The 72,089-nt window shown below is 38.5% G+C and overlaps 1 protein-coding gene and 1 long non-coding RNA gene across 7 annotated transcripts; both read left to right on the forward strand.

The window, feature by feature from the left end:
* The first annotated feature begins 11,460 nt into the window (after positions 1–11,460).
* Positions 11,461–16,284, forward strand: LOC113271462. 6 transcript variants are annotated; one of them, XR_003322167.1, is made up of 7 exons: positions 11,473–12,122; positions 12,345–12,539; positions 13,239–13,421; positions 13,499–13,929; positions 14,886–14,991; positions 15,075–15,465; positions 16,002–16,284. It is a non-coding gene; the product is annotated as an uncharacterized LOC113271462 (long non-coding RNA). The 6 variants fall into 6 exon arrangements; XR_003322169.1 differs by having other exon boundaries at positions 11,461–12,122; positions 12,345–12,507; positions 13,499–14,991; XR_003322168.1 differs by having other exon boundaries at positions 11,462–12,122; positions 13,499–14,991; positions 15,338–15,465.
* A 7,873-nt stretch (positions 16,285–24,157) lies between these two features.
* Positions 24,158–25,802, forward strand: LOC113271463 (probable BOI-related E3 ubiquitin-protein ligase 3). The gene is made up of 2 exons (XM_026521326.1): positions 24,158–24,877; positions 24,971–25,802. Exons 1-2 carry the CDS (start codon positions 24,230–24,232, stop codon positions 25,607–25,609), a joined length of 1,287 nt encoding a protein of 428 aa, XP_026377111.1. The 5' UTR covers positions 24,158–24,229; the 3' UTR covers positions 25,610–25,802.
* The last annotated feature ends 46,287 nt before the right edge of the window (positions 25,803–72,089 follow it).

A 72,089-nucleotide genomic window follows, 5' to 3' on the forward strand; every position in this document is an offset into this window, starting at 1 on the left:
TTTGGGACGATCCTTATCTGTTTAAGTATTGTCCGGACCAGATTATTTGGAGATGTGTATCTGAGAGTGACCAGTCTAGTATTATCTCCTTTTGTCATGAACATGCATGTGGGGGTAATTTTAGTGCTAAGAAGACTGTTGTTATGATTTTGCAGTGTGGATTTTACTGGCCTTCGTAGTTTAAAGATTCCCATAGTCATTGTGTTTCTTGTGAGCGTTGCCAGAAGTTAAGAACCATTTACCGTAGAAATATGATGCCTTTGAACCCTATTTTAGTGATTGAGGTCTTTGATGCGCGGGGCATTGATTTTATGGGTCCATTTCCTATTTCGTTTGGTTATGTTTACATACTTGTTGCTGTAGACTATGTGTCTAAGTGGGTTGAGGCGGTTCCGTGTAAAACGAATGACCACAGGGTCGTAGTCCAGTTTTTGAAAGAGAATATACTTACACGTTTTGGTACGCCGCGAGCTATAACTAGTGATGGAGGTTCACACTTTTGTAATAGACCGTTTGCTCTTTTAATGAAACAATACGGTATTACCCATAAAGTAGCAACCCCATATCACCCTCAGACTAGTGGTCATGTAGAGGTTTCCAATAGGGAAATTAAACGTATTCTAGAGAAAACAATTAATCCAAACAGGAAAGACTGGTCGTCGAGGCTTACTGATGCCTTATGGGCTTACCGTACTACGTTTAAGACACCCATTGGAATGTCACCTTATCTTTTAGTGTTTGGAAAGGCATGTCACCTGCCTGTTGAGTTAGAGCATCGAGCCTACTGGGATATTAAGAACTTAAACTTTTCACTTGACAAGGAAGGAGCTGAAAGAAAGCTACAGCTCAATGAGTTGGACATACGATAGTGCTAAGGAGTATAAGAACAAAATGAAACTTGTGCATGATAGGAATATTTTACGAAAGTCATTTTCTCCAGGTCAAAAAGTTCTTCTGTATGACACTCATTTGCATCTATTCCACGGGAAGTTGCGCTCTCGGTGGACCGGTCCTTTTGTGGTCCGTACTGTTTTTCCTCATGGCGCTGTTGAGATTGATACACCAGATGGTAGTATTTCTTCGAAGGTTAACGGTCAGCGATTGAAGCCCTTTTTAGAGCCTTTTCCTACAGGTGATGTTGAGGAGGTACCTCTGGAGGACCCTGTTTACCTTGATTGACCATTGAGGCGATTTTGTATGTTGTATAATATTTTTGTAGGTTTTTGGTTACACTTCACCCAGGTACTATCTTTCCGACTTCTCTCTTTATTATTTCCTCATGTTACTTATATTTTTGGTACTGTTCTTTAATTAGAAACATTGAGTACAATGTTAGATTTAAGTTTGGGGGTGGGGTAGAACTGTTTGTTACCTTTTCGTTGCAATAAATAAACTCCAGAGCCTAGAAATTTATCCCTATTAAGGATGGCACTAACCAATCTAAGTGGATGGAAGCATTTTGGTTGTAGTAGTTGAGGAACCAATCTGACTAGATGGCAACATCTAAAGAGTCTATTCATAAAATCACAGAGCTCAGGTTAGAAATAACATGATAGTTTCACCATATCTCGTCGAGTCCTTTTCACTTCTGTTTTTATTTTGTTTTGTTTTTAAACTATGTTTCTCTAAGTGATTAGGTGGGGCTCACGATTCAAGTTGTTACCAATGCTAGGGTGAATTAGAGTGATTGAGATACCAAAAAAAAAAAAAAAAATTGAGACCAGACCAACGGGAATAAATTCAATAAAGTCGACAACTGGAACCCTTGTATATGCCAGTTGTGTTAACCTAGAGTTAGGATTATCGACCACTGGTACCCTTGTATATGCCAGTGTGTTGATATTAGTCAGACTAGTATCTCAGTCCATTAGGATAGGTTCATTTTGGCGGAGGCCTTCAGACAGATATGAGAAACACCGTTCACCTAGTAAACATCAAAACCATCTATGTTTTTCTCTATATCCATCTTCTTGATCTATCCATGTGAATAGTTTTGACTCCGGTTATTGATGTCCATAGTGCGACTATCCGAGTAGAGCTCTGTCACTTATATATGAATTTTAGTATGCTAGAGTGCAAACTCGTGTACAACAATTGGAATTTGGCATCAGGGTACTTCCTCCTGTAGTCAATAAGTATGCCAACCAAGGAGATTCTTTAGTGCTTTCCAAGGTTCTGTGTAGAGAGCTAGGGTCTGGAGTATAAAGGTTTTGTGGGTATACCTCTGGTAAGCCCTCCAGAGACAACACTCCGCCACTAGGGACACCTAGAGGTTTAAAGGCTTATTGCATACCTAAATGCAATCGACGATGCCTGCGACAGTCAGTTAGGATTTTATTTTTTAGATTTGATTTGCTCAAGGACTAGCAAATAATAAGTTTGGGGGTATTTGATAGACGCATTTATGTGTCTATTTTGTTCTCAATTATGTGTATTGTTAGTGCTCGATTTTGTACTTATTTGATTATTTTATGTTTTTGTAGGTGTTTTTGGAGAAATAAGCTTTTGCGGCAAAATTGGCTCAAAAAGTGGTATTTGCGCTCGTGGGAGAAAATCACTAAAGACACCCCTCATTTGGATAAGGGGCACCTCAATTACTAAGGGGCACCCACTTGATATTTATACCCTAGAACACCCTAAGTGTTAAAGGTACCCAGCAGCAGGATAAGGGGCGTCATCTTCTACATTTGAATTTTTGCTTTTTGGTGGGAAACTGTTGCAGCGAAGTTCAGTTTTAGGGTTTGATTTTTGGAGAGGTTATAGAGAGATTCAATCGCAAAAACTTCTTGTATGGGCCTGTTTTGGCTTAACAGGAAAGGTATAGTTAATGGATTCGGTGAAGCTGGGATAGATAATCGGTTTGAAGCAAGACAGTGTCGGAAATATACTCGGAGCTTCGCTGGAAGATTTGGGAAGAGGTTTGGACGAGAATTTAGTGGACTTTCTATTTGGCTACGGACTGGGAATGATCAAGTACATCAAAACAGGAAAGGTAGTTGTTTGGAAGCGTAAAGAATGGAAGGTTTGATGTCTTGCACGATTAAACAGGGAGGTGAAAGTTTCCCGGGATATGGTGGCTTATATTTGGCAGTTACGTCGGAAGCTGGGGAAGAAATATTACCCTATGTTTCGACTCTTATCTACTTTAGGAAGTTTCAACAAAACATAAGACGCAAAGAGAGTTTAGAAGGAAAGAAAATATCCGTAACTTGGCCGTGAAGAAGAAGAAAATAATCGAAGATTTCTTGGGAGATTTATCGACCTGTTGTGTATATATAGGCTTATTTGCCTTGAACTATTATTGAATATGATTTTTATTTGAGTGATTGTGATCTATTTTGATGGAGTATGCTTAGTTTTAAGACTTTTGATGCTTCATACTTGATATATACAATTACTACTTTTGAAAATCTACTTGTTGCAATATTTTAGAATCAAATTAAACGAGAAAATTACATAAATATAAGGATTGGTTTAATCACTTTGAACTTGGAAAATAGTGGAATCTTAGCCTCAGTGTTTCTTTTAATATTGATATCATCTTTGATTGAGTTTGCTATAATTTTTAGTGAGTTTTCTATTTTAATATTAGAATTTAAGTCTAATTAATATCTTTCACAAGTCTGAGAATCGAACCACTTTTACCACTATCTACAAATCACATCAGGTAACCATGAAACAACATGGACAAACCTCTTTTTGTTTTCCATTTCTACTCGAGCTGTTAGAATACATGATTGAGCTTTATATTTGATAATGATTTGAGTTTGTTGTTGGTAAGAAAAAATGTTTTCCATTAGTCTATTCTTATATAAAAAAAATATATAGTCGTTGGGCACAAATTCTAAGAAATATAGCCGTTGGGCACGAGCTATAAAAAATATAGTCGTTGGGCACGATTTATAAGAAATATAGCCGTTGGGCGCGAGTTCTAAGAATATAGACGCTGGGCACGAGTTCTAATAAATATAGCGTTGCACGAGAATTCTAAGAAAAATAGCCGTTCAGTGCAACTTAGAGGTTGGATTTTTTCCTATATAAGGAAGACAACCCAAGGTTGTGTACAACAGAAACCTGTGAGGTGAAAATTAAAGTTAAACAACTATTCAATGGCAAGTCCATCATCAACCACCAATTCAATCGAAAAGATTCTTAAAAGATGCAAGCGAACAACCAAATCAATTGCTGCAATAGAAGAAGAGATATACAAAAGAAGCGGACAAGAAACTACAAACGCAACTACGTATTCATCACCTACCAAATATATTAATGTGATGGATGAAGTGTTAAGTAAACAAAAAACCACAGCAGAAACCCTAGCTTCGTCATCATCCGTGACACAATATAAAGAGAAACTCACGGCAAAGAAACGAGGTCAATAACAGTTCCAACTTAGGGAAAGGTTAAAGGATGTTGAGGAAGAGACCGAATTGGTTAGAAATTATTACATTGTGAAGGATCTTCCAGAAGATCAAAAACATGAGAGTATATTTTGGACTCAAGTTGGTTGGGGTCCTTTTGTTAAATATACATGCGATGAGTCCAAGCAACCACGCTATGATTATGAGCCAGACCACGTTTGTATAAGGACGATTCATGTTAGGAAATTATGCCTCAAGTACAATGAGTTTCTCGCTAGACACATAGGGGACAAGTTCGCTGCACAAGATGCATATACAGCTTGGAGAGGAGAGCCGTTTTATCATTTCGAAGCGATATTGATCGTTGAATCTCGCACGGGGAAAAATAATAACATGTAATGTGTTCAGACCTATCGTCCGCGATGTTAAGATGATCGGGAAGCGCATTACACGCTTTAATCGAATCATCAGTTGTAATTTTTATTTTAAGTTATTAATGAACATTAGTTTAATTAAAAAAATTATTAATTATAAAACTGCTAGTATTACATTAAACCACAACACAACACAGGTGATAAAACTTTAGTAAAACAAATATCGAATCGTACTAACTACAGGGATTTCAATACCAAACATTTCATTAGCCTCGAAATGGATGAGCTGATACCCTCTTATTTGGATAAATTCATTCATCGCAGCCTCTCCGTCGTTATTGTTATTTTGTAAACACCTCCTGAATGTCTTGCAATTGTTTATAATTTTCTGTGCTCGTCCACGTAAACTCGGATACATTCGACTATTATTATTACTGTTAAAACGCAATACGAACATCCTCCATACATGTGACCAAAAACGATCCCCAGTTTCTACTAAGGTTGTTTGACGAATCCTCATAACTATGCAAAGAATACGTATCAAATCGGTATCCTCCTTTAGTGTGGCGGTGGAGACATGGTTAGGTTTTTAGAAGGAGGGAAGAATATAAGTAGGATTAGTTTTGTGCTTTGGAGATAATAAATACAAAGTCTTTATATAGACAAAAAATTTTAACGACTCTATTATTTAAAAATATTAATTTGAAAATTGAACCGTTGGTTACTTGAAATTCAAACCTTTCATTAATTCAAACAACAACTACATTAATTCAAACAACACTTTTAAAATTAAGTTAACAACTATACTAACTAGAAATTTAGGACAACATTTTTAATTTGAACCAAGACTAGAAATTATAAAATTAAACTCAATAAAAGAAAAAACAATTAGAGATGGATTACATCATCATCTTCTGAATCTTCAACGCTGATTATATTCATCCTCTTCAAAATTTCCTTTTGCATGCGTCGATAATATTTTTTTTCGTTGGGAGCTAACTGACTAAGGTCCATAAACATTATTGCATTATCTTGATCCAAATTCATTTGTTGTTGACGAATTTGATAAGTATGTTTTTGGAGCTTTTGTAAATTTAGTTGTCTTCCAAATTGTTTATGAAAAAGCGGGGGGTCTAACAACCACACCCAACAATTCGTTTGGCAATCTGAATAAACAAACTCCAAATATACTTTCAAGAGAATCAACTAGACAGTCATACTCAATCTAGAGAAAAGTATATCAAAGAGTTTTGTATCTCTCTTTCTCAATTCAATCTGCAATCAGCAAATAGGAATTTGCGAGCCCGATTGAATATAAGAGAATTAACTTGAACAGTACCAAAGACCAATGTTCAAGGATCAATCAATTTCAATCAACAACCAAAGGTTGGATTTTTTAATTGATCGATTCAACGCACAACCTGTGATATTTCAATTATATAACAAAATATAATACAAAAAAGAAATAACACAGACACCAGAAGTTTTGTTAACGAGGAAACCGCAAATGCATAAAAACCCCGGGACCTAGTCCAGATTGAACATACACTATATTAGGCCGCTACAGACACTAGCCTACTGCAAACTAACTTCGGTCTGGACTGTAGTTGAACCCCAATCAATATCATACTGATCCAAGGTACAGTTGCGCTCCTTACGTCTCTGATCCCAGCAAGATACTACGCACTTGATTCCCTTAGTTGATCTCATCCACAACCAAGAGTTGCTAGGACCCAAAGTCGAACACTTGATAAACAAATCGGTCTCACACAGAAAAGTCTATATGAATAGATAAATTTGTCTCCCATAGAAATACATACGAGTTTTATTACGTCTTTTGATAAATCAAGGTGAACATGAACCAATTGATATACCGGACTTATATTCCCGAAGAACATCCTAGAAATATTAATCACCTCACAATAATCTTAATCGTATGGTAGCGAAAAAAGATATTGTGGAATCACAAACGATGAGACGAAGACGTTTGTGATTACTTTTTATCTTGCCTATCGGAGATTAATCTCGATCCAATCTTGAAGAAGATAGTACTCAAACACGATATAAACAGCAAGATCAGATCACGCAAATACAGAGAAAATAGTTGTGTCTGGCTTCACAATCCCAATGAAGTCTTCAAGTCGTTAACCTACAGAGTTTCGTGAAAAATCTAAGGTTAAAGGAGAATCGACTCTACCTTATGCAACTAGTATCGCACAGGAGGTGTGGGGGATTAGGTTTCCCAGTTGCTAGAGTTCTCCTTTATATAGTTTTCTCAGGGTTTGCAATCTAAGTTACCTTGGTAACAAAGCATTCAATATTCACTCTTAGATGAAAACCTGATTAGATTCAGGATAATATCTTTCAACCGTTAGATCAAACTTAGCTTTTTATATACAAATGAAATGTACCCTCATTTAGGTTTATGCAGCCATACCTAAACGTGTACACCATGTTGGCTCAACCGTAGTTAACCGAGGTTAGCTATATGAATACTCTCATATGAACCTTAGAGATTTTGCAGGTAACTGCATTGGAGTTCAAAGGGAATGCTTTGATGAAGGAATGAGAGAGGGCATAGAAGTGGAGAAGTTAGAATGCAGATCCATGCTTGCAGCTGTCAAGTTTGCAAACAATAAAAATTTCAAAAATTCTATTTGAACCGCATAGAAAAACAACTCCAAAACTACTCCTCACAAATTTTTCAATGGTCCCACCATAAGTGGCCCCCTGTTGTCCTCCGGCGGGGCTCACCGTGACCCACCATACAAAACTATGAGAGCTTTTTCAAATACTGTTTTTGTGTGGTTTAATAGCTCAGTCTGTTTAGAACCACTGTAAAAACTTTAGAAATATTATTTTTGAGAGTAATAGTGAGGTTGTAATAAAATCAATGAATGATCAAATTTCTAATGTTCATCGGTTAATTCAGAATTTATTCTTAGGTATTAAGTTTCTGCTAGGAAAGCTTGAAGTTTGGAATTGTGTCTCAGTAAAAAGAGATGCAAATAGAGTTGTTGATAAACTATCTAGGAAAGCTAGAATTATGAAGTTAAATTTTGAGTTCCATACTGATTTCCCACCTGATATAAAGAAATGGGTGCATCAGGAAAACAATGTAACAATTTAAATTCTTAATATAAATCTATTTTTGTATCAAAAAAAAAAAAAAAAATCAAAGAACAACCACTGAAAATTGTGTCCAACTATAACCCCACATTTGCGTTAACACCTCAAACAACCATTTCTCAACTCCTACAACAATCAACACCAATATCTGTCATCTCATCCTTCTGTTTTCTACTCTGGACCATATGGTTAGCTAGGAATGAACTAATTTTCCTACAGAAGCAAACAACATCAGAAGAAATCTTAGGTAGGGCTCAAAAACAACATCAAGAATACTTTGCGGCACAAGAATCCTTACCCCCAGTACTACCAGGAGATTCACCGACTCATAACCCCTTAAGAAGCGCCAAAAAGATTTCGACAATCTCGGTAGGATGGTCCACCCCGAACATGAACTGGATTAAGATTAACACAGATGGGGAAGCCCGAGGTCACCCGGGTTTCGCAGGTGCAGGTTTCATTTGCAGGGACTCCTATGCACGAACTATAATGGCTTTCGCTCAACCTTTAGGAATTACGACCGCCTTAACTGCAGAAACTTGGGCTTTGCTTTTGGCATCGAGAACAACAACAGATAGGTAATGGCCAAAAGTGTTCATCGAGACGGATTCAGAGAACCTTATACGCTTCATCACATCCCCTACTCCACCCCCTTGGCACATTTTTGGGATGATCTAGGAAATAAAGAATAGAATACGGCAGATCCCGCAGGCTACTATCCGACACAACTACAGAGAAGGAAATCAAGCAGAGGATGGTTTATCCAATCATGCGGCAGATGAAAGTCAAATGGGTAATTTTTCAACAAAAATATGGGACCAGATAATCCCAATTTTTATTAGTCAAATTGTTTTACAAGACTGTAACCTGATCTCCTATTAATTAAATATATGCTTAAAAAAAACACTGAATTTTTATTTTTATTTTTTTGAAGGGGAAAGGGGCTCGAATAGCACAAATTATTAAAAATACCTCAAGAAAAAAAAATAAAAAAAAAATAAAGAAAAAGAAAAAAATAAATAAATAAATAAAGGTTTGAAAGGATACAAAGAGGTGGAGAATCAGCAGTCCACCACATATTTACATTGTCATGCATAGCATGCTGACACAATATATGTGCCAGATTGTTTGCAGATTTAGGAACACAATTAAAATTTACATCATCAAAGGAAGAAATAGCATCCCTAGTTTCTAAAATCACCGATCTTATACTCCAAGGAATGTATGTTACCTCGCCAAGAATCACTGAAGTAACGTTACAAGCATCACCTTCGACAATAATGTTGTGAAACCCAATTTTTTTTGCCAATTCCAATCCCAGCTTACAAGCAATTGATTCTGCCAATAATGATGAAGTAGCAACAAAGGTACTAGATCCACAACCCAGAAATTTACCTGTATGATCACAAGCAATTGCACCATCCGCTGCATTGTTTGGAATAAAAGCAGCGTCAACGTTAATTTTAACGTATGGAGGATGAGGAGCAGTCCAGTCCATGGTTTGCAATGTAGCAGGAATAGAATTACTTCTCTCAATATCTCCAATTAAACATAAATCCATATCCTGCAAAGTTTTTTGAATCACCAAATTCTCCGAGAAATTTGCTTGAGAGAATACTATATCATTCCTTAACTTCCAGAGATTCCAAATAAGACATATCTTTTTCACGAAAACTTTTTCTGAATCTAATTCCATCCATCTAGAAATCAACCGTTGAATTTCAGGCACCGGAGAAGAAAAAGTTCCCTGGAGATCAGCTAATTCAAATACCAGTCTTGATCGCTGACAAGATATAAGAAGATGAAAAGCAGTTTCATCCTCTTGTTGGCAGAAAGAACATTTAGTTTCAGCACTGGAAACAAATCTTTTGATGTTACATTTAACTGCAAGCCCGTTGTGCAAGAATTTCCAAAGGAAGGTATGAATCTTTGGTAACAGATTAGAGAATGACCAGAATTTCTTCCATGGGAATTCACTTAAACTCGAAGATGATGGAGAATTGTTAATCAAAAGGTGATAACATAATTTTGTTGTGAATTTACCCGATGGTGAACAAGACCACGCTAGAGTATCTTTTGATTCCACCTCTGCACTTAAGTAAATCAAAGTGATGTTCTGAACCGTCTCCGGAGGAAATAATTCACTAAGGAGAGAAATATTCCAATCTCTACCATCAGGGGATATCAAATCTGCAACCTTCCGAATGTTATTGGGTAATGATGGAGTTTTTTCTATCAAATGATCTAAACTTTGGTGGAGCCAAGGATCATCCCAAATCCGAACAATCTTACCATCAGAAATCTGCCAGAAGACTTTGTTCTCAAGGATACTACGAACTTCCAACATACTACTCCAAGTTATTGTACATTTGATAGGCTTTTCAACAGTCCAGAAAGAGTTGTCGTTAAGATATTTAACACTTAATAATTGTACCCACATTGCATCTTCATTCTCTAAGAATCTCCATACAAGTTTACAAATGAGAGCCATGTTCATTAGCTCCATATTTTTGATGCCCAGACCTCCAAATTCTTTCCTTAATTCAATTTTGCTCCAGTTAATAAAATGCAACTTCCTTTCCTCAGGCGAATGTCCCCACCAGAAGCAATGTTGATCTTTTTCCATTTCCTGTGTCACGCCTTTAGGTAACAAGCAATAACCCATGGAATATAAAGGAATTGTAGAGAGAGTAGATTTTGAGAGAACTGTTCTTCCTGCTGAGTTGACGTAATGTATTCTCCATCCAGGAAATTTTGAAGTTAACTTATCAACAAGGAAACCAAAACTAGAAATTTGGTAGTCCGATTTCAGTGGATAGATACCAAGATACTTATCCTCCACCGTCATCTCTATAACACCCATATCTTGAATTGTAGTTTGTCGCATCCATATAGGTATTCCTTTACTAAAGTGAATAGAAGACTTCTCATAATTGATCATTTGACCAGATAACTTAGCATAATCATCCAGTAGCTTCATTAGGTTTCTAACATTTGTTCTTGTATTTTCACCAAAGAAAAATAAGTCATCTGCAAACATTAGATGAGTGATATTAGGATCCCACCTATTCAGTTTGTATCCCTGATATAAACCCTGGATTTCTGCTTGAATCATAAGAAGAGATAATCCCTGAGAGCATATTATAAACAAAGTTGGGAAGAGTGGACATCCCTGTCGAATCCCTCTTTCACTTCTGAATAAACCTTGAGGAGAACCATTCAAGTTGATGGAGAAGGAAGCTGTTGAGACAAATGTCATAATAAGAGAGTGTGCAGTACCTGAAACTCCCATAATCTTCAACATATCACCTAAGAAACTCCAACTGACACGATCATAAGCTTTCGCCATGTCCACCTTTAATGCAAAGTGACCATTTGTTGCCTTTGAATTATTCATCGAGTGTAACAATTCCTTTGCAATGATGATATTATCCACAATCTGACGCCCTGGAACAAATGCATTTTGAGACCAACAAATAAACTCCTCCAAATATGGTTTCAGACTGTTAGAAAGAATTTTGGTAACAATCTTGTATAACACATTACACAGTGAAATTGGACGAAAATCTGAACGAGATTCCGGATTTTTTATTTTTGAAATCAATGTGATATTCGTATGGTTCAGCAGATCCGGAAGGCAAGCAGTTTAGAATATCTCTTCAACAGCTTTATGAATGAACATCATTGCAAACTGTGGACCAACATTTTTTATAAAACACTGATGAATACCCGGCTGGACCTGGTGAAGTATAGGAGCCCATTTTTGATATTACTACCCGTATTTCCTCCATGGTTGGAACCATAATTAAAGCCTCATTATCCACGTTGAAAACAGAATCACATTGAATCGAGCATTGAGGAGAATCAGTTATCACCGGTTATTGAAATAGAGATTTGAAGTGATTCACTGGGACACGAGAAATTTCTCCCTGATCTGATATCCAACCTTGATTATCAACCAAAAGATGGCTGATTGTATTTTTCCTTCTTCTTTGTTGAGCAGAAAGGTGAAAGTGTCTTGTATTCCTATCCCCATTTTTTGCCCACTGTTGTTTCATACGCTGATCCCAATATGTAGCTTCCATGATGAGATAATCATTAAGCTCAGCTATCAAAACCACTGAAAATTATAACAGAGAGAACCATCAGAGAATAAACATAACACATGAACTCATACCTCTCTAGAAAAGCTCTCATTTTTGGTATACCAATTCCAAAAGGAGATAAAGCTTTAAGTTTTTCTCTGCTCGCTAACAAGGTAATTGGATTTCATCCTGAATTCCAATTCATATCTAAGTTATGGTTAATGTCTATAGGAATTGACATTTTTATTTTTATTTTTATATTTATGTTTTCCAGACTCTAAATTAAGGTTTTGTTGTATCTTTTTTAATTATTTGTGTGGCGAAATTTGTAGGAGAGTCCATTTCTGAATTGGGTCTAATTTGTTTAAGCATTATATCTTTTATTTTACTTTTAGGTTTGACTGAAAGGGGTTCCATTAGCAAAAGTGATTGTGGATGGTGTAATATCTTTGAGCACTGAAAGGTTCTGTACTCATTGCAGGAATCCCTGAAAGCTTTACTTATGAGAAGAACTACAAAGAAGATTTGATTGTCACCAGAGAAATTTAGAGTAAATTGGTTGGTACCTGGATCAGAAGTTGGAAACATGGGTATTTATTCGTAGTCAGAACATGTATTTGATCAATGTTTTATCTGTTTGATTATGTTTTCATTCTCACTGTTTGCATTTAGTATATGTTTCTCGGTGTTGCTTTTCACATTCGTTTTAGTGTTTTGGTTTGGCAGCTGATTTTTGCTGCTGCGTTTTATTAATTCTTATTAGTCTTTTCATGTAATTAATCCAAAATTGATGACTTGGGTATTCATCTTGGTCGGGACATGGAGTTGTTACGTGTTTGAGAAAATGTTCCATCCAAAACAAACTTTTACCCTTGAAAACTAAGTGTCTATCAGGTTATGTATGTATGCTTTAACAAAAAACATGTATATCACTGCCTAAATGGTTCTATATGATTTGACTTGAAATGCTTCTTTGTTTATAGGGGATACCAACAAAACGGTGTAGTATGGTTTGTTTGTAGTGATCAGTCGTGGTTTCTTCGTTAGTAAAATGTGCTGCAAGAATTTATAGAACCATTGTTTTCATTTAAGTACGTCTAATTTGTTTCAAATTGTTTGTGTTTTATCTATTGAACGTATCTCAAAACCAAACCACTGAACATAGCATCCCAGGTCAACCGTTGGGCAGGTGTTAAACAACCATGTCTTCCCATTTGCTGATCAATAGTCCCATTTTCGAAAATAATTTACCTTGAAAATTCCATATACTAACAATTTTGCTTATATAGGGAGCGGAGTTACGCGACATGGCAAACAATCTAATCTGGAAATTTGATAAAGAAGATCCGAGAGGCGTACTTCAGGCCGGAAACACCAGCATCACTGCTTTGGATGCTTATCCCATGTCCATTATCCCCTATATTCACTGAGTTTGAAGAACTTGAGTCGAAGCTTCAGAAATATATGTTAAGGTAAATAGTATTACACATGTGTTTGCAATGTTCTTTATCATTACGATTACTTTACTTTTCCGACCTTTTGAATGCAGATGTGGTGGATTTTTTAAAAAACATGACCAACATCCAGCTCCTTCATAGGCCTTGCGATCCTTGCCGAATGCGTGAACTCAAAACTGATAATCTCAGGTATACATTATGAGTTTTTCCTCCACTACCATCTCTTAATGCACACAGGTAAGGTAACAAGACTCTGAATATCTGTGTAAGGGGTCCACATTGAAGATTGGCATTTGGGTGCTAATCAGGTTGGTAACAACCAATCGAGGCCGACTCCGACCCAGGCCCGGTACTGATAGTTATATGCTCCACTTTTGTGAACAAACTATCAGGGTATCGCATGTCTAGCGTACTGAGAATAACGGGTTATGCCATTATTACATGGAAATATAACTCATCCTACAAAAATGATACCAAGTGTACCCCAACATCGGAATACCAGCCGTTGTAGAAATGCGAGAAGGTTAGTATTCATATATTTGCATTATTCCCCATATCTGATTTGGTATACCAGTGTTTGAGGTTGTGGTTTGTTAACTTTACCGCCAGCTGTGTACGTTTAAAAATCCTTTTCACATTGTACTTTACATATTTATCCAATTAATGTTGAGAAATCAGTTGACTACTTATTAATAGAATGTCATATTTTTAGATTGTTTGGGTACACTATGGTAAATGTTTATACTCTGTATAACCTAACTCTTAATCATAGATGTTTAGATTGTTTAGATACACTATGGTAAATGTTTATACTCTGTAAAACCTAACTCTTAATCATAGATGCTTTTGTAATTTACATGCTAATGCTATATACCCCATGTTTGATGTGCTTACCCTGTCTAGAACGAAAATTGTCACACTAGGCTATGGCATGTATGTGTTTCTTATATATGTAAATGGCAACTCCAGCAAATAGACATATGACTCACGAAACTGAACTTATATAGACTATGCATCCTACCCGGGTTCTTCAGTTCAGGGATTACTTGCTTAGTAGTAATTTTGTTATTTCAAGTGTTGTCCATCTGGAATGATTATCTGTTTTTTGTTCAAGTGCATCCCCCCGTGTAAGCTAAATGAACTTACCCTTGAATGCGACAACACATGCAATTGTCGCCAAAACAGCAGTCTAAATGTCTTAGAACAAAAATGCCCTTGCAATTATTTTGTATTCTTGGGAATGATATCTTGCTAACTGAAACGTATTAAACCAAAACATCTCATTCATTATAGTATGAGCTGACCTTGCAATAGTCGGGCGTTGCACTTGATTAGTTAGCTTTTTATTGTAAAATTATTACTGCGAGCAATTAGTATGCTTCCTTTTATCTAAAATCTCTTCCTTTTCAGTTATTATTATTCATTAATGGCAAACGGTGGGTAATCCTGTTATAACACTAATTTACCCAAATTTTTTAGCTTTGGATGGTAGTGGAGCCTCCAGTAAAATACTCTGTAGAAGTCCTGCACTAATTGTACGAGCTCGACCACAATAAACAATACATATCTATGATGTATCCAATCGGTAAGATCTTCTTTTCCAAAAATAAATTTGGTTTTGTTGGCAGTTTACGAGTTGTTGTTCATGTTCATGCATGGTTTCTTTAGGAAGCTTGAATTTTCGGAAAGTATAGCAGAAATGTGGACTGGATTTGGTTGGGTTAGGGAGAGGGGGAGCATTTTTCCTGTTAACCATCTATCTAGGGAGTAACCATGCCACTTGCTTACAAGAGAACATGATTTGCGAAATTGTATGTAGATCGGGAAGAAGTAAATTTCAGGATCTGGATATTGGATCGAATTGTTTTTGTCCTCGGCTTTAAATTCTTTATTTTGATAAAAATCGGCTTTGAGTTCTTTATTTTTTGTAGAGATCGATGGATGTACCAACCATTCGATTGAATTCATGCACAAGATTTTCATTTTATGAAAGATTAAGCAAACACAAGGGAGATTAAGAAAATATAACTAACGTGGGTCTTGTTATATTTGTACTATGGTAAGTAGGTCGATTTCATCTGAATTTTATCTCTAAGAGCAAGTCTTATGGTGGAATCCATCCATCTTCCACGCCACCTCAGCACTTGGAACTGTGGATGGAAGCGCAAGTGTAATGGTGGAATAGTAGAAATGCTATTCTTAATGGAGCTAAAACACGCAATTAAGAATGAAGCTTTTTTTTTCAGCCGTTAAATTTCAACAACTCATTTTAAATCTACGGATAAAAAAAAACGCAATTCTTAATTGCGTTTTTTAGCTCAATTCATAATTACGTTTAACGCTATTCTTATTGGCGTTTAGATGGATTCCACGAACCCTTCCACGAAACCGTGGAACCTTGCTTAGATTTTCTGTGGAAGACCCCAACTTGGAAGCCACTGGACTTGACATTTCATGATTTTTCCACACTTGAAATAGTTTGGATTCCACCATAAGACTTGCTCTAACAAAACGTTGCGTCTGTAGCTTTTAACGTAACAAAATAGCATGTGTCGTGCCAAAACGGGAACATTAACTAATGTTCCTCTTTCGCAGGTTCATCATAGGATGATCGGCTTAATCGACTGAGTTGGTGTTGTTACTTTCGTTGCTTGGGTCCATATTTCGTATGTAAGGAGCTCAAAAACAAGAGGCAACGTAGGTTGAAACTGGGCATGGCATCCTGGCCTTAATTCATCGAACTAACTTCAAATTTTGTTGTATTGCCTGCATATAGCTGGGAATGTAAAAGCACATATATTTCACGAGTACGTAAAAGCACATATATTTCATAAGAATATTGTAATAATTAAACCACTAATGATTAAATAATGCAAGTTTATCTTCCAACAACTCTAGAATTTAAATAAATAAATCTAAAAACATGCAAGATAAAAAAACTTTAGAAATAACTATGTGTAATCACAATCTTTTCTATACCAAACCCTAGCTATCCTTCTCAAGAATAAAATTCTCAAAAGAAATTTTTTAGATATTAAGGTCTTTGAAGAATTCCTTATCGTCTCCAAACTCCTTATCAATGACTGGCAAAGGAACATACGGTTCATGAATGAAAGAGTTAGTTCCTGCAAACCTGGTAGGATGTTGATTGACAAGAGCATCTTGAAGTTTGAGAGATTTCTGTAAAATCTTCTTTAGACCCTGCACTTGGTCTAACGTCGTTGGGCGTCAGTCCAACGTTATTGTTATCGTCCGTACACCAACAATCTGAAAATTCGAGGACCCTCCCAAATAAATACTTGTAGCTCCAATTATAGATTCACACAGATGTTAGTATAGTAAAGTACTAGTGAACTATTATTGGTGTAAGTTTTCCCATACTTAGTCTTTTCTACTCCGGAAGTGTATATGTATAATGAACATAAAATATGGAAACTTCAATCGGTTCCTTTCAGTCAACATGCACAGTTCTAGGACCAAACAAACCTAATGGTGGATATTTAAAAGAAAAATAATCAGTAAGAACTTTAGAAGCACACAACTCCAACCCTAAGTGAGGTATTTTCTTAAAAGTTAGGTTAACAACTCTTCGAGAAACTACATCAACTTCAGTAGCTATATAATTATGGAAAGCATTAGACAATTTTGCCACAATCTCGGGATTGTTTACCTCATGCTTCTTGTGGTCCTCTATCAAACTTTTTGAAAACCATTATGCTTCAACTGAAATCTCAGCACCATTAAAATCATTGGAAGCTCAATTGGGTCTTCCACAATCTTAATCAGTTCGATTTCATTCTCAATCATTGATTCTTCAATAACCTCATCATAGAAATCAAAATCTTGTCGCAGAAAGTCTAGTTCATTAGTGCAAATCCAGAAATCTTCGTTCGAGTACATTACACCATTTAAAATAATAGTAATGTCATATCCAGTCCCCTACTTTTGAATATGCGAATAATCGTTATTATGATTCAAAATTGGAATAAATTGTGAAGTGTTATGTCTATTCATATAAACCCTTTCAATTAAAATTTGATTCCCTTGGGAAAAGGATGTGACTCTTGATGAAAATGTTTCTCCTAGAATCACCTTTGAACCTTTATAAACTCCACACATTCTCGATTGCATTTTAGAGTAAAAAACTAGTACTACAAAAATTGTAGTTTGCATATTGTCTTCAAGAGCTAAAGAAGAGTTTGTACTACATTTATTCGTGTTCGATGTTTGGTGATCCTCGAAGTGCTGCGAAGAATACCAAAAGTATTGTTGAATACCGGAGACGTATGTCATACACTTTAGCAGCATTAAGTACAAGGCATTAAATGTTTTAAGTAAAGAGAAAACTAGCCTCAGTACACCCAACTACGTTCGCTTAAATTTTGTTTATATTGATCATCCCTTTGAGACTGTTTGGTTCAAGTAATTGAATTCTTTGTAATCCAATTTCGGGGAAATGTGACCAATTCTTTGAACCAAACGGTACAAATCAACTCTATGTAATTGAAAATTTTGATTCCTAGGAATCCAATTCCCTCCAAAACAATAGATTTCCATTGCATTGGTCTAATAATGCAATGGAATTGGATTCCAGGATCAAAGCAAAAATAATTGGATTACCTCAACCAAACACTATTTTTTTGGATTTGAATCCAATTCCAAGAACTGGATTATCCTGTAATTGAATTCCTAGGAATCCAATTCTTCCCACCAAACGAGGTCTTTGTATATTCCTATTTTCTTGTTTTTCGGTTTTGGTAACCAAGTATTACATGAGTTGTAATACTAGATGAAGACCATTGTCACAGTATGGTAATGAAATGACGGAAATAATACTAGAGTTGTATTATTATCGAAATCGGTAACGAAGATTATCCAATAGTAAAACTTGAAAACGAATAACAATCCATACCTCTCTTTGAACGAATTCTTACTCTTATTCTAAATCCTAAGTGGAAAAGTGAAATAATTCTGACGTGTTGCAATACCGGTCTTGTGAATCTTATGTTTCTGATCATCTTGTGTATTTCTCCATCTCTAACAAATTTAAAGATTTAACTTTTTTTATCTTTTTACCTAAACCGAACCTACTCGACTTGGTTTGTAACAGACCAACCTTGACTAGTGTTGACATAAGTTTCCAAATTATACTATGGGCATGCTTGGTGCCTGCTGGAGATGCAGAACAGATCATCCTTTATCTATGTTGGAATAACAATTGGGAGCTGCAGTTGAAAACAGAATTACAGTTCGGGAAGAGGTAAGTACAGTTACAGTTTACCAAAAGAAAGAGACTAAGTATGCAATGTATATGGATAGTGGTCCTACTCCTGGCCGCTAGAGCATCATGTGTAATGAAAGCGTGGTGACGAGCCAAACTACCGAGACACTATTTGTTTCCTTTGTAATTTAATGTTACTTTTTCCGGAAAGTAGATTTGGAGCATGGTACATTTATAGACTGATTGATGGGTTGATCGATGCCATTGTGAATGCATGAAACGAAATGGGATTGATGTCAGTGAAAGTCACGGCATAACCCCACCCGCAACGGCATTTTCTTTGTTCCCTTTTTATTTATATTAAATTAATTATTAAATTTAAATACATAAAGAAAGAAATAAAGAATGGGTTGAACAGCAGTAAAATCTGGAACAGCAGCAGTTGGTGGAACATGTGTATTTAATTAATTAATTAATTAATATATACATGAAAAAAATAGATACGTACCTGATACGGAGTGTGTGCTAGTCTGTGTCTGTGTCTCTGTCTGAGGACAATACTTTTTTTCCCAGAACTAATCAATAAAAGATCTCGTTTTCTTCTTTCTTTAAAAAAGGGCTCCAACATAAAGAACCCTTCCCCACTTGCCATTCTCGTTTTGTAACTCTTCTTTTTACTTTCATGAGTTGCAAACTCAACCAATCTTCAACGTCTTCACCACGGCAGTTGGTATGAAATGAAACCGGGAAATGGTAAACTTTTTTACGAAATGCAACAGCAACACTCCTCTCTCTAATTATTTGCCCAGTGAAAGGAGGCTAGGACTCTGTAAATGGGATCTCTTTATTATATTTGGAAGCAGAAAAAAGAAGAAGAAGAGGACAGTCAGATACCCGAATCATAAGATGCATAATATGTATAACATGTCCCATCTCATTATATTTTTGTACAGATGTGTATGGGTGGTGGTACGTATATAGTGTTCATGTGTGACCACTGACCACACCCCTTTTAATAAGATCTCTCTGACTAGTCTGTTCTTTTCTGGGGGCCCTCATTAAAAATGTTCTCCGATCTACTTAATGGCTTATGGTCAAAAATCAATAAATTTATTTATTTTAGTACCACTGGAACTCTGGAACAGTGTATCATCCTTTTTTCTTTTTTTTTGATGCTAGTTCCAGTGTACCACTGGAACTAACATGCTAAAGGTTAAGGAATCTTTAGCCGGTAAGTAAAGACAATTATCAAACTAAATTACACATTCGAAAGTGTTTAATCCCATGCATGTTTCAACTTCAAGATGGGAAGTGGGGGTGGGTGGTGGAAGCAGAGTACCCATAAAAAGAGAAAAAGAGTGGTGAGTAAATCCAAATTAACGAAAGAAAAGATCCAGTGGAATTGTAGTATGACGATGATGATGGTGATTCAGTGATCACCTTACTGTTGTTGTTCAAGTTATGTGGTGAGTGAGGTGATGATGGCATTACCATGTTAGTCTTCAACTAGTAATTCATTATCTTTTTCTTTTTTCTTCTTTACTTCAATGTTGGTTGCTTTACCTTATTCCATGGTAGTGACCTATTAGTTGGCCAACCACAACCAACAAAGGAAGGAAAACCCTCGAATTAATGAGTCAATAAAGTGGTACGTCTTAATATTAACATGTAGGTGGGTACTAGTCCCAAAGTATACTTTCATAATAATATGTGCATACTTAGCCGAAAAGTAGACAAACAGAAAGATAAACTCAATTAGTGGTCTAGTTACCTTGTTTGTTTATAACTATAGGAAGGCGTAGACGGCCACTAAATATGCTTTTGTTGTCGTTAATTAAAGAGTAATAAATAGTATATTGACGTCCCATTAATCCAGATTAAGTATGTAAATAGGACAAAATCAATGATGCTTGTAGATATAGATTTATTCCAAGATTAACTCTAGATTATAGACAGAGGTGCACTGACATAGGGTAGGGTACGTTCTCAATGAGAAAAGGACGTGGGAGTTAATTCTATAAACACAAATGGCAACACAAAAAAAAAAAAAAAAAAAAAGAAAAAAGAAAGAAAGGAATCAGTAATGGTGCTGGATTACGCATTGTATGTGTACACTGGCCATAATGGATGGATATGGGGGGTGAAACCAAAGCTAAGATGACCTAGATTTGTTTGTCTTTCTATCGATGGATGTGTATCGATTTTTCAGTTTCACAAACAAATGAATGGAGGGAACAAAGCAAAGTAGAGAAAAAGCAACCATATAATTTTTGATTTTTTACGTTTAAATTCCGACGTATCTTTCTTTCTGTTTCTTATCGCTATCTACATACACAATTATCATCATGTCTTGAAAGCAAACACAATTAATAATCGCTTGTTTTTACAATGAGTTAGTGGGTATATTATATAGACAGGTAGATAGATGGATAGATAATGGGAGGAGAATCATCACATGTAGGATAGAGCTCGATTCAAGGGTTGGCTGGTTGGACAATAATATGTCGATGTTTGCTTGTTTTTCTTTTCATTTTAACCTTTTTCATCACAAAAAAAGACACCGAATCCATTGAGGGTGTGACATCCATATCCATCGATTCCTTAGTCATACCATCATCTCATCGGTCACCACCACTTTCCTGTCCTTTTTATATACGCGTTACGCAATATATACATTCCCACTTATATTATACCTAATACAAAGTTAAACAAGAAATGAAAACTAGCTAGCTACTCCATGACGCTACACTCATTAGCTGAGCACGAGCACGTGCCCCGAGCCCTGGCCTGCACCTCTCTAAATGGTATCATTTGATCTGATAGGATCGCTCTAGCTAGGTACAAGAGAGGCATGCACCTCTGACGACGGAACGGTCCATCATGCCGTCAATTCATTACTGTTTTGGATTGCTGAATTAATTTAGTCATTTGGACTTGATCCACACCTAAACCAAACGTGGAGCACCAGCCACTGCACATCACATTTAGTCTTTATCGAAGACATGATTGACAATTACTGGTTATATAATCCAAAATATATAGCTTGGAACATAAAAGAGGAAGGAATCGGAATAAGTTGATAAAGGATGGAGACTTGGTGTCTATCTGCCAAAACTGCATCAAGTATTTTTCTTTTCTCCATAATCATTCAAGCATCTATCTAGTTCACATATCGTTGTCATCGTCGCTAGTCCTGGGGCGGAGTAATTCAATTCTATTCAATCGTATGGAAGGAGCAAAATGGGAACTAGCTAACTAATATGCATGTACCATGTGGTGATGATCTAGCACTAAGAGAAATCATATGTGGCCCTATTAAGACTAATTAAATTTCTGCACCATTATAAATAAATTCCACGGGACATGAGATATCACCGCGGTCGACATATAATTTTAAAAAGAGAGACGGACAAAAAGAAGTAATGTATGTCAACAGGGGCTGCTAGTCAAATCCAATCTCGCACCCCGCCCATCTATAAAACAACCTTTAAAGAGACGAGAGATTCCTCCCACTTAATTATAATGAGCAGTAGAACAGTACAGCAACCACATCAGTAAGGAGCTAGGTAGGGAGTCACAAGTCAGAATCACGGATTCAAAAACCAACAAAATGAATTCACCAAGGGACCAACTCAACTATCTATCTAGGTATAGGGTACCGCGTAAGTCATAACCATGTTGATCGGATTAAAGGTGGTGGTGCAGGATATGTACGTTACGAGCAGAGAGGGGTATAAGCAATAACTGTCTGTCGTGCCTTGATGGCTAAGCAGTGTGTATCGAGAAGCTGAAATTGCTAGTTGGTTAAACAGGTAACAATTAATAGGGATTTGGACATTCGAGCAGGGGCCTGCCTGCTGCCTGATCAATACAATAATAATTCTAACATGCTATGCATATATACGGATAGCTGGCAATGGTGATGAAGATGACATTTTTGGTTGCACAATTATGAATCCCCACAATAATTTTTTGATAAAGTATGATGCATGAGTGAGTGCCCTTGCTTGATAAAACTAGTCAAAATTGTCAAACAAATAAAGTAGTGCATTTCTATTTGATTTGTGTTTAGTATAAATGGACAGGACAATTATTATTAAGGGGTTACTACTTAACTTGTAATAAAAAAGGGATGATCATGAGGAATCTAAATAAAGTCAGACTGTAGATACATAGGCAGGCCATTAATGCTGTGGTTTTGCAGCGTGGTGCTTTCTTGACTCTTTTCCTAAACCATTTGATAATTAGTCGTTGCTAATACGGGTACCAGTTTGTCATGGTGGGGGGAGAAGGAAAGAATATTAGAATCCTTTACTTGATTTTACTTTGTCCAAAATGATACCAAATAATTCAAAAAGAGAATAACAAGAAGGCGCACGAAGGTTCACAGATGTGTATTAACCACTTAATACATGTGCGATGATGAGCACAAATTACTCTTCGCAACAAATAATGGTGCTCTTGAAAGAAAACCATCATAATCCCTTTTATATACTTAACTATATGATGAGGGCTCCATTAGGTAGCATGATAATTTATCCCCCCAATTAATCTTGTCTATTACTTGTTTTAAAATAATTAGCAGGTTCATGCTTTTGTTTGATTCTTTAATAACGAAAGCACAAAGCATCAACAGTTACTTGTATATCATCATCATATATAATAATAATAATATCTTTGGGGCTAAGTTCAACAAGTACGGACCCCTCAAAAACTGAAAAGGAAAAAAATACTCCCAGCAATAAACAGATACGATGATAAAGTCAGAGAGAAGAAATAGTAAACAGAGAGAGAGAGGGGAAAAAGGAAAGATACGCAATGCACGGGTAAAAGCAATGAAAGCCTCGTTCACGTTGATGTTGTTTGGGATAATAATAGATGGGGAGGTTGGACAATGGACAGAGTCAGAGTCAGTCGTGGTGGAGTGGGCACAACGCACTTTCCGCCTCGGCTCGATTCTCGTGTTATCTAAGTTTGTTTTTCATTCGACCTTTCCTTTCTTTATTATTTCTTGTTTTCATTCATCTCTGTAATTATAAGGCATCATCTTTCTTTTTCCACATCCTCTGAAAACCAAACGGATACAGTAAGAAATAAAGTCGTTTTGACTGTTTATCAGTTTTTCTCCATTTTTTATATTGATTACACCGTACTGGGACTTGGCCCCACTCACCAGCATAGCATCAATAAAAAGAAAAATGCCAAAGTTAAAAAGTAACAGTAGAGAAAGAAAACGTATGAAGTGTGTGTGAGGATGTGAATGCTTCCTCCACCACCAACAACAACAATAAAATCAACAACACTCAATCCCCATTCCTGCTTGACTCTGACTATGACTCTGACTCTGACCACCTTCCTGTAAGCCCCACACCCCTCTCTGATCAATTTCTACCTTCTTGTGGGCCCCACAGTAACCCCCTGCTAAAAGCCAATATTTAATATTATTATTTATTTTTATATTGTATTTATCTGAAAAGACCGTTTCTTGTTCCCTCTCATACGCTGCATATAAAACCAACCCACTCCCCCCTTCCAACATTTTGTTGCACAAGAGAAGAAGTTTATTAACAAGAGAAGTCACATACATTTTCCTTACAGAAAAATGGCCGTTCAAGCTCAATACCCAGCTAATATCTTCAGGTCTACTACCATGAAAAATAATGTTTTAGATCTTCATCAACAACATGATTTTTATCAGTTTCATCAGAACAACAACAATCAAATTAGTACTCCTCTTCCTGGGAATGTCATCGGAAATACTTACACCAACTTCGGTAAACAACAGAGCAATCTTATTAACGGAGGAGTGCTGAGTGGTGATCATTTGGCAGCTGAGAGTGAATTAACATGCAATTTATCCGCATCAAGAAAAAGAAACAGACTAGATTGTGACGATCATCATCAAAACATGCAACCAACGCTTCAGCAATCTTATCTCCATCTCCAACAACAAAACGATCATGTCTTACTTCAGAAACAACAACATAATTTCAGGTATGCAAACAAGCTTCAACAGATAAATATTGGTGGATCTTCAAATACAGGGATTTCTATTAATTACGAAGAAACCAACAATCATAGATTACACCAGCATCATGAATCAGCCGGAACTAGTACCAGTGGCAGATCATCTGTATTAACTTCTTCTCCGGCGCCAATGGTATCACAACAAGATCTACTGATGAACACTAATCATCACCGTCTCCTCCACCACCAAAACCTCGAAATCGACGCATTGATCCTACTCCATGTAAGTAATTTAAATCATATTTTCACTAATTCTTTTTAATTTTTTCTTTTATTATGTCTGTATACTAAATATATTTCTGTGCTTATTTTCCAGAATGAAAAACTAAGATCAGTAATTGAAGAAACACAGAAGAGACAATGTAGATCGTTAGTGTCGGCCGTGGAAGAACAAGTTCTGAAAAGGCTAGCAGAGAAAGAGACAGAGCTACAGAATGCAGGACGAAAAAATGCAGAACTGGAAGAGAAATTAAAACAGTTGAACGCAGAGAATCAAGTTTGGTTCAATGTTGCTAAGAATAATGAAGCTATTGCCTCTAGTCTTAAATCTACTCTTCAACAGATTCTTCTCCAGAACAATAACACTAAATCAGGAGTTGAAGCTGGAGGTGAATTATTATTAACAGCAAATACTACCAGTAATCATGATCAAAAAGAAGGATTTGGTGATAGCGATGGCTTAGTAATCCAAGGTTTAGATGATGATGCCCAATCCAGTTGTTATGGAGGAAAACATAACCAAGAAGTTAATAAAAGAAAATTAGTAGATGCAAAGGACAATAAGGGAACCAGCACCATCAAAAAATCATGCAAGGTTTGCGAAAAGAATGAGGTTTCCGTGTTAGTGTTGCCTTGTAGGCATTTGTGTCTTTGCAAAGAATGCGAGTCCAAACTAGATTATTGTCCCATTTGCAAGGCTGCAAAGAACGCTAGCTTGCAAATCTTCATGTCCTAGCCAGCTAATTACAAGCTTTACTGTAGCAATTCTTTTGTCACTCAAATCAAAAGTAGGCCTATGATTTATTTGAAAAGTTTGGGATTCATTTTGTGGAAAATCTCAATTGTATGTATTTTTATCTTTATCTTCGTGCTTAATTACAAATGTAGATGGAGTAATTAAAATTGTTCGAAAAGTAGTCTTGCTAGCACTCTTTGCCATTTCTGTGTCTGCCTCATCAATGGCGCGTGCATAAAAATAAATCTTCCTTAAAGCATTGTTATAATTTTTCATTATCATAAGCACGCGTTAAATCCTATCTCGGGGAAATGGCTAAAATTGGGGATCGCTACCATTACTTCTATGTGACATTTAATTTGTTGGGTAGGAGCGGATCGAGGGGCCGGCAATCAAGGAATTGCCGGGTCAATCACGTAATGGTACCACTAAAATTTACAGTACGTATATGATGGGCATTTCATTTGTTTTGCACGGTAAATATCATTTTGTATTTGTTCCTTTGATTCTTGTGATGGACCATTTATGGGAAGATGTGTGAGTATTTGTTTGCATTATACAAGAAAGCCGTGTAACTCGACAGCGACCGGGCCAGAAATTTACCTAAGCGGAGGCAAAAATTGTTAAAGATAGGCAAAGGCGAAGATAAGAAAAAATGGTTTAGGACACAGACAAAATTGGGCTTGGGAGCCATCCCGGCAGGGTTGGCAACTGCCTACTCTTACCATGGGTCGGCTCCGTCACTGGCGCTAGACACTATATATTGTACTAGAAATAATCCGTGCCGTAACGGTATGGCATGAGATAGAATAATTTTTGGTTAAAATGATTTTGATAATTACCACACACTATGACTATGAGGTTTAATTCGACCAATGACAACTTGTATACATGAAATCTTAATCCAAATAGTTATAACATTGTTACACTGAAATAATAGATTAATAATAATTCCTCACAATATTCTTTAGACTTACAATAATAGTTTTGGTAAAAATTCCTCGTTGATCATTTTTTGAAAGACGAAATCTGCATTTCTCACGTTTTGAGGTGTAATTGGGACGTGCCAGCACGACCACAGCCCAACACAACACGCTAAAATCTGAGCCCAGCACAGCACGTGATTTAACCCAGCACGGCACAGCACGTTATTTACAATAGATGAGGAGTCATCAGCTACATTTGAATTTTAGGGTTTAATGATGTTTCTAGTGATGATGTCGCAAAATACGAATAACTGTGATCATCTCCTTGAGTTAAATTAGAGTTTGGATTAATAGGCAATTAGGGTAAAAGGGTATTATGATCCGAGTAAAAATAAAACTTGACTCATTGTACAAATCTGTCTAGTTAGTGAATCGACATCTGTACAAATCAGTCAAGTTAGCGTGTCGGCACCGATTTTCGCACTCCTAAAATCACTTTTCGTTCTTGTAAAAAAATTCTTTATTCAAATAAACCGTACAAATATGATCATATGAATAAAGACGTTTGATGATGTGATCAAATTAGATATATTAATATGGCAGGAATACCTTTGTAGGTAGAAATTCTAAGCTTCAAGGGTATAATTGTCAAACAAAATTAAATATAATGTTTTTCACAAATAATAAGTCGGAATTTGACAAATTTTATATATTCGATTTTTTTTAAAAGACCAACGCAGCGAGCATAAATACGAATACCAAGTTTCCATTTTCTAGAATTTTTTATTGTCCGAGTTTTTTTCTTTAATTTAGTCATTCGTTCAGAGTGTAGCTATTATCCACAATGTTTTTTTGTCATGTCTTGATGCTACTTATGTCTGGCACCATCTGTTTGGTCCAGACCATAAGGAATTCGATTTCACCATAAATTTCTTGGATTGGCTAAACTCTTGGTTTGCTCCAACCATCAACAGATCCAACTACAACAACAACATACATGCTACTACATGTTGGTACATATGAAAGGCTAGATGTGATTTCATCTCAATCACACCCAGCTAAATCCTAAGAACACATCTGATAGAATAAAACAACATTTGTGTTCTCATATGCATGACCATATTCACTTCCCTTTTTAAAAACAAGAGTGAAACTGTTACTACCGATATTGATCTCAATTATATTTCCACCTCTGACCAGAGGGAGGTTTTTTGGATAGTTATCTGTATCTATACTCTGCAGGATCCAAGGTGCCTCCTTTACTTTACAACACTAACTGTTCTGGATTTTGCAGGAAACACCAATATGACTAGAGGATATCCATGTTACTTTGGAGAGGGAGAAACAACATGAAAAGCAGATCTAGCTTTCACCTGGGCCAAGGAGATGCAAACCAATGTTGAAATCCATATTGAGTCTATGGAAACATTAGTCCATTCTACAATGCTCTACCATAATGAAATTCAACCAAGGTTCCACCTCAACTATCATCATTCTAGTAGAATAGATTTGGGAAGTAGAGTCAACATCCGCCATTAGAATATCATTATTCTGTTTGAACTTCTCTTGCACTATCTTCTTCCACAAAGTATTTTTGCTTTTCGAATACCTTCATACCCATTTAACCAATAAAGCACGATTGATTGTCATTAAGTTCCTCACTCCTAATCTCCCATTTTCTTTCGGCAAACATATCTTTGTTCAAGACACCCATACCAACTTTCATCTTCCTTCACAAGCTCCCCATAGAAAATTATGCATGATTCTAACCATTCGTTTCTCCACACTAACCGGTAAGTGAAAAAGAAACAAGTAATAAATTGGTAAACTAGGAAGACAACTTTTAATTAGAACGAGTCTAACTGCTCTATTTAGCCCTCTCTTCTTCCATGTTGCCAGCTTTTGCTCAATTCTTGTCAAAACATGTTCCCAAACTGAGGTACTACGCCAATGTGCCCCAATCGGCATACATAGACAAGTAAAATGAAGCTTCTCCGACTTGCAACCAATATCTTTAGATGGAACATCAATAACGTTATTTGCACCGATAGTAATCATAGTAGATTTCTCCAAGTTTAGCTTCAAGCCAGTAATCGTTTCGAAAACCGCTAAAATTATAGGTAGCTTCAATGCAGAAGTCTGTGGAAGAATGTGGTGAAGATGGTACCGACGGTTCATAACATGATTTAATTTACAGTTAATGACGGTAACGAAGTCAGATTCTGGAAGGATAAATGGCTTGATGAGGGATGCTTAAAAGACATTTTTCCAGAGGTATTTAAGGTAGTGAAAGATAAAGAAGTCATTGTAGCAGAGATGATTAATAATAATGGTTGACAGTATGTTTTTAGGAGAGTTTTGAATGCTAATGAACAACTAGAGTGGGATCTTCTTAGGCGTGATGTTCGTATTCCAAACCTGATGTTCGTATTCCAAACCTTGTGGAAGGTGGAGATGAGATGTCTATTTTGGAGAATTTTAGCACGGCAAAATGCTATGAGTTGCTAGCTGGACAGTTGGAGACGTGCGGTTTCTCGAAGCATCTGTGGAAGAATAACATTCCCCATAAGACCAGTTTCATTATTTGGGCTTCTTTTCATAATTCACTTCCAACTAGGGATATGTTAAGGCACAGAAGAGTGGAGATAGAAAGTGATTTGTGTGTTTTCTGTGACACCGAGAGAGAAACAACATATCATATGTTCTTGCATTTTCCTTTTTCGTTTGAAATTTGGAACTACTTCATCAAAGCTTTTCGGATTTCGTGGCTAATGCCGAGAACTTTACTTGATTTGTTTGAAGCTTGGACTACAAATATTTTGAGAGGTAGAGGTAAGTCAGTATTGGAGATTATTAACTATGCAATTGGTTGGAGACTGTGGAAAGAAAGAAACAGGAGAATTTTTTGTGCTAGAAAGAAGGAGACAACTGAGATTATTGATCTTGTTAAACAACTTGTAGTTGTTTGGTCTTGTGATTCCGATATATTTAACTTTGTCTCTCTTAGTCTCATTTGGAACAATCGGGAGACTCTTATGATTGTGTAACTCCATTTTCTTTTTATAAAGGTTTTTCTTTTTCAATATAATCTTTTTCTTGGAAAAAAAAGAGTAGAAGAGATTTTAATGAGGACTAACGAACAAACATAAATATTATCTCTTTTTTTAACTGGCCTCAAAGTTATCCGCAAACAACAAAATTTAGAATTTTTTTATTTAGTTTTGGCATGTAAAAACTCTAAGAAGCTTTTTATTTAGCTTTGGCTTGTAAGAACTCTAATCTTAGGAATGATGGTCATACCATAGCCGTTAACTCCAACTTGTACTCACGTTAGGCTTGCCTAAGTTTTTCTATTAAAAAAAAAACTAAATAGACATCTATCTACTTGTTCAATTAATTGTACATATAAATATAAGGGCTAAATATAATTATGGTTGGTGGGTTAAACTAGCTTTTACTAGTTTCCCTTTTTGGGTTGATGATCATGACATAAGAAATAGTAGTTGGGAACAGCCACAGTTGTTAGTCGAGTCGATTCAAACGCTGAGAATTGTTAAAAGTGGAGTATCTATATTACTCATGTAGCTAGCTTTCAACTATATTAATAAGAAATTGTATTTGGAAGGCCAGTCGGTATTAAATTAGTTAATGTCAATGTCGTACGTACGTGAGTCCCTCGACCACCCTAGCTTTAAGTAGTGGAATCTGTCTGGTCTATAATCACCATCAATAGTAAACCCAACTTCCAAATATAAATAAAGATGGACAATTCATGAGCTATGAGGAGGATAAAGTCTCACAAGATGATGACAATTGATGAAGCCAAATTCAATGAAAATTTTAGATCAGATGTTGACTTGAAACCCACCTAAAGGGATAAGCCAAATTGGCATCCATATGGCCCTTGTAGGTGTGGCCATTATAAACTCCAACCGATCGCAAAAAAGGAAAAGAATTTTATAACTTGACCATTTTCGTTCTTTTTCAATTTGTATTTTCTTGGTAAATCAATATTATTACACGTTTTCTTTGCTTTGAGATGATAAAAGAGGGAATTGCCGCTTTGCCAGTAATCAACTAGCTATAGCTAACCACCTACCCTTTGATTGACGAGTTAAACTAAAAGTAAGCGAAAAACAAAGATAATTACTCGGCAAACGGACGTATATACATAGTACAGATTTGCCTACCACAAACTGTAAATAGTCCACCGCATTTTAATTTACATATACTGAGACTCGGTCAGGCCAGGAGAAGAATTCATTCGCAAGACAGCGAGCGTACATATAAAGATATGCAATTCAATTATCAACACATTGAATCTTCCCGCAACTTCACGAGGTCTGCTTAAACTGCTGCTACACCTTTGGCTTTGAGCACGTTGTCAGATATCTTAAAAAAAAATATATCTTATTAATATTATTGAGGTGCGTAGTGTTACACTTTCGAAGGCAAATGAGAGATTTATACCGTAAATAATTTGAAGGGGCCAAGTGCGTGTGGGACGATGACCAGGAATAAAATCTGGCACTCTAGTCTAGATTTTCTTTTCATCATGTATATATCAATTTTCTACTGGAATCGAGAGAGATAAACAGATGGATCAAAGTAGGGTTAGCCAGGACAATTTATATATTAGGTTTGCAGAAATAATTAAAATAGTGCTGTTCAGCTTGGAAGTCTAATATAGAATGATTATATATATATATACTTTATCTTTGTTGAGTGTTGATTAATGCTAGTAGTATATAAATACAATCTCAATAATGGACGCCTCACTGTATTATACCGATAAATGTTAGCGACGATGATGGTGTCTGTGTTAAGATCTTTTGGGAACTAATTAATACTAGTATAATTAAGGTTCTTCAGACTATTCTCTGTTCAATATCACCACAATAATTTAATTCAAAGAGAGTCGTTGTTAATTAATTATCTTTTGTTTTGTTTTCTTGTCGAATAATCCTTTTTTTTTTTTTTTTGCAATTGCATGGCTAATTATTAACATCCCATAAAATAATATGATCATACATACATGTATTTAAAAAAAAGAGGATGTAACGTGAGACTCCACAAACAAGTAGTACTAAATATTTTCTAGGAATGGGTTAGTCTGTCTGTCTTTATATTGCAAAGATTATTGCTGCTTTTTTTTAATTAATACAGTAGTACTACTACTACCTAAAAATACCTGATTGATTTCTGACAGGAAGAAAACTCTAGCTAGCTAGCTAGCTGCATACGTTGAATGGACAATTCATCTGGTGTGAATTGATATAGGCAGGGAGGGGGGGTCAGGTCAAATTGGGAGATGTCTTCATCCACCACTTAGTCTTATTACCTTTGGGGGAAGCAATTAGTAGTGGGCATATATCATCATAGAATGAGGAGGATAATAAAGAGAAAAGCCATCTTTCATGCCTTCCCTTTTCCTTGAAATTTCCTTCCCACTTTATTCTTTAAGGATGAATAACAAGAAGATCGGTTCCTTCATATTAGTATGATATTTAAAAAAAAATAAAAAATTAAACAAGCAATGAAGGTCAAGAGTATGTGATCTGGTCATTAACCAAGAGCCATTCCAATTTTCAAAACTAGGAATAATTCTTTAAGACTAAAATGAATGTGAGATTAGATTAAGATTAGAATAAAGATGGTGATGTGTGAATGTGCCAATCTAGTAGAAGAGTTAGAGAGAGAAACGTGCATCTCTACCTCACCTATGCACATCAGCTTTCCCCTTTTATGTGGGCTTTGTTTTGATATGTGAATAATGATGATAGAAAAAGAGGAGAATCAAAAAATCACTTCATCTAAACCAAAAAAGTGTTTTTGTTGTCTTTCCATAATTCCATGTTGAGGAGGGGTTCATATATCACATGGGAGGTGGCATCTTTTGTACGATTCCCAGTTCTAGGATATTTGATATCGTAAAAGATAACAAAACTAAAGGCAAACTGAATATATAAGAGTATAGTATATTATTGCCTTTGATGATTTCTGTTTTTGGTTTTTCATGTGTGTGGGGGAAGGAGATACGGTGTTGAGTGCTGACTGCTCACCAGAAAGAGAAAAAAAAAAAAACAAAGTAAAAGAGTGTGATGGTGCTCCCCGCTTTAGGTATTCTTGGAGAGCAACATTATGATGATGCTGCACCTGCATCTCATAAATCTATCTTGGTTTTGGGATTTAGTGTGTTGGAAGAGTCCTAGTGGGACTTTAATACTACTAGATGGGGGTGGGGACACCAAATATATATTATTATTATTACAGTAACCGGAATTTCCTAATTGATTAATGAGCTAAAAGCCTAAAGAGGAGACTTGAACACAAACGAATGATGGCGTTACAATAGAGTATAGACTACAGAAAGAAGACAACAACAATGAAATGCCATGTTGCTTTACAGTTCTGCAACCTGTTGCAGCATCATTATCACCACTGTGGTGGCATATCATATACAGTATAATAGAAGAAGAAAATCGAATGGCATCAATTTAGTGAAAAGATAGCAGAGATTGGGAGGACGAGACTTTTGGCTTCTTCCCACGCAAAGTGTTAAAAGACGAAACCATAATGTTTTTGTAGCTACATAATACTGTGGGGGTAGATAGGGAGTGTGTCAGCATTATATATACGGTAATTATATTTTGTCTGAGGTTTCTTCATTTACTACTAGAAACAAACGAGTGCAAGCAGAGAAACAGAGATATTTGTCTTACTTCTTATTTTTGGTTGACATGTCGCTGCATTTATTTGTTGGTGTTCATCACGAACCCAGAATCCAACTTAATCACCCATGCTCCCACCATGCATGTTCATTGACAGAACTAAAGCTACAGAAACGGCCCAATAATAATAAGTACGTACCCCACTGTATGTGAACTAATTTGATCAAGTGAATAGCAAGTTGCTTGTTTTCATCTATCTGCTAAGAGGAGGAGATGTTATCATTTAACATCGTGGCTGTAGGGAATCGGGGACCAACTGGAAAAAGATGTGTCTTGTCACCCTAAAATAACATGAACATGTGATCAAATGATTTACAGATATATATCATTTTTAGGGATTGGCCTGTACAGTCTATATATACACAGATTGAGAAGTATCTAGTTGATGATGAGCAACGGGCTAACGTAATTAAGAGACTTTATGTGCACAAGCTCAAAGTTAGCTTTCCTAATGTCCATCTCATTACACAATTTTGATAATGACTAGGCCACATGTGAGCTACCCCCAGTGTCCTGTAAGGGTTGTTCTCTAAACATGATTTCGATTTATTTTTGAATATGCGGTCTTAATTATTTTTGGCTGATTGAAATGATGAGGAAGACGCTCTACCGGAGAATTCATCAACAATTCATGCACAATCCCTGGTGACCCCTCTTCTAGCAGACACTCTTCAATCTTCACTTCATAGTTATGTTGAAGATCTTTCGAATACCAAGTGAAATCATTCTCGTTACCAGGCGATTCATAACCCTGTGGAAAAGCGATTCCATAAGGCAACCGAGTAACACAATGCTCTCGCGGATACCAGATTCTCGGTTCATCATCAACCTCAACCTTCTTCTGCTTACCCTTTCGATCAATGTTTGCATTAGCTCCAGACGTGGCGATTGGATTAAAGGGTACTCTTTCAAAGAAAACAAAGGGAATCAAGTGCGTAGAATCCTTCTGGGATTTAGAGACATAAGGAGCGCAGTTGTACCTTGATCAGTGTGAGATTGATTAGGGCTCAACTACATTCCAGTCCGAAGTTCATTGGTAGTAGGCTAGTGTCTGAAGCGGCTTAATACAGTGTGGTGTTCAAAGCTGGACTAGGTCCCGGGATTTTTCTGCATTTGCGGTTTCCTCGTTAACAAAATTTCTGGTGTTTGTGTTATTTCTTTTCCGCATAATATTTTTCTATATAATAGAAATATTACAGGTTGTGCGTTAAGTTCAATCAGTTCTTGAATCCGGCGTTCGGGTTGTTGATTGAATTGATTGATATTAGTTTGTGATACCGTCCAAGTTATTTCTCTTATTCAATCGGGCTCGGAAATTCCTATTTGTTGGATGGCGGATTGAATTGAGAAATTGTGATATAGCTCTTTGATATAGTTTTCTATAGATTGAGTGACTGTCTAGTTGATTCTCTTGAAAGTATATTGGAGTTTTTCCATTCAAATTGTCATACGAAATATTGGGTGTGGTTGTTAGACCCCCGCTTTTTCAAAACTGTTATACTCCTTTATAATAACTTTCTCTTTTCTAATCTTTTATGTTGTTACCATTCCTCTTAACATGATTTATACTAAAAAAACCGAAGAAAGATAACGTAAGTTTTCCCGTGCTAATAAATCTCCTATCTAGTAATATAACATTACTGTTAGTCAATGAATTGAACTACTACTTGTGCGTCAACAACAATGTGAACTTTGTTGACATTTAAAGCTTTAGCTCAACTCAAAGCCTCCTGACAAGTTATGCATTCTTTAGTTTGTGGATCTAGATTTCCAGTTAGATAGGTGCTTTTAACTCCTACACACTCATTTGAACTACATATAACAGCTTTCCAGTACCAAGATCATTAGTAAAGTGATCAAATGATGCATGGACATAAATTATAACTGTTAGAGCACTTCTTGGTCGAACTCGCAAGCATTGCTATCTCAAGCTTGTATGTCAAGTTTAGTGATCAAAACTATAAGTATTGATTTCTAGTTTATTTATAGCTATGTCTCGGACTTGGATAAAATGTATAGTTGAGCTTTAGACTTCACGACGTTCATCAATTGAAGACGAAGAACTACTAAGGGGAGCTTGTGGAACTTCATCAACAAAAGCTATGTGGAGACTGAAACTCATCTATCACTCAGAAGTCTATTTCTACTCTATCTCCTATTTGAGACAAAAGTCGTATAGCTATATAGTATTCGATTTATACACATTTGATGTTTTGAGCTGAAGTTTAACTCGCTTATATATTTCTCGAAATATGTGTTTGTAAGCTTTCGCTTTAACCATGTTCATCTTATATTCTTGAAAAAAGTCGAAAAATGATAAGGTGAAAATCGCCTGGTAACATCTTACATGATTTGTGTGAGACAGTCATTCGATTTAGATTCAGACTATTTCGTATTGACCACTCGATCACTTGAAAATTTCTTTGAAGATAATAGTTTGTGTGAGACAGCTATTGTCTTCTTCTAAGAATGTTTCAACGATTGAAATTGGAGTTTAGAATACTTAACCATAATTGGATTATAAGGATAGTATGTGTACTTGCATATATGTTGATCTTATACTGGAGACCTAGTTTGCGTACCCGTACACGTACTGGCAAGGTCAGGTGAAGCCGGGAGATATACTATGCGTACCCGTACGTGTACTAGCAAAGTCAGTTGAAGTCCGATAACTATAGTATGCGTACCCGTACGCGTACTGTCGAACACAGTCCAAGTCCGGCTACTTGGGTATGCGTACCCGTTTGATACTTGAGTGGGTTATGTTCTAGAGTCGATTATGTCATGAACTAATACATGTATATAATAAGGAATGAAATCTTTTGCAAACAGTGGATATAATGTTCATGAATCAATTCGAGTGAATCAAACCAATTTTGCTTCAATTTATACTTCTATGAGAATATAAACAATTGAACAAAAATTTAAATAGTTTCATTTGAGTCATTTGAACTAGTTGTGGTTCAGATGAATAAGGTTGATATGAAAGTGTTCATATGGCTAACTTCGGTTAACTATTGTTGAGTCAACCTAGTGTACACGTTTAGGTACGGTTATCTATATCTAAATGAAGGTACATTTCATTTGTATGTAACTAGCCAAGTCCATCTAATGGTGGAGAGTTATTGCTTTAGATTCAAGCAAAGTTATCTTGGCTCTTAGATCAGGTTTCATCTAACGGTGAATATTGATTGCTTTGTTCCAAATCTATGAAACCCTGATTTGAAGACTATATAAGGGATAACTCTAGCAAATGGGAAATCTAATCCCCACGCCTCCTGTGTCATACTAGTTGCGACTAGAGTCGATTCTCCTTTAACCTAGGTTTTCCCTAAAACCCTCATAGGTTAAAGACTTAAAGACTTCATTGGGATTGTGAAGCAGAACCCAACTATTTTCTCTGTAGTTGCGTGTTCTGATCTTACTTTATGTTATTGTGATTGAGTACTATCTTCTCTAATATTTTCTTGAGGTTTATCTTCGATAGGTAAGATAAAAAGAAGTCACAAACATCTTCGTTTTTGTGATTCCGAAATATCTTGTTTCGCTTCCATACGATTAAGATTATTGTGAGGTGATTGATAATACTTGGTTGTTCTTCGGGAATATAAGTCCGGTTTATCAATTGGTTCATGTGCACCTTGATTTATCAAAAAACGAAAAAAAACTCATAGGTATTTCTATGAGAGGCAGAGTTATCTATTTTAATAGACTTTTCTGTGTGACACAGATTTGTTTATCAAGTCTTCGACTTTGGGTCTTAGCAACTTTTAGTGGTGGGTGAGATCAGCTAAGGGAATCAAGTGTGTAGAATCCTGCTGGGGTTCGGAGATGTAAGGAGAGCAACTGTACCTTGATCACTGTGAGATTGTCCAGGGTTCAAGTACATTCCAGTCTGAAGTTCATTGGTAGTAGTTTAGTGTCTGTAGAGGCTTAATACAGTGTTGTTGATGGTGGTTTTTAGTATAGGGCGAAAACTGTAAAAGTCTATCGACCTGACCCGGCATCAGATGTAGTAGACATTGATATGTCTATATTCCACATGGAATTTGGAGAATACATCAAAATCTGATGAGTGCCTATGTCTCTCTTCATATTATATTGAAAATCAAGCTCCTAGATGAATTGTTCACTAGTATAGAGCCTGGTGAGTATATAAGCTCCTAGTTGCATTACTCGCTAATGCCGGAGCCTGCCGAGTATTTTTCCTATGCTATGTTCCCTAGATAAACCCTTAATATTGATATGGCATGACAATTTGTGTTCATTCGCAGCAGAGTAGCACGAATTTCCAAGTATCAAGGTTAAGGTCCTTGCATAAAAGTACTCAATCGGAAAGCATACTGCTCTCTGGCAATAAACTTAAAGAACTCTGTGTCAGCACATGGAATTCAATCAATTTTGTGATAATTCACAAGATTCAGATATTACCCTGACTAATTTGCAAAAAATAGGGTTTTGCGTCCTGCGCAGTGCATTAGACCCCGCCGGTCGAAATTAAGCTTAGGCGAATTAGGCAATAAATCTTCCATGGATTAGTAGGTGCAATATCCTACCCAAAATCAGAAAACAAGGAATAAAAGGAGCCGCGGAATAGGAGCAGCAACAAAGGGAGGTGTGGCCATGCCATAGGCCAGCCGGCGCCACTTGTAAGTGGCCACACCCCATGTTGCCCGACTGGTCATTGTTTCCCGTCGACCAATCAGGTCGCTTTAAACCTTCCACACGCACATGAGTTGTGGCTGGGTGATGTATTTCAAATAGTGATTGTAGTTGTAGTGGTAAAAGGGGTTCTTTTCGAACTTGTGAAGGTAACTTTTTTTTTTAATAAAAATAAAGCAAATTAATTTTCAAAGAGTGATGTCAAGATTTAAAATGGACTAAGGCTCCGGATTCACTATTACTTCAAGTTGATTGGTTACAAAAATATTTCATAATTATTATCTAGCTCTTTTTCCATTAAATCACTTCTTAATCTATAAGGTGTCCAAATATTAAATTGTAATCCTTAAGCATGATTTATCAAAGAATTAATTCTAAGCATAAAACATCAAACTGATTCACAACTAATTAAGAAAACCATTTTTATCTCTTTTTTTATTGATCCAAGTGAATTAAATAAAATAAATAATTAAGAATTTATAAAAAGAATTTACCAATCAAACATGAGTGAATAGATCCTCCATTGCCTCAATCACCAAGAATTTAGCTGCTCATCATGTTGGAAAACCTCTCAAAATATTTCATTGATGCTCAAAAGTGTTTTACAATGAAGAGAAAGACAAGCAAATGATGTAAAACAGAATTTTGCGACCCACAGAAGGCGTCCAGAATCAACGACAAAGCTGAAGTGCTGTTGTCGTTGAAGAACTACGACCCACAAGTGACAGTCGATGTCACTGTTGATAAACGACGGCCTTGGAGAGTCTGTTCTTCACGTTCTTCCTCCTCGCAGCAGCAGCAGCAACAATCAATGGTATCTTCCTCGTTTCGGCTCTGAACTCTCTCCTATTTGTCTCTAAACTTTTCTAACCTTTATTTGATGTAAACCAACACTTATATAGCCCAACAGATCCATAAATCTCGACTAAATCCGAGAGTATTTCTCTTTTTTTCTTCTCGAGCAGTTGAGAGAATAATCTCTTTTCTGTTGCTTTGTACGCGTCCTATGGCCAGTTATTACGCTCCAAAATTCTCTTAAGACTTGAACAAGACTAGGTACATCTTTATCCAGCGTAAAACTCTTTCAAGATTCTTCACAAAATCTTTGAAAATAAACCGAAAGAGTACGTATCCTGTTGAACTTTGATTCACTTCTCCCGGCCATTCTAGCCCAATTAAGCCCATGAAATCATCCATACTAGAATTTTATATCCATATCACGTCCAGCCCATGAGAGTCAGTGATTGAATCTCATTAAAACTCGTCCGAAAATCCAACCCTAAATCTGTCTGGTGAAAGAAAATTTTCCCGCCAAAATTTTCTTTTGAATTTGAGAAGTTGACCTCCCCTTATCTGTGGCTGGTCTCCCTTTAGCAGATGCCTGGAAATGGGTCACCCCTTAGTAATTAGGTTACCCCTTATCCAAAATCAAGGGTCAGTATAGCAAGTGTCCTCTGGGGCATTTTCCGCACTTTTTTCGGGGTTCCTCCGGGGTATTTCTGGGGTACTTCCGGTACACTTCTGGGGCGCTTCCGGTACTCTATCAACGGAGGTCCAAACGCCGCATTTTCAGCCAATTTCGCCGCAAAACTTTATTCTTCTAAAAACACCTACAAATAAATAAAATATCCAAATAAGTACAATATCGAGCACTAACAATATATATAATTGAGATAAATTAGACACATAAATGCGTCTATCAAATACCCCCAAACTTATTATTTGCTAGTCCCGAGCAAATCAAAACTACAAAATAAAATTCTAACTCACTGTCGCAGGCATCGTCGATTGCATTTAGCGTATGCAATAAGCCTTTAAACCCCTAGGTGGCCCTAGTGGCCGAGTTATAGTCTCGGGAGGGCTTACCAGAGATATACCCACAAAACCTATACTCCATACCTTAGATATCTACGCAGAACCTTGGAAGGCACTAAAGAATCTCCTTGGTTGGCATACTTATTGACTACAGGAAGAAGTACCCTGATGCGAAATTCCAATTGCTGTACACGAGTTTTCACTCAAGCATACTAAAATTCATATAAAGTGACAGAGCTCTACTCAGATAGTTGCACTATGGACATCATATTCGGAGTCAAAACTAATCACATGGATAGATCAAGAAGATGGATATAGAAAACATAGATGGTTTTGATGTTTACTAAGTGAACGACGTTTCCCATATCTGTCTGAAGGCCTCCGCCAAAATGAACCTATCTTAATGGATTGAGATACTAGTCTGACTAACATCAACACACTGGCATATACAAGGGTACCAGTGGTCGATAACCTAACTCTAGGTCAACACAACTGGCATATACAAGGGTACCAGTGGTCGACTTTATTGAATTTATTCCTTTTGGTCAAATGGTCTGGTCTCAATTTCTTTTTTTTTTTTTTCAACTTTTTTCAACTTTTTTCAACTTTTTTTTTACTTTTTTTCTCTTTTTCTTTTTCAACTTTTTTTTTTTCATGGTATCTCAATCACTCTAATTCACCCTAGCATTGGTAACAACTTGAATCGTGGGCCCCACGTATCACTTAGAGAAACATAGTTTAAAAACAAATAAAATAAAAATAGAAGTGAAAAGGACTCAACGAGATATGGTGAAACTATCATGTTATTTCTAACACCTGAGCTCTGTGCTTTTATGAATAGACTCTTTAGATGTTTCCATCTAATCAGATTGGTTCCTCAAACTCCTACAATCAAAATGCTTCCATCCACTTAGATTAGTTAGTGCAATCCTCAATAGGCATAAATTTCTAGGCTCTGGAGTTTATTTATTGCAAAAAGGTGACAAAAAGTGTTTCTTCCCCACCCCCAAACTTAAATCTTACATTGTCCTCAATGTTCTAAAGATGAAATTAAAAGCATGAACAAGGAGAAACTATTACCACTGGAGGGAAAAGAAATAAGGAAGGATATTACCGTATCACATGAACGCGGGAGCCTCCCAGGAAATGCTAAATTTATAGTCATTAGCTAGACATCAAATACCTCAAAAAGAATTTTCACCTTCCAAAGTCGTATACCAATAGTCGAAACAATTTGGGTCCATAAGACCAAATAGAACTGCCACGAATAGGAGACAAATGCTCAAGATTAGAAAAATGAGCAGATAGAGCACAACCTGATCTAAAGTTTCTCGCAAGACAACTGGATTTATCTCGGGTGACCACTTGGGCTTCATATGAGTGTCTCGGCAAACAGCTTTATCCGAAAAACGGGTCTCTAATATATGGATTTTTTCCTGGACATTATCAGGAGGATCGGGTTGTGGAGTCTGAATAGACTCATGGAATACCTCACTAGGCTCGAGTCCCAAGATAGGGACTTCTAATGGGGATAATTGACGATCACAAGAATCATTACTAGCCCCAAACTTAGGGTTTTCACTACTCTCACACAAACCTCTCATTATTGCTTGAATTTCCGGATCTTCCCAGTCCTTAAAATACTCAAGAGATTCTTCTAGTTCTCTACCCCCAAACTTAGAATTTTGGGTGCCTCTACAATGACTAGTCACAATGTTCCTAATTTCTAGACCATCGGGTTCTTGAAAAAGGTCAATTGCTTTCTCTAAGTCATAATCAGGTGGTTCATCCTCAGCTTGCTTCATATCTTCTATGGTCCACTCTAAGGCTTCCTTATTTTCTTGAAGCACGGTCTCTGGCCTACTTTCCTGATCACTATCCAAATCGGAAGCTATAATCACAGGGAAAGACTCGGGTGGGCCTAAAAATGTATAATTAGACTCCAACTCAGGAGGCTCTTTTAAATAAGGTGTTAAGATAGACTCAGAAGCTAGTAATGGTTCGAACCTATTTTTCCATATATCAATATCTAACATAGGAACAGAATCCAACAGAGCATTAACTTGTTCAATGTTACTATTATCGTCGAAATCCAGGCTAAAATGGGATAAACAACTCTCCAATGTATTTTCCGATACGATGTTTGGTAATGACTCCTGAACTAAGGTTCCTATCATGTTCACCTCTTCAATACATGTGCTATCTAGCTCAGAATGTAGCTTGTTTACATTAAAAATATTCAGCTCAATAGTCATATTACCAAAAGAAGATTCATGATACCATTTCGACAGTTTATGATCGCATTAGACGTAGCTAAGAATGGGCGACCTAAAATCACAGGTATTTGGTTCTCTGGGTCGGGGACAGGTTGGGTATCTAGGACCACGAAATCCACTGGATAAATAAACTTGTCGACCTCAATAAGAACATCCTCGATCACACCACGAGGGATTTTAACGGACCTATCAGCTAACTGGAGTGTTATCTGGGTAGGTTTCATCTCACCTAGTCCTAGCTTAAGGTACACATGGTATGGCAGTAAGTTCACACTGGCTCCTAAGTCAAGCAACGCTTTCTCAACACGGTACTTACCTATTGTACAAGCAATGGTAGGGGACCCTGGGTCTTTATACTTAGGAGTAGTGGTATTCTGAATAATAGAACTCACATGACTAGCTATGAAGGCTTTCTTCTGGACACTGAGCTTACGCTTTCGCGTACACAAGTCCTTAAGGAACTTGGCATAAGAGGGAATCTGCCTAATTGCATCTAATAATGGAAGGTTGATATTAACCTGCTTAAAAACCTCCAATATATCATTAAAGTTGGACTCCCTCTTAGTCGGAACTAGCAGCTGGGGAAACGGGGCTCTGGGAACAAAGTGAGGCTCAACAGGACCCTCATTGGTCTCTTTGGAGACTCTATCAGTCTCCTCATTTTCTGGCTCAGCAGGGTGAACTACAGCATGTTCACTATCAGGCATGGCGACCTTGTTGTCAACTTTCTTTCCACTTCTTAGGGTTGTGACAGCATTCACATGATTGTACGATTTCTCTCCTTTGGGGTTAGGATCAGTATGACTAGGGAACCTTCCATTTTCTCTCTCACTTATAAACTTAGCTATTTGTCCTACTTGAAGTTCTAATTTGGCAAGACTCTGGGAATTATTCTTCAACTCTTGCCTAGTTTCTTGTTGAAAGCTCATGTGGTTCTTTGATAGCATGTCATGGTTACTTACTAACATAGTGATAGCTTCCTCTAAGGTAGAGATCTTTTTCTCGGAAGTGTTCTGAAACTGGGTTTGACCTGAAGAGTTCTTAAAACCAAAACCTGGGGGAGGCTGAGAATTACTAGACTGGCCTTGACTCTGGCCCTTAGACCAAGAGAAATTAGGATGGTTTCTCCAACCAGGGTTGTAGGTTTCTGAGTATGGGTCAAACTTCTGACGGTTCTCAAACCTAGCATTGTTATAGACAGCATGGGCTTGCTCTTCACTAACCTGACCTTCCCAAAATGAATTATCGGGCTCTATTCCACAACTAGAGACTTGAGAGGCTCTATTAGGTTCAACAAGGGACCTATTTTTAGTCTGGCCCATTTCCAAAGCTTCTAACCTTCTAGATAAAGCAGCAAACTTAGCATCTGACGCAAAACTCGTATCTACCATATTGGTGCTACTTCTATTGACCAAGAGTCTTTTAGGGGGTTCAACACAAGATTCCCACTGTTGGGATTTTTCAGCGATAGCTCCTAAGAAGGTAAAAGCATCATCAGCATTTTTACTAGTGAACTCACCAGCGCACATAGACTCAACCATGGCTTTGGTCGAATAGTCTAAACCATCATAAATAATCTGTACAAGTTTCATATTATCAAATCCATGGTGAGGACACTGAGATAGGAGATCATTGAATCGCTCTAAAAACCTATAAGAGACTCTCCCTCTTGTTGCACACTAGCACTAATTTTCTGCCTAACAGCTGCAGTTTTATGCTTAGGGTAGAATTTCATATAGAAGGCAGCGATAAGTTCCTGCCATGTTTCTATGGATTCAGACGGTAGTAAGTTGTTCAGCCAGGTCTTGGCTTTGTCTCTCAAAGAAAAGGGAAACATCTTAAGTTTCAAGACTTCATCGGTAAGGTCCTTTATCCTAATTGTCCCACAGATTTCCTCAAAGTCCCTAATATGAAAATAAGGGTTCTCATCATCTTTTCCTAAGAATATAGGGATCATTGAAGAATACTAGGTTTTATCTCGAAATTAGCCGTAGTGGCTGGCAATTTAATGCATGAAGCTCGGTTGGTCCTAGTTGGGAACATGTAATCTTTCAAGTTGCCATCGCTGGCACAACAGAAGTACTAGGGGTACTATCCTCACAAAGAGACAGATTCTCAAAACAGAAGTTTCCAAAAACAGGGCTCTCCAAAGAAGAGTCTTCGAGCTCCCTGCTTAAATCAGAAGAACTACTAGGTTTTTCGCTAATCAATCGACCTAGAGTATCTCTTTTCCAAGCCCTAACAAAATCGGGCATACACTAAAAAGAATTCAAAAAGAAATAAAAATCCTAACAGGAAGGTTCTAGCAAACACACAGCAGGCTGACTCGACTTTACCACAGCAAACCTAAAGATTTCTAGCAAACAACAAGCATGATGGCTCCACTTAGATTGTTTCTAGACCAGCTTCTAATCCTTCGAAAGGGAATTCGTTACAATTTGAGCACACCCCTCTGGAATCAATCCGAGTTTAAGCAAGTTGAATCGAGGCGAGGGAAGCTCAGTGGAGCTTTGATACCCAAAACCTCACCGATCCAATGCGGCGCAGTCACGCATTCAACTCGCAGAAACCGTCAAGAACTTCGAGGTGTGCTTAAAAGAGTAACCAATATTTTTCGAATGATTGTCCTGTTAAGCTCGATACCCTATAGGTCTCTTTCTAGTCCAAATTTTAGGCTTAGGTTCGCTTTAGGTTTCGTTTTCCTAAGGCGGGCAAGAAGGGAGCGGTGATGAAATCCGAACCCTTATCTTATATGGTCCAGTCCTGCCCTTTACTAGGAATTTAAAAACAGTCCATATTCAAGTCCTCAGCATATATTCACCTTAAGGAGTCCAGTAACCCGCTTGCAGGAGATTCGCGGGTGTTTAGAATTTTACCTCCCGTACCAGACGGGCGAAGAACCGCTGAAGTCGACTCGGGCCACGACTCCTATGCCGTGTGCGAACCCGAGGGGCCGAGACGATATCGTAATCGTCGTCCTTCCCTGCAAACAGTTTATATTTAAGGGTACCCTTCCGTAGGGTTTAATAAAAAAAATAAAAATGTCCCAAAATTAATGTCCAAAGTCCATAAAAAAAAAAGAAAAGAAAAAAGAAGTCTAATTAAAAAAAAAAAAAATTACAAAAATAAAAATGTCTCTTTTTTTTTTCTCTCTTTTACAAAATAAAGAAAATCTTCTTCTTTCGCTCCCAAACTTTAAGTAAATCACCACAAGCTTTGGCAAATTTATCTCTCGCTCCAACTTCAAAAATCTGCAAGGAAACAAAAAAAAACCAAAAACGTAAAGAAGAACAAGAATAATAATAAAAAAAAATCTAAAAAAAATGCTACCTAAACACAAATCCGCGTCGGCGGCGCCAAAAATTTGATGTATTTCAAATAGTGATTGTAGTTGTAGTGGTAAAAGGGGTTCTTTTCGAACTTGTGAAGGTAACTTTTTTTTTTAATAAAAATAAAGCAAATTAATTTTCAAAGAGTGATGTCAAGATTTAAAATGGACTAAGGCTCCGGATTCACTATTACTTCAAGTTGATTGGTTACAAAAATATTTCATAATTATTATCTAGCTCTTTTCCATTAAATCACTTCTTAATCTATAAGGTGTCCAAATATTAAATTGTAATCCTTAAGCATGATTTATCAAAGAATTAATTCTAAGCATAAAACATCAAACTGATTCACAACTAATTAAGAAAACCATTTTTATCTCTTTTTTTATTGATCCAAGTGAATTAAATAAAATAAATAATTAAGAATTTATAAAAAGAATTTACCAATCAAACATGAGTGAATAGATCCTCCATTGCCTCAATCACCAAGAATTTAGCTTCTCATCATGTTGGAAAACCTCTCAAAATATTTCATTGATGCTCAAAAGTGTTTTACAATGAAGAGAAAGACAAGCAAATGATGTAAAACAGAATTTTGCGACCCACAGAAGGCGTCCAGAATCAACGACAAAGCTGAAGTGCTGTTGTCGTTGAAGAACTACGACCCACAAGTGACAGTCGATGTCACTGTTGATAAACGACGGCCTTGGAGAGTCTGTTCTTCACGTTCTTTCTCCTCGCAGCAGCAGCAGCAACAATCAATGGTATCTTCCTCGTTTCGGCTCTGAACTCTCTCCTATTTGTCTCTAAACTTTTCTAACCTTTATTTGATGTAAACCAACACTTATATAGCCCAACAGATCCATAAATCTCGACTAAATCCGAGAGTATTTCTCTTTTTTTCTTCTCGAGCAGTTGAGAGAATAATCTCTTTTCTGTTGCTTTGTACGCGTCCTATGGCCAGTTATTACGCTCCAAAATTCTCTTAAGACTTGAACAAGACTAGGTACATCTTTATCCAGCGTAAAACTCTTTCAAGATTCTTCACAAAATCTTTGAAAATAAACCGAAAGAGTACGTATCCTGTTGAACTTTGATTCACTTCTCCCGGCCATTCTAGCCCAATTAAGCCCATGAAATCATCCATACTAGAATTTTATATCCATATCACGTCCAGCCCATGAGAGTCAGTGATTGAATCTCATTAAAACTCGTCCGAAAATCCAACCCTAAATCTGTCTGGTGAAAGAAAATTTTCCCGCCAAAATTTTCTTTTGAATTTGAGAAGTTGACCTCCCCTTATCTGTGGCTGGTCTCCCTTTAGCAGATGCCTGGAAATGGGTCACCCCTTAGTAATTAGGTTACCCCTTATCCAAAATCAAGGGTCCGTATAGCAAGTGTCCTCTGGGGCATTTTCCGCACTTTTTTCGGGGTTCCTCCGGGGTATTTCTGGGGTACTTCCGGTACACTTCTGGGGCGCTTCCGGTACTCTATCAACGGAGGTCCAAACGCCGCATTTTCAGCCAATTTCGCCGCAAAACTTTATTCTTCTAAAAACACCTACAAATAAATAAAATATCCAAATAAGTACAATATCGAGCACTAACAATATATATAATTGAGATAAATTAGACACATAAATGCGTCTATCACTGGGCCCATACCTACCATCCATATTTCCCATCGACCAATCAGGTCGCTTTTAATCCGCTACGCGCACTAAAAGTGTGGCCACGCCAGTGTTTGGCCGGCCCCTCTTTTATCGACCAATCAGGTTGCGCTAAACTTGCCACAGTATTAAAAGAGGCAAAATTACGCCGGATGGTCAGAATGCTCTGCAAAACCGTGCCAACATCCCAATGGCATGCCAAACATGCCATGCCGCGTCAATGCACTAAACGTGCATGCCAAAAATGCCCTGCTGCGCCAATGCACTAATCGGCAAGCCAAACATGCCAAGCGTGCAACTTTTCCGCAGCAACATGCCAAACGTGCCAACGCGCCATAAATAGCGCGCTTACGTGCTAACCCACCTTCTGTTCGTGGCCAATGCCATAACAGACTTCAATTAGGGTATCCTAATCAGAAACATGACTTTGCTTTAGTGGCGTTAGTCAAAACCCCAATTTCCAATCGTGGCACAAATTAGGCCAATTCGGCCCCACAACATGCCACGAGCCATGTGGGACCCAGGAAACCTTAAGAATGGCGCCATACCATATCCACCCATAGCAACCCTTTCTCATGTGGCCGTCCAAATTCGTCACAGAATCGAAAGGCCTGTGGCAAGTCTTAGGCGACTAATCAAGACAATCCTAATAGCATCACATGTTATTCTCGTGTGGCAAGTCTCTTGACTTTGACTTGCCACACATAGCAATCTGTTACACGTTTTCCATGAAAACATTCGAGACATAAAACATGTTACAAACTGGGGATACTCACCAGGGTATTGGTCTGGCGGTTTACAGCGTGCGGCGTGCAACACGCCCATTATAAGAAAGTGTTAGAAAGCAGGGCAGTTAGTGACGGACAGAAGTAGTGGGTGTAAACTAACCCGCCTCCTTCATAGTGGGAACGTGGTTTCTGGCATTTACACACGACCCCACTTCTCCAGCACTCGATCGTTCCTACTTTCTACGAGATCAGGATGCATTCAATATGACTTGTATAAATAGGTTTTACCTATTTCGACCAAACAACAATTTTTGATTAACAACAACACAGTATCCAGAAAACACCAAAGAACTGATGGCTTAAATTCCGAAAGCCAGTTCCCAAATTCTGATACAAGTCATAAAATAGCCACACCTTCAGAATTAACCATGCTGATCTCAACACCTTCTTCGTTTCCCTCCCTAAGACCAACCCTTCTCCTTCATTTTGTGACCGAAGCAAGACTAGAACGGTCATTTCTTGGTTTAGGCCAGGATTGTACAGATTGATCTCTCGAATCTAAAGTACTCCTGTGCAGTGCATTTGTTTAAGGTTTAGATTCGTTTCTCATCCACACACCCAAATTTATCAAAACCAGCAAAAATAGTTTTTACCCATAAATAATTGGCGACCACAGTGGGAGATTAATCTCTCGGTTGCGAAGCCAATTTCTTAATTTTCATTCCAATCTTCCCAAATTCAAGATGGTGGATCTTAGGTCTAAATTCAATCATTAACCAGAATTCACTTCAATCACCAATCCCAAACACTTCAAAAGCCGCTGATGCTCGAAATCCAATCACCATGGAAGGTATGGCAAAAATATTAGAAGATGTCGTTGCAAATCAAGTTGATATTGTCAAGCCGCAAAATGAGATGTTTTATCTCTTAAAGAGTTTGGAAAACCGGCTGTAGAAAGATCCAGCAAACGTTCGCTCGGAGGACGCCACCAATTTCAGAGATGGCACAAAAATTTTTGAATCCTTACCTGAGGTTTGTGCCCCCACCAACGACGATGAAGACAGAGTATGTGGACGTATCCAACGAGAGAAAAAAGGAATGACCAACACCAGTGTACCGTCCGCAAGCGCAGTCAACACATCCCATGGTGCTACACCCTCTAGCACCAACACCAGCAACGCCGGAAGCATCCCCTATGGCGTGACACCTCCTATTACCAGAGCCAGAGCCGCCGCTACTCCTAATATTCCTTTGAGCATGACGCCTCCAATCATCACCATGGCTTCTACCACTTCTTCGTCAGGACAAGAGACTGGAGGAGCTAGAGGAAACCAACCTCCCATTACCATTGTCGATTTAATGGAGAGACGGGAAGTTCGTGCCAAAACTCAGAAGGACATGGCCAAAACTCAAAGGGAGCGAAGCAACGAACACCCGAATGATAATGTCAAGGGATTCAGAATTCAGGAGTTAGATTGTCATGATCCAAATGTGACTGAACATCAATTGGTGGAGTTGTGCATTACACTTTCTGGGGACTCTGTTTACAAAACCGTGTGATCTATGATGGAGCATGTATTTCAGTCCTTAACCGTGTTGCATCGGGACGGCGATTGCCTTCAATTGGTGAAGCTACCCCGAAATCCCAATCCCTCTTGGAAGGTACGGCTGGTAAATGTAACTGGGGACTCTTAACCACTACTCACCTGAAAGTTGTCGAGTTTGAAAGCACACTGATTGACGCGGCCTCCGACTTCAACATTGTAACCATCAAGACTCTGAGAGTTGCAAGATAAAATCAAATAGAAGTAGCGTATTCTTTCCCAGGAGGGGAAAACACGACTTGTCGACTAGCACTATCTGTGTACCGTTGTCCCATCTTCCATATCGTGTCAACTCGTCTTTTGAAGTCAAGGGTTAATGGCGCCCTCACTAGAGTTCTCTCCAGGAGCTGCTTCAACGTTCTCTCAAGAAGCCGCTTCAACCAGGAGCTGCTTCAACGTTCTCTCCAGAAGCCGCTTCAACGTTTCGCTCCAGGAGCCGTTCCGCTTCGATGTTTCGCTCCAGGAGCCGCTCCGCTTCGATGTTTCGCTCCAGGAGCCGCTCCGCTTCGACGTTTCTCTTCAGGAGCCGCTCCGCTTCGACGTTCTCTCCAGGAGCCGCTCCGCTTCAACATTTCGCTTCAGGAGCCGCTCCGCTTCGACGTTTCGCTACAGGAGCTGTTCCGTTTCAACGTGTCGCTCTAGGATCCGCTCATTTTCGACGTGTTGCTCCAGGAGACGCTCCACTTCTACGTTCTCTCCAGAAGCCGAAGCCGCTTCAACGACCCCTTCAGGCCTTCCTGCCGAGGTTTGTTCCCGTAACCGCCGCTCCTTCCTGCCAAGGATCGTGAAGTAGCCGCCACTCCTTCTTTCCAAGGTTCGTGTCGTAGCCGCCACTCCTTCCCTCCAAGGATCGTGCCGTAGCCACCACTCCTTCCCTCCAAGGATCGTGTCATAGCCTCCACACTCTTCCCTGTCAAGGATCGTGATCGCAGCCAGCCAAGCCATCCTATTTCGTTCCCACAACAATGTAGTATCTTCTAATCACATCTGCTTCCAAGAAACGTTGATGCTCGTTTGTTGATACCATCCAGAGCTTCACCATAGTAACAACCACTACGGACAGAGGTAATCCGAACTTCTGCATATTTTAGTTTCTCATAGAGGAAGTAATAGAGTCACCAGCATGGAGGAAATATGGTGATACCTTTATCATGGTCAACCCACCAACCATACAAGATATAACCACATAACCACCCTTGGGGACTGAGGCTCAACACAAAATCCCTTCATTGTCAAGGACCTCTTCAACTCAGAAGAGATGGTCACACAGGAAGTCATAACCATGACACGGTCACACATGAAGTCATAACCGTGATACGGTCACACAAGAAGTCATAACTGTGACAAGGTCACCACTCTTCAAAGATGTAGCTCAAAGATATCACCACCTCCTTGTTTGGAAGGCGCCTGACCAACAAGCAATATTTGGCTCAACCATTCATAAGCGTTGTTGTTACTGAAGAATCAAAGAGGAAAGTCGCACCTTAGCAATCTACACATACCAACTACACCATGTCTGCCACATCACCTACTCAGAACTCATCACCGCCTATCCAAGGCTTGCATGAAGCCGCATATTGCCGACAAAGCCAAATTCAGTGTTTCTAGATTTCCAATTTCCTATGGAAGGGGTGCATGGGCTTCCAGAAGTTGGATACAATACAAAGCTATCAAGTGCGACTCCCGCCCGCTGATCAATAAATAACGAATCCAAAATATTGCTGCCTTCATCAATTCGTAAACCACCTTACCAGCAAATGCAATAGAAGAATTTCTCAACATGAAGCCGTACACGTGCATCAAAGACTCCAAAAGCACGCCGCAGAGATATTCACATATCCGACCACGCCATCGGATCTATGACCAGACGGAAGTGTAACTGGGGACTGCTCATCGCATCCCATTCGATAAAATAGTCCAAAACTCAGAAGATGGTTCGAAGGATGTCGCTTGGAATGAAGTCCTTGGATACTTGATAGCAGCACGTCGGCAGCGCAACGCCTCTTAGCTCGTCTACTTCATCCAACGGTTCCGAAAGATTTCGACCATACAAGCATCCATAGAATATCATCACCGCAATCAGAAAGTCAAGAATAAGCCTTCCAGATACCGGCTCAGCAGTCCAGACACCAAATACCTTAAAGTCAAGGACGGATCAACAACGCAGCTACACTCTCCAAGATTAGCCCTGACATGATCATTGCCGAGAATATATTTCATCCATCCATCCCAGAAGTGCAATGGAGTTTGGTAAATTTTGAAATCTACTGGAGAGGTTAGATGCTCATTTTTCTGGAGTCGGAACCTTATTATGCATTCTGGAGAAGATCGATGGTACCGTTGGATGGCTAAATGCATAAAATAGAAAAGAGAACCTACCTTGAGTTCTCCTGGCTCGCCTTGCTACTGATTATAACTATTGGAGATTACTTTGTTGCCTTTGACGCTCGCTTTACCGCCGCTAACAAATAAAGTCATTCACACTGAGCTAAATGTCCAAGTTTGATCAATTACCCATGGATATTACACTCGGGGATAAAATACGAAGATAATTGGCACGCCTATGATCGAGCTGCTGCAAACGAACGCAAGAAGAAGACGAGCGAATAATGAAAGGGGAGGATGTTAGCACGCCCTTTTATATGCATAACGCTCTTGGAATTCGAGTAGAGGAATATTTTTCCTTTTGGACCATGCACAGAAGAAGGCAGCTGGGCCCGCAGCGCCAACGCTCCAGGGCACCAACCTCAGCAGCGCGCCAGCAGGAGGAACATCAGCCGCTCAACCTACAATACTCCGTAGCCAAGCCAGCCGCTCAACCTGCAATGCTCCGCGGCGCCAACACTCTGTAACACCAGTACTCCGTGGCCAAGCCAGAGGCTCGTTGACACAAAGATCACGGACTGTTTATGCCTCTTGCCAAAGGTCAGTCGGATTTTTTCCTGGTAACCTCTTCATGTCCTTCCCTTTCGATTTTTTATCCTTGTCTGTCACCATCTCATGCTTACCCCGCAACAATGTCACTATTACGTGCTAAGAAGGGGACATAATGTTGATGGTGGTTTTTAGTATAAGGCAAAAACTGTAAAAGTCTATCTACCTGACCCGACATCAGATATAGTAGACATTGATATGTCTATATTCCGCAGGGAATTTGGAGAAAATATCAAAATCTGATGAGTGCCTATGTCTCTCTTCATATTTTATTGAAACTCAAGCTCCTAGATGAATTATTCACTAGTATAGAGCCTAATAACTATATAAGCTCCTAGCTGCATTACTCACTAATGCCGGAGCCTTCCGAGTATTTTTCCTATGCTACGTTCCCTAGGTGAACCCTTAATATTGATATGGCATGAAAATTTGTGTTCACTCGCAGCAGAGTAGCACGAATTTCCAAGTATCAAGATTAAGGTCCTTGCATAAAAGTACTCAATCGGAAAGCATACTGCTCTCTGGAAATAAACTTAAAGAACTCTGTGTCAGCACATGGAATACAATCAATTTTGTGATAATTCACAAGATTCAGATATTACCCTGACTAATTTGCAAAAAATAGGGTTTTGCGCCCTGCGCAGTATATTAGACACTGCAGGTCGAAATTAAGCTTAGGCGAATTAGGCAATTAATCCGCCATGAATTAGTAGGTGCAAAATCCTACCCAAAATCAGAAAACAAGGAATAAAAGGAGTCGCGGAATAGGAGCAGCAACAAAGGGAGGTGTGGCCATGCCATAGGCCAGCCGGCGCCACTTGCAAGTGGCCACACCCCATGTTGCCCGATTAGCCCCTGTTTCCCGTCGACCAATCAGATCGCTTTAAACCCGCCACACACACATGAATTGTGGATGGGACCATACCTGCCGGCCCTATTTCCCATCGACCAATCAGGTCGCTTTAAATCTGCTACGCGCACTGGAAGTGTGGCCATGCCCGTGCTTGGACGGCCCCTCTTTTATCGACCAATCAGGTTGCTCTAAACTTGCCACAGTATTAAAAGAGGAAAAATTACGCCGGGTGGTCAAAATGCTCTCCAAAACTGCGCCAACATCCCAATGGCATGCCATGCCATGCCGCGTCAGTGCACTAAACGTGTATGCCAAACATTCCCTGCTGCGCCAATGCACTAATCGGCAAGCCAAACATGCTAAACTTGCCACTTTGACGCAGCAGCATGCCAAACGTGCCAACACGCCATAAATAGCGCGCTTACGTGCTAACCCACGTTATGTTCGTGGCCAACGCCATAACAGACTTGAATTAGGGTATCCTAATCAGAAACACGACTTTGCTTTAGTGGCGTTAGTCAAAACCCTAATTTCCAGTCGTGGCCTACGCCACTTCGGCCCCTTAACATGCCACAAGCCATGTGGGACCCAGGAAACCCTAAGAATGTCGCCATACCATATCCACCCATAACAACCCTTGCTCTTGTGGCCGTTTCCACATTCTGGCCTTGCTATAGTTCCTTTGGCATGGCTATGGCATCGTTTGCACAAAACGTCACCGTACTGCAGCCACATGCCACACGCGCTAATTAGGTTTTCGATATGCCAAACCCTAATTTAGCTAAGGCTGCCACGCCAACCAAGCCGATCAATGCTCCCTAAGCATTAAGTTTGATATGGCAACTAAAGCCAATGTTGTCGAGCCATATTTGGGTCTAACATCAATATGCCAAAATCTAGCGGCCATGGCTACGCCAGGCGCTGCTTGCATCACGACCGTGCCACTGGCATGCGCTAAATATGCCACATGCCAATGGCGCCAATGTGCCATTATCAAGCGCCAACAAAATGTGTCCATAATCAATGGCCACCCTCTCTCATGAGTCACAATCTCAGTTGTCCAAATTCTCCACAGAATTGACAGGCCTGTGGCAAGTCTTAGGCGACCAATCAAGACAAGCCTAATAGTATCACATGCTATTCTCGTGCAGCAAGTCTCCTGACTTTGACTTGACACACATGGAAATCTTCTACACGTTTTCCATGAAAATACTCGAGACATCAAACATGTCAAAAACTGGGGGATACTCATCAGGGTATTGGTCTGGCGGTTTACAGCGTGCGGTGTGCAATACGCCTATTATAAGAAAGTGTCAGAAAGCAGGGAAGTTAGTGACGTCCATAAGTAGTGGGTGTAAACTAACCTGTCTCCTTTATAGTGGGAACGTGGTTTCTGGCATTTACGCATGACCCCACTTCTCCATCACTCAATCATTCCCACTTTCTACGAGATCAGGGTGCGTTCAATATGACTTGTATAAATAGGGTTTACCTATTTCTACCAAATAACAGTTTTTGGTTAACAACAACACATTATACAAAAAACACCAAAGAACTGATAGCTTACATTCCGCAATCCAGTTCCAAAATTCTGATACAAGTCATAAAATAGCCACACCTTCAGAATTAACCATTCTGATCTCAACACCTTCTTCGCTTCCCTCCCTAAGGCCAACCCTTCTCTTTCACTTTGTGACCGAAGCAAGACTAGAACGACCATTTCTTGGTTTATGTCAGGATTGTACAGATTGATCTCTCGAATCTAAAGTACTCCCAGGCAGTGCATTTGTTTTAGGTTTAGATTCGTTTCTCATCCACACACCCAAATTTACCAAAACCATCAGAAACAGTTTTTACCCATAAACAAGTGTGGTTTTCAAATTTGGACTAGGTCCTAGGGTTTTTCTGTATTTGCGGTTTCCTCGTTAACAAATTCTGGTGTCTATGTTATTCCTTTTATGCATTATATTTTCTACATAGTTGAAATATCACAGGTTGTGCGTAAGTTCAATCAGTTCTTGAATCCGTCCTTTGGGTTGTTGATTGAATTAATTGACACTTGGATTTTGATTTGTGATACCGTCTAAGTTATTTCTGTTATTCAATCGGGCTCGCAAATTCCTGTTTGTTTGATTGCGAATTGAGTTGAGAAATTGAGATATAACTCTTTGATATACTTTCCTAAAGATTGAGTCTGACTGTCTAGTTGATTCTCTTGAAAGTATATTGGAGTTAGTCCATATAAATTGCTAAAAGAAATATTGGGTGTGGTTGTTAGACCCCCACTTTTTCAATTGGTATTAGAGCAGGCAAACACGTTAAGACCTCATAAGTATGTATTGGTAGAGATTTTTCTATGAACAATAATGTCTCTGTCAACGCATCACCAGTTCAGAAACACTCTGACTTGGTCCAAAGTCTTGTTTCTCCTGAGAAATCTCTCATGTTTTATCCGTCGTCTAAAATCGTGTATAATTGGGAAGCATGCATAGATGAACAGTTGGATGATATTTCTGATGAAAGTGATTCATAAGAGGTACAAGATGTTCATGAGGAAGTCTCGCAGTACATCAATCTTTTCGATTATCTCTTAAAGAAAAAGAAGTCAACATCTTGTGTGGCTGAGTTTATGTCTCCTCTCTGTCTAGAAAACAGGAAAATGAGAAAACTCTTTAAGGGATATGATTGTGGTTATATTTTTTTATAATCTCTTCTTAAATATCGTGAGGAAGATGTACGTTCAAAAAAAATTGAATGTGAAAATCTTCGTCGAAATCTCTTTGTGTTGAAATAAAGACTTGCAGAAATCGAAGGAAGGTATGACTCTCAACAAAATTGTTTCAATGACAGAGAGAAAGTTTTCTCACCCGAGAAAAAAAATTGGTGACTGATCTTACTACTTCCTTCAAGAAGGTTAAATCACTAGAAGAAAATCTGAAAAGATTCAATACTAGCTCTACAAAATTATCTTTTATGCTAGGAGCATGTAAAGAACATCTGATACACGTGGTCTGGGATATAAAGTTATAGATGCTCCAACTACCGGTAAGATCAATTTTGTTAATGCTAATAACCTTCTTCAAGTTGAAAATATCACTTATAGTGAAAGTGAAAAACCACCTTCAGCAGCAGAAGTCTCTAGAAATAAAGATTGACAACCTTCAAGGACTGCTCATTTGAGAACGGCTATGAACATTCCTGTCAATTGTTATTATTGTGGAAATAAAGGTCACATTGAAAGGAGATGTCATCTTCGTTTACAGAATGAAAAACTTTATAACATTCTTGTCTGGATGTCTAAAGAAGTAGTCAAAACTGCTTCTCAGTGTGCAGTTGTTAGAAATCCATCTCACAATCAAGAAAAGTGATGTGATGAGCCAATTTCTGATTTAAAATAAAACACAAATTCTGCTTACAATTGTAAAAATAATAATGTTATATGGACGACTGATTATTCTGAAAGGTTTGCGAAGAGAAAAAGCTTTCGAAGAAAGAGAAAAGCTTCAAACCCCTCTCTTCCGACCAATGATAATCTTGTTTCTGAAATGTGTGTTCCTGATTACATTGACATCAATAGTCGTGTTTCGGAACTCAAGACCAGTTTATGGAGGAGTAATTTGAATGAGTGTTAAGTCAGGCTGAGGACGATAAACTAAGCATTGAATGGGAGGCAAGCCAACTGGTTTCGTATTTCTATCTTTATCTTTTGTTTTTCATATCATATCTGGATTTTCCACCTTATTTTACTTTGGATGACTCAATTACATTGAGGACAATGTAAAGTTTAAGTGTGGGGGAGTATTTTGCATATAGAGTTTTTAACCTTTTAGAGTCGATTTTTTGCAAAATTTTTGTAAAATATTTGCATAAAAACCTCCAACTTGTAGAGATTTTTGAGTCACTATCATACTTCTAGGTATGTTTACATAGAGAATTCTGACCGACATAACTGAACTTGGAAGTGGTAGGGAACTACGTTCGGATTTCTTACTTGTTAGAGTGTTAAATAATGGATTTAATCATGCCAGTGGAAAATAAGGAGCAGGGGGAAATTCATTATTAGAGTTGCTGATCAATCATTAGTGAAGACTACCTATTTTCAAATCAATAGAGGCACCAAACCTTCAATTCTTTGTAGTTGACTAAAAAGCTTTTATTTTCTGTGTGTCACCGTACGTTAATTCCGGGTGGAATGGTGAGCTACCCAACTTCACACCATTTTTAGCACTACTCTTTGATATCTTGAGTGCTAATTTTTTCAATCATGAGGGTGACGTCTAAAGACGAAAACCACCTTCTTGTACTTTGATTTGCAGTTAGCACCATTCTCTCTCTCGCCAACAACAGGTCCATAGAAACACACCATCATCATCAACAAGGGAGCGACATCAAAATCTACAGGGAAAGTTGAAAACGTTTAAGGTTTATAAACAACAATACAATGAAGAGCAAATTTCATATCCAAGTGAAGCAACATACAATGAGCATATTTTATATACATGTTGAAGACTTATAATACAATGAGCATAATTATATATCCAAGTACGGAGACTTATTTACAAGAGCAAAGAAAATCAAAAAGATGAGAGTTATTGAAGTTTATGGTACGAAGACAATACAAGTTGTGAGGATCAAAGCGGTAAAGTCCTTCTCTCATGGCCATGTTAATTTTATTTCATTATTATAGTTGCAATCTTAATGTGGAAAAAGAAATCAAAAGAAAAAAAAAGAAAAAAAAAACGAAATACAAAAAAATTTGCATTTAGGATTTGTTTTATCAATAAAGCCATAAGGAAGAAAAATATATAAAGAAGTTTCAAGAAACAAGGAAATAGAGGAAAAGAGTTACAAGTTGTCAAAGTTTTATGAAGTTCAAAGGTTTATCATCAACAGTTGAAGCCGAAGAAGATGAATAAGACGAGCCTAAGACGTTTCTATTGGATGTTGTGAGAGTTGTGCTATCATTAATGCCGATCGTATGTGAAGGTGGTAAGTACTCTCGTCCTTGCTATAGTGCTTGATTTCCTTTCTTAGAGATCATCAGAAAAAGTCTTTTACTTCCCACGATTTTGTGGGGTCTCCAAAAATAATTCGGAAGGTTTCCTTCCCACCATTCAACGTGTGTAGGATTTCTTTCTGCATTCCTACCTGCACACATGTGAGACCCATAAAAAAGTCGTCTTATTGAGTGCAATAATCATAAAATCCTTTTAAGTGAGGCAGAAGTCGAGACGAAATGATTATTGGTCGCTCTCAAACACGCGTTCTCTCATTATGGTGTGATTATTTCTCACTCAACATTTGAGAATGAGAATATGTTCTTTGGTATTTCTAACTTCTTATTACTAGCATGCAGAAACTCTATGTCCTCATAGCTCTTTGGATGCTTGGGACGTTGGAACGCTTTGGAGTTGGAGTTGGTTCTGTGGGTATACCTCTCTTAAGCCTTCACGAGACTGTAACTCGTCCATTAGGGACACCTAGGGGTTTAAAAGCTTGCTTCACATGCTAAGTGCAACCGGGTCCTCAACGAAAGAGATTTGTCGTATTTTAGGTTAGATAGTTTGCTCGAGGACTAGCAAAATCCAAGTGTGAGGGAATTTGATAAGTGCATATTTGACATATATTTTGTGTCAATTCCATGCTAGTATTTGTTGGGTTTCTTGCAAATTATTGTATATTACGCTTGTTTCCTCTTATTTGTGTTTTATTAGGTGAATCATTTGAAAATAAGTGAAATTTTCTTAATTGTGCTACTCAGGGCACTTCGTCTTCTCTATTCCTACACATCACACAGGCAGTGGCAGTCGGAACTTGATAATCATGATGATCACGATGGCGATGGATTTGATCTGCAATGATATTCTAATTTGAATACATCACTAGGTTCCTGGGGACTGCATAAAGCATGGGTACTAGCTTGATTTCGATATATCAGTCATACTCGAGTTTGGCAGTGGATTATTGGTTGTTGTCATTGAACCGGAGCTTGGAGATTCTGTGATGAACAACATATAGAACTGCAGAGAAGGTGATGCGCGAGTTTATCCGGTGAATGATGGAGTTGAGTTGTTTCCGTTGTTGGAAGAGAAAACACGGTAATGAACTCGGGTGATAAAAATAGAGAATGATGAGAGTTCAACTCGTTCAAACATGTCAGAGACGATGGGTGCTATTGATGATTGTGTTGCTGGTGATCGATGGAAGGCAGTGTTGATTACTGGATAATCATGATGCGATAATGGAGTTATAAGCTCGATGTTTGCTGTAATCAGTGGAGCTCGAGAAGAATCTGTAGTTGTTGCTGCTATTATCGGCAGTCGTGATTCATGGACGAAGAAGAGAGAAGTCAGAGAAGATATGAGAAGCAACCATTGATGGATTTGAGCTGTGATGATCATGCACGACAGATGAGGACGGATTGGTGCTGTTGCGGTGACATGTCACCGGTAGGACCCATCTGCCTTCTGCTTTCATGTGCAGTAAAAAGAAAAGAGGAAGATAACGTGTGGTGGGGCCAGATCGCAGTAATTCTCAGAAGATAAAACATATCTCTGACGCGTCTTGGGAAAGGTAGTGATCTACTGCAACGCGGACTATTGAAACTGAAAAGATGGACGAAGCATAAGAAGACACGTGCAGTTCTTGGATGATCGAACGGATTGGGAATTATGTACACATTTCTTATGTGCACTCTGTTACTCTGAATCAACACCAATTAATTTCAAATGAACAGAACAGTTTTTGGCAGGCGCTTTACTTCTTATCGAATTCGGATCCCACGGAGGAATTGGGGGAATGTTGTCGGTGAGCTTTATGTATAAATAGAGATCGAGCGGGAGAGAAAATAAACCATCTCTTCTTTTGGATTAATTGCCAAGAAGAAGAACCACCTCTTCTTTGGGATTAATTTCCAAGGAGGAGAAACACTTCTTCTTTGGATACTTCATCTTTTATCATTCCTTTGGGCGAGAAATAGAGATAGAGGGTTCATGGTTTTTACCGTGAACTTCTCTTTTTAGTTCCATTTTAATTTCTTCTACTTTATTTATTTGCTAGTAGTTGTTAATTATGAATAACTAAACTTTTTATTGGTTAGGGATGATTTCAAAGTCCTGAACAATGAAGCATTTTTTCTTTAACCACGTTTATTTCAAGTTTTATTTTATTATTGATTATCTTTATTATTTTTATTGTCTAAGAATATTGAGGGGTTATTTAAAAAGATCAATTAAATTAACCAGTCAATATTTATTCTACTAGTTTAGGATTGTGTGATACGTGTAATTGTCACATCAACTCTTTACACAAGTAATAAATCGCAAGAGCTGACAGAGGGATTTTGTTAAGCAATTGTGTGTAAAGATAACACTAGTAAGTAGGCCGAGCTTATGCGTCTGATGCTGGTATCAACCTGATTCACAGAATGTAAAGCATTCGACTAATTTACACCTTGAGGGATTATTCTTGGTGGGTTGGTTGGATATAATCTGGTAGTCGAGCGCTTCCGTATCCAGTGGCAGTAGGAATCCGGAGGATAACAGAGCTTATCGCTATTCTACGGTTTGTAACAATATAAGTTAAACAAGAAATAAATTTGCATTTAATTAGGATTCGGTTCAGTGATAGCGAATGTTTCCCTAATCATCTTTCTCCTTATTAATTTAGACCAATTTTATTATTTTCGTTTTATTAGTTACTTTGATAAAAATATAAAAAAAACCCTTTCAGTTACTTTTTAACAGCTAGAAACTCCCTGCTCTTCGAGGGAACGAACTCCTTGCCATTATATTACCAATTAATTGTGTGGAAAGAAGTAATTAATTTGTTGTGTAAACGACGCGCACCAAATTTTGGCTTCGTATTTTGCATATAGAGTTTTTAACCTTTTAGAGTCGGTTTTTTGCAAAAGTTTTGTAAAATATTTGCATAAAAACCTCCAACTTGTAGAGATTTTAGAGTCACTAGCATACTTCTAGGTATGTTTACATAGAGAGTTCTGACCGACATAACTGAACTTGGAAGTGTTAGGGAACTACGTTCGGATTTCTTACTTGTTAGAGTGTTAAATAATAGATTTAATCATGCCGGTGACAAATGAGGAGGAGGGGGAAATGCATAATTAGAGTTGTTGATCAATCATTAGTGGAGACTACCTATTTCCAAATCAACAGAGGCACCAAACCTTCAATTCATTGTAGTTGACTAAAAAGCTTTTATTTTTGAGTGTGTGTCACCGTACGTTAATTCCGGGTAGAATTGTGAGCTACCCAACTTCACACCATTTTTAGCACTACTCTTTGATATCTTGAGTGCTAATTTTTTCAATCATGAGGGTGACGTCTAAAGACGAAAACCACCTTCTTGTAGTTTGATTTGCAGTTAGCACCATTCTCTCTCTCTCACCAACAACAGGTCCATAGAAACACACCATCATCATCAACAAGGGAGCGACATCAAAATCTACAGGGAAAGTTGAAAACGTTTAAGGTTTATAAACAACAGTACAATGAAGAGCAAATTTCATATCCAAGTGAAGCAACATATAATGAGCAGATTTTATATACACGTTGAAGACTTACAATACAATGAGCATAATTATATATCCAAGTACGAAGACTTATTTACAAGAGCAAAGAAAATCAAAAAGATGAGAGTTATTGAAGTTTATGGTACGAAGTCAATACAAGTTGTGAGCATCAAAGCGGTACAGTCCTTCTCTCATGGCCATGTTAATTTTATTTCATTATTATAGTTGCAATCTAATTGTAAAAAAAGAAATGAAAAGAAAAGAAAAGAAAAATAATAAAAAAAAAACAAAATATATATATAAAAAAAAAGTACAAAAATATTTGCATTTAAGATTTATTTTATCAATAAAGCCATAAGGAAGAAAATCTATAAAGAAGTTTCAAGCAACAAGGAAATAGAGGAAAAGAGTTACAAATTGTCAAAGTTTTATGAAGTTCAAAGGTTTATCATCAACAGTTGAAGCCGAAGCCGAAGAAGATGAAGAAGACGAGCCAAAGCCGTTTCTATTGGATGTTGTGAGAGTGGTGCTATCATTACTGCCGATCGGATGTGAAGGTGGTAAGTACTCTCATCCTTGCTAGTTGTTGATTTCCTTTCTTAGAGATCATCAGAAAAAGTCTTTTACTTCCCACGATTTTGTGGGGTCTCCAAAAATAATTCGGAAGGTTTCCTTCCCACCATTCAACGTGTGTAGGATTTCTTTCTTCATTCCTTCCTGCACACATGTGAGACCCATAAAAAAGCCGTCTTATTGAGCGCAATTATCATAAAATCCTTTTAAGTGAGACAGAAGTCGAGACGAAATGCTTATTGGTCGCTCTCAAACATGCGTTCTCTCATTATGGTGTGATTATTTCTCACTCAACATTTGAGAATGAGAATATGTTCTTTGGTATTTCTAACTTCTTATTACTAGCATGCAGAAACTCTATGTCCTCATAGCTCTCTGGATGCTTGGGACGCTGGAACGCTTTGGAGTTGGAGTTGGTTTTGTGGGTATACCTCTCGTAAGCCCTCACGAGACTATAACTCGTCCACTAGGGACACCTAGGGATTTAAAGGCTTGTTACACATGCTAAGTGAAACCGGGTCCTCAACGAAAGAGATTTGTCGTATTATAGGTTAGATAGTTTGCTCGAGGACTAGCAAAAGCCAATTGTGGTGGAATTTGATAAGTGCATATTTCACATTTATTTGGTGTCAATTTCATTCTAGTATTTGTTGGGTTTCTTGCAAATTATTGTATATTACGCTTGTTTCCTCTTATTTGTATTTTATTAGATGAATCATCTGAAAAGAAGTGAATTTGTGCTTAATTGTGAAACAAATGAAGCTAGATACAAGTGGAGAAGGGCCAAAGAACAAGTGGAACTCGTTCAAGTACAATATTTCTACTTTTCACTCTGTAGAGGACAAAAAGAACAAGGCAACTGCGAAAAAACAGAGTCATTCTGAGTTCGTACGGAGAAGTTATGAGCATAACAAGAACTTATAAGACTAAGAAGGGCAAAATGTTTATTTTCTAAGGAAAATGCTATTGGCACCCCAACCAAATGTTAAGGACACCTTACAATAAAGGGCTGTTAAGTTCAAAGCAACTACTAGAGGCAGTCAGGTATTTTACAGTAGGGGGCTGCCAAAATACAAATAATACTAAAGGCACCTGATTTGCTACTCATGGCACTTCGTCTTCTCTATTCCTACACGACACACAGGCAACGGCGGTCGGAACTTTATGATCATGATGATCACGATGGTGATGGATTTGTTCTGTAGTGATATTCTAATTTGAATACATCACTAGGTTCCTGGGACGACAGAAAGCATGGGTACTAGCTTGATTTCGATATATCAGTCATACTCGAGTTTGGCAGTGGATTATTGGTTGTTTCCATTGAACCCGAGCTTGGATATTCTGCGATGAAGAACAGAGAGAACTGCAGAGAAGGTACTGCTCGCGTTTATCCGGTGAATGATGGAATTGAGTTGCTGCCGTTGTTGGAAGAGAAAACACGGTAATGAACTCGGGTGATCAAAATAGAGAATGATGAGAGTTCAACTCGTTCAAACATGGCAGAGACGATGGGTGTTGTTGATGATTGTGCTGCTGGTGATCGATGGAAGGCAGTGTTGATTACTGGATAATCATCATGCGATAATGGAATTATAAGCTCGATGTTTTCTGTAATCAGAGGAGCTCGAGAAGAATCTGTAATTGTCTCTGCTACTATCGGCAGTCGTGATTCATGGAAGAAGACGAGAGAAGTCAGGGAAGATATGAGAAGCAGCTATTGACGGAGTTGAGCTGTGATGATCATGCACGACAGATGAGGACGGATTGGTGCTGTTGCTGTGACGTGTCACCGATAGGACCCATCTGCCTTCTGCTTTCACGTGCAGTAAAAAGAAAAGAGGAAGATAACGTGTGGTGGGGCCAGATCGCAGTAATTCTCAGAAGATAAAACACATGTCTGACGCGTCTTTGGAAAGGAAGTGATCTACGGAAACGCGGACTATTGAAACTGAACAGATGGACAGAGCATAAGAAGACACGTGCGGTTCTTGGATGATCAAACGGATCTGGATTTATGTATACATTTCTTATGTGCACTCTGTTACTCCGAATTAGCACCAATTAATTTCCAAGAAGGAGAAACACTTCTTCTTTCAATACTTCATCTTTTATCCTTCCTTTGGGCGAGAAATAGAAAGACAGGGTTCATGGTTTTTACCGTGAGCTTTTGTTTTAGTTCCATTTTAATTCCTTCTTCTTTATTTATTTGCTAGTAGTTTTTAATTATGAATAAGTAACCTTCTTATTGGTTAGGGATGATTTCAAAATCCTGAACAATGAAGCATTATTTTTTTTAACCACGTTTATTTCACGTTTTATTATATTACTGATTATCTTTATTATTTTTATTATCTAAGAATATTGAGGGGTTTATCTAAAATGATCAATTAAATTAACCAATAAATATTTCTTCTACTAATTTAGGGTTATGTGATACGTGTAATTGTCACATTAACTCTTTACACAGTAGTAAATCGCAAGAGCTGATAGAGGGATTTTGTTAAACAATTGTATGTAAAGATAACACTACTAAGCAGACCGAGCATATGCATCTGATGCCGGGATCAACCTGATTTGGATAGAATCTGGTAGTCGAGCGCTTCCATATCCAGTGACAGTAGGAATCTGGGGGATAGCAAAGCTTATTTCTATTCTACGGTTGGTAGGAATATAAGTTAAAACAAGAAATAAATTTGCATTTAATTAGACTTCGGTTCAGTGACGGAGAATGATTCTCTAATCATCTTTCTCCTTATTAATTTAAACAAATTGAAAAGGCGAGGGTACCCAAATATACCTCAAGCTAAAACTTTTCCTTCCTATAAGTCCTTTATCTGAAAGTGATTGTCTATGGACTGAGTCGAGACAATACAACAAATCGGTTCACACTTTGTGTGATCATCTATGGATACGAGATCGAGACAATACAACAAACAAAGTGTGTTTACTTGATACAAAGGTTCAGACTTAACCAAACACAATAGGATTGTTTATCAAGTAAATATGAATTAACGTTTGTGTAATTTAATTTAAGTATAATAAAATAATTATAATGCGGAAATATAAAGTAAATGACACAGCAAGATTTTGTTAACGAGGAAACCGCAAATGCAGAAAAACCCCGGGACCTTGTCCAGAATTGATACTCTCAGGATTAAGCCACTATACAAAATAAACCAACTTCGTATAGTTGAGACCAAGCAACTAAACCTATAGTTCACCTAGTTCTGTCTGTATTCCCACTCCTCCGACCTGTAAACAAGTCACGTACTCGGACCAATTCCTTTGGTTCGTATTCCAAACAGTGAAGGAACAACAAATCTGTTTGGTATCAACTCTTTTCAACCAAGTGATATGAGTTGGAAAAAGGCTCTTCTGTTTATCTTAACATAAACTTCTTTGCCAGGTTCCAAGATCTATCTTATGTTCAATCACCCAAAGGTAATCGTTAAGATTTTGCAATCAATACCTTTAATCCCAAGGAAACGTATTGATTCCGATCTACACAACTATTTTATCAAAATACCACACGGATAAATCGATTATAGTTGGATCCCCTATTACCGAAACAAGTACTGTGCACACCAAATATTTATATAACCAAGTCAGAAATCTTCTATCTCTTCTTTGTCTTCAGATTTTCTTAGATCTTCAATAAACACCTGCACACAACTACTTGAATCTCTTGTGATCAATCACGCACAGAACGGAGTCGGTTAACAATGGATTATCACAAGATAGTCTTGAAAACTAACAAAAGTCTAAAGATCTCTGTCGAAACCTTGAACTAGTTTGAGTGAATCTTATATCAGAAGAGAAGATTCTCAAGCATAAACAAACTAGGTGCAATCAAAGTTCAACCATCGTTAGTCAATCAAATCAATATGAAAACAAAAGATAAACCGTAATTATCTAGTTTCACACCAACGATGCGTGCTACAGCTTCCCAGTCCCAAAGAAGACTTTAAACTGAGCGGTCGTAAGATATTTCGCCTAATTAGGTTACTCTCCTCTCCGAACAGGCGGCTTCACCAGTAATAGTACAATAAAGCAAGTTTACTGTCACGAAGGATTAGTTTGCCCAAAATGCAAACTCAAAGTATTTATAGAAAAGGAAGTTTGGACACCAAGGAATTTCCAAAACTGAAAATATTCTCAAGATATTCTATAATAATTTCCATAATCGGTTTTCATAATTCCTGAGAATGCACTGTCCAAAATATTTGATCGAAAATCTCCTTGGAAAATATTTAACTAGCAAATGCACATTACTAATTCTTATTTTCCATATATAATTAAAAACCTTAATGTTTAAGGGTGAAAACAGTTTCTGCTGGTTTCGATAATTTCGTGTGTTATGGGTGAGAAACGAGTCTAAACCCTAAACAATGTACTGCAAGGGAGTACTTTAGATTCGAGAGATCAATCTGTACAAATCCGGCCTAAATCAAGAAATGTCTGTTCCAGACTTGCTTTGGTCACAAAGTGAATGAGAAGGGTTGGTTTTGGGGACGGAAGCGAAGAGATTGTTGAGACCAGAATAGTTGATTCTGGAAGAGTAGTTTTTTTGGACTATATCATAAAGCGTAAGCTAACAGATGGGAAATCTAACAGGTGATTTCTGAGTGTTGTATGCTCCTGACCAAAACATGTCCTTTGGTGGAAATAGGTGAGACCTATTTATACAAGTCGCAACGAAACGTACCCTGGTCTCGTAAAAATTGGAAACGGTTTGAGTAAATGGAAGGAAACGGTAATGCGTAACGCCTGGAATTGATGTTCCATAATGAAGGAAACGTTTCACCATTACTCCTTGTATTTAATAACCGCCTCATTATTATGACACTTTCTTGTAACGGACGTAATGTACACCGCACGCTGTAAACTGCCAAACCAATACCCTAATGAGCATCCCCCAATTTGTGACATGTGTTGATGTCTCGACTGTTTTCATGGAAAACATGTAGCATGTTGTTGTTGTTTGGAAAGTTGAGCTCGGGAGACTTGCCAGCTCGGTGGTGACCCTCGACGATCGAGATTTTGCATCTTGAGAGGAAGGGTAGCCGTTGATTATTGCAACCCTTTGTTTGGTAGCCATCGGTATGGAAGCATGGCCGGCATGGCTTTGACACAATTAGGCGTGGCCAAGCTAAGATTTTGGCATAGTTTAGGCGCGGCCAAGAACTAGGGTTTTGGCATAGTTTGGGCGCGGCCAAGAACTAGGGTTTTGGCATAGTTTGGGCGCGGGAAAAATTAGGGCTTGGCATTTTGTCCAAAGGTTTCCACGCATTAGATGGTGACCTTGGACGGATAATACCTGCATCTTAGATGGAAGGATGGTCGTTGATTGTTGCAACCCTTCATTTTGGCATCCAACGACGTGATGGAAAGGCTGGCATGGTTTTGGCACAACGGTGCGGCTGGCATGGTTGGCATGTCTTGGCGTGGAGATGTGTCTGGCACGGCATGCCATTGGCACATGTGGCATGGTTGGCATGCCTTAGCGTGGAGATGTGGCTGGCACGACATGCCATTGGAACATGTGGCATGGTTGGCATGCCTTGGAGCGGAGATGTGGCATGGCATGCCATTGGCACATGCGGCATGGTTGGCATGCCTTGACGCGGAGATGTGCCACGGCATGCCATTGGCACATGCGGCATGGTTTGCATGCCTTGGCGGGTAGATGTGGCACGACATTCCATTGGCACATGCGGCATGGTTGGCATGCCTTGGCGCGGAGATGTGGCACCACATGCCATTGGCACATGAGGCATGGTTGGCATGCCTTGGCGCGGAATGGTTGCACGGCATGCCATTGGCACGTGTGGTGCGGCTGGCATGGTTGGCATGCCTTGGGTGGAGAACTTGGACGACTGAGATCTGCATCACAAATGGAAGGGTAGCCGTTGATTGTTACAACCCTCCGTTTTGGCAGTCAGTGACATGTGGTAGGGCTGGCATGGGTTTGGCATAGTTTAGGCACGGAAAAAATTAGGGTTTAGTACAAACCGTGATGTTTGGCCTTAGGACGGAAGTTTCCATGCGTTAAGTGGCAAACTTGGACGGTTGAGACCTGCATCTCAGATGAAAAGGTAGCCGTTGATTATATCAACCCTTCGTTTTGGCAGCCAGCGTCGTGCATGGCTTTCATGTGTTAGGAGCAGCCAAAGTTAGGGTTTGCATGAACCGTGATGTTTGGCCTTGGGCGACAAGTTGCCATGCGTTAGGTGGCGAACTTGTGTGGATGAGATTTGCATCTCAGAAGGAAGGGCAGCCGTTGATTATTGCAACCCTTCGTTTTGGCAGCCAGCGTCGTGCATGGCTTTGGCATGTGTTAGGCGCGGCCAAAATTAGGGTTTGCATGAACCGTGATGTTTGTACTTGGGCCACAAGTTGCCATGCGTTAGGTGGGGAACTTGTGTGGATGAGATTTACATCTCAGAAGGAAGGGCAGCCGTTGATTATTGCAACCCTTCGTTTTGGCATCCAGCGTCGTGCATGGCATGTTGGGATAGCTGGCATGGTCGGCATACCTCGGCGCGGAGATGTGGCTGGCACGACATGCCATTGGCACATGTGGCACGGTTGGCATGCCTTGGCGTGGAAAGGTTGCACGGCATGCCATTGGCACATGTGGTGCGGCTGGCATTGTTGGCATGCCTTGCCGCAAAGATGTGGCTGGCACGGCATGCCATTGGCACATGTGGTGCGGCTGGCATGGTTGGCATGCCTTGGCGCGGAGACGTGGCTGTCATGGTTTGCCATTGGCACGGTGGTGCGGCTGGCATGGTTGACATGCCTTGACGCGGAGACTGGATGACATGGTTTTCCATTGGCACGATGGTGCGGCTGGCATGCCTTGGCGCGGAGACGTGGCTGGCATGGTTGGCATGCCTTGACGCGGAGATGTGGCTGGCATGGTTTTCCATTGGCACGGTGTTGTGGCTGGCATGGTTGGCATGCCTTGGCACGGAGACATGGCTGGCATGGTTTTCCATTGGCACGGTGGTGCGGATGGCATGGTTTTCCATTGGCACGGTGGCGTGACTTTTAGGGTTTGGTATGTACGAAGATGATGTCGGTCAATACTAATGGTTCTGCCGTGGAACATGACACATGTATAAAAAAAAGATACACTGGTAATTCTTACGTAGGCATGTTGATTGATTCAATAAATGCACTCGTATTGACGACATGTCTGATGTAAGGTTTTACGATTTTAACCCTAAGCTAAAAACCACCATCAACATTAAGTCCCTTACTTAGCTCGGAACAGGAGCATTGTTGCGAGGTAAGCATAGGATGGTGACAGGAAATGACAGAAACGAAACACAAGTCATGAAAGATGGTCAGGAAGATTCGTCTAACCTTTTTCGAGAAATAAGGAGAATTTGTGAACCTTGCATTTGGCGTCTTTGCGTAAATTATGCTCGTGGCACTGCAGGTTAGGCCGCGGAGTGGTAGGTACGATTGTTGGCCGGGATGCGGACTGTTGGCATCGGTTTGGAATGGAGCCGTCAGCATTGGTCGGCTTGGAATGGAGCCGCCATCATTGGTCGGCTTGGAACGGGGCGGTCAGCATTGGTCGGCTTGGAATGGGGCCGCTTGCATTGCGCGTCTTGGAGTGGAGCTATCTTGCGTTCCTCGGAAGGATGACGACTGGCTTCAGTTCCGTGGAAGGATGATGACCGGCTTCAGTTCCGTGGAATGATGGAAACTTTTTCTAAATTAGGGTTTGGCATGCCGAAACCCTAATTAGCGCCCTTTACTAGAATCACTGCAGAATTCTCGTACGGACTCGGATTTTGACGGTCCGTCCCTCCATTCTGAACGGAAAAGAAATTCCCATCTCCCATTAAGGGAATATTTAGGTTTTGAGCTCGTTCGGAAGGTGAAAACAGCTCGACAAAATTCATGAGTAATGTTGCGGGCCCGAGGTGGCATAGTCGCACCCAGTCACATATTCCCGCTCATGGAGCAAGAAGGAATCTTCATTCTGTTCAAATTATAGAAACTTCATCCGCATGAAAAGAGGTATCGCCCTCTTCTGTTGCTCGTCTGGATCTGTGTTTTCGTCTGCAGTGTCTCGCCAGTGCATTCCAAATTTACCAAAACTCCACTGCATTCTTGGGATGGATGGATGAAATATATGCTCGGCAACGATCATGTCAGGGCTAATCTTGGAGATTTTTGTTGCATTGTCGGTCCATCCTTGACTTTAGGTTGTTCAGTGTATGGACCTTCTGATTGTGATTGATATGTTGTGGATGATTGTATGGTATAAATATTCCGAAGACACGGGATGAAATAGATGAGTTGGGAGACATTTTGTTGCCGATGTGCTGCTATCAAGTCTTCAAGGACTTTGTTTCAAGAGACATCCTTCGAACCAGCTTCTGAATCTTGGACTATCGTATGGAATGGCATACGGTGAGCAGTACCCAGTTATATTTTTGTTAGACCCGATGGCATGGCCGAATATTTGAATATATCTTTGGGGCGTGCTTCTGGAGTTTTCGATGCACATGTACGGCTTCATGTTGAGAAATTCCCGCGGCTCGTAAAACTTCGGCAGTGATGATGTTGAAATCAGAAAGAACCAGGTTGAGGGGAGTGAAAGCGTCTCATGCTGGTAGCAGGGGCGGAGCTACTAGTGAGGTGGGTGGGTCACTGGACCCATCTAAATTTTGGTTAATCCTTAATTAGTATTACACGTCCTGAAAATATGAGGGTGAAAAACGTTATAACAGTCGAATTAAGGAAATAAATGAGTGAAAAAGGGCTGATTTTTAGGATTTTTAGGCTTCAGTTTAACAATCTATCTTGAAATGAACCTACTTTTACTCTTTTTAATTAACTTGTTCTTCAAAGCTGCAAAACTCCATGAGAAGCGAAAACGATGTTGCACAATGTGTTGTGCAAGTCCCAATTGATCATGTCTATTTGCATTAACTAATATTTGAATGGATTTATTTAAGGTGGGACTTCATCATTATAGCTTCGTACTTCTATGTTCAAACGAGATGTTTACATCAAAAGGTGGCTTTCGTTGTGATTAGTTATGATTCCAAAATATTTTTCGTATTGCCCCACCCAACTAAAAATCCTGGCTCCGCCACTGGCTGGTAATCCCCACGTGTAGCCTACTTTTATCGCATCGCCTTGAATCCATATCCACGGGATTTGGTACAAGCTTATTGTACTCTTATGGATGTGACGCTGGGATGCACATGGACGAAATATTCTGGATAGCGAAGAGGCAGGAATGAGAGAGTTATGTTGTTTATCGTGGCTCCCTCTGTTTCTTCAAGAAAATTTTTCAGCCGCGTCTCTGGAGTTATCTCATGAGTCTTTGATGGTCGCCGGATGGACTGCGATGAGCAGTCCCCAGTCACATTTTTCTTTAGTTTCTGAAGTTGTTTTCCTCTAAGCAGGCTTGGGATCCGCTGCGGCCTCATAAAGTATTGAAAGTGTCTTCTAGACAGAGAGGTGATGATATTCTTGCGCTACACCCTTGAAGAGTAGATGACCTTGTTGTGGTTATGGCTTTTTGATTGACTGTGTCTTATGAGCTTTGATAGTGAAAGGATTCCGTGTAGATCCTCAGTCCCCAAGTATGGTTTATATGTTTCCATATTGTATGGTCAGTGGGTTGACCATGATAAAGACATCACCATCGTGCGTTCGTACTGGTGATTTTGTTACTTCTTCCACGTGAAACTAAAATATGGAGGAGTACGGGTTACATTTGTAGTGATTGCTGCTGCGGTGAAGCTCTGGATGGTATCAAAAAATGAGCGGCAACAGTTCTTGGTAGCGGATGTAATCAGAAGAGACTGCATTG

This window comes from Papaver somniferum, chromosome 4 (genome assembly GCF_003573695.1).
Source record: "Papaver somniferum cultivar HN1 chromosome 4, ASM357369v1, whole genome shotgun sequence".
Classification (NCBI taxonomy): domain Eukaryota; kingdom Viridiplantae; phylum Streptophyta; class Magnoliopsida; order Ranunculales; family Papaveraceae; genus Papaver; species Papaver somniferum.

What these genes read in the sequence shown, in the direction of transcription:
- LOC113271463 (XM_026521326.1), top strand. Translation starts at nt 24,230, where the DNA reads ATGGCCGTTCAAGCTCAATACCCAGCTAATATCTTCAGGTCTACTACC. An exon ending in ACGCATTGATCCTACTCCAT is followed by an intron (nt 24,878 to 24,970) that starts GTAAGTAATTTA and finishes CTTATTTTCCAG; the next exon opens with AATGAAAAACTAAGATCAGT.